This window comes from Hydra vulgaris, chromosome 12 (genome assembly GCF_038396675.1).
Source record: "Hydra vulgaris chromosome 12, alternate assembly HydraT2T_AEP".
In the NCBI taxonomy this organism is placed as follows: domain Eukaryota; kingdom Metazoa; phylum Cnidaria; class Hydrozoa; order Anthoathecata; family Hydridae; genus Hydra; species Hydra vulgaris.
The window spans coordinates 12,332,537-12,404,625 of NC_088931.1; the positions used below are offsets into that span (position 1 = coordinate 12,332,537).

A 72,089-nucleotide genomic window follows, 5' to 3' on the forward strand; every position below is an offset into this window, starting at 1 on the left:
TCTCATGTGCGCATTAGTCAATATTTTGCGCAAATTGTAAAATGTGAGGATCCCGGATGTTGTTCTTTGAAAAGGAGCTCTGCTACGATTTCTGCCTCTACTTATTCAAATCTGCCAGTCAGAAGATGGCTTGAAAGATGTAGCCGTTTCAGACGTCACCAGCAAAAACAAGCAAGTCGTCTTATATTAAATGCTAATAAATACACCAGTGCCAATCCACTGCTTAAAAAGCTTGGAGTGCTTAATGTTTATCAATTAAATATCTACAGTATTCTTTTATTCATGTTTAGAATTAAGTATCGTATGCTGCCAAATATTTTTGACGACCTTTTTGTTATTATAAATCATAAATATCAAACAAAGCATTCATTGCATAACTATCAGGTACCAAAAACCTTATTAAAACAGTCTAATTTCTCAATAGCATACCGAGGGCCACATTTGTGGAACTCATTCCTTCCAATTGAAAGTAAAACTTTAGTTTCACTTCAAACTTTCAAAGTTATTTTAAAAAAACAGTTACTTGATTATGACATATCTCAAATTCTATTTTATTTTTAATATCTTCTTTTTCAATTCTTAACTTTTCTTTCGTTTGCTTAAAAGTAAAACATATATTTTTTTTTTGCTTATTTATCTAAATTTGTATTTATTTCTTTTTTTTTATACATATATATTTTTATGAATGTATAAACTTTTTTTTTTTATGTATAAAAAAATGTAAAATGTTTATTTAAAAGTATTTATATTATTTTATTGATATTGCAAAAATTTTTGATAGATTTATGATAGTGTAAACGATACAACGGGGCTAGATATAAGACTTTTGTCTTCTGCCTGCTCCGGTCATATCTTAACTCAAAATATTTTGTAAATAACTTATTATGAAAATGACGAAATAAACTATAAAAAAATATATATATACACACACACATATGTATAAATATATACACATATATATATATATATATATATATACACATATATATACACACACATATGTATATATATATATATATATATATATATATATATATATATATATATATATATATATATATATATATATATATATATATATATATATATATACAGGGGCGGATCCAGGATTTTTATTGACTGTAGCAAAAATGCCATTATTATTTTTTTGTCTAAAAAAAAAAAATGTCCTCGCTTTTCACATTTGCCGACAGTACGAAAAGTTCAAGTTTGCTGTACTATATGATCAACTGTACTATATGATCTACATACGCCGTATGATCAACTGTACTATATGATCTACATATGCCGATTTAAAAGAGCTAAATTTGCAGACATAATGAAATAAAATTCATTGATAGGGGTGGAGGGAGGGAATCACACACCATTTGCGCCAGCTTTGGATGTACAGTGGCTTGTAGTGATACATGTGGTTCCCTACCACTGTTTTCTTCATTCGTCCGTTTAGAGCGGAAAAACGTTACCTGATTTACGCGACGTTAAAACTATCTAGTTAAACTGAATACTTTTTAACGAAATGATAGTTTGCTTGTTTTTTATGATTTTTAATTATGACTAAAACCCTAAACGAACCCTTATCCTCAGTCGATGTATTTAAATTTAGTTCTTGGTATTCCTATTGCCAGTCAATGTATTTATGCCAAATAATACACAAAACATTATCATATAAATTTATCTATATATTTAAATTAACAAAATATTTGTGGCTGTTAAAATGTTTTGGTCTGCAAAAAAATTGGAGGTCAATATTTGAAAATGAAAACGACAAATTTAATCAAAATTTGTTTAAAATTCAATTTTTTTATTTAATCAAAACTTGTTTTAAAACACATACTTCATTTAATGGCTTACCTTATAAAATATCTGAAAATTAAAATAGACACTTTAACGATTTATATAAATCTATAAAAACAATTTATAAATATTTTCATATTTTTAATAATATACTTCATTACAATAAACTTTTTGTCAAATAATGAAAAAAAGAAACAGGTTTCAAATCAAATAAAAAATAGTAAATAAAAGTTTCAATAAAAATATATTGCTTTAAATAAATAAGGAATGCTTTTAAAATCCCAAAATAGCAAACTCCAGGCATATTACAATGAGCAATGGTACAATCAACAAATGTCAGCAAATAATAAAAACAAAAGTGTCAATGAATAAATGTCAACCTAACAAGACAAACTTAATATGGCGGTTCTTTGTTTAAAACGACATAGTTCTTTGTTTGATTTGGGTGTAGAAAGTTTTCAGTTTTTTATAAATGAATATAGGAAAGTATATTGTGACGATAACACTCAATTTCAATTAAGTAATGCATTAAAGCATAAAAGTATTGAATATGGAAGTCAAATAGACTTTATCTTTAATCAAATTGAAGAAAAACCATTAAACAGTATTGTCGAAAAGACATTTTAATCCACCTATTTCAAATGATTTTAGATATTGACCAAAGTTTAAAAAAATAAAACATTATACTGGAAAAATTTCATATTTGTTAAGCAAATCATAATTTCAAAATACATGTTAATGTAAACAAGAGACTTCTTTGGTTTCGAAGAACTTTTCTTAAATTTCTAAATTCTGTTTCAAGTAGTTGTGTAACAAATTTTCCTAACATAACATATTTGTAACAAAAGTGTTTCTCTTGATAGCGTTTTGATCAGCTAGATTATTTCTTCACATGAATAATTTGCAAAATGCCTTGTGACATGCGTTGATATTTTAGCCTATTTTCTGATTTTTTTCATGCATAATGCTATATCGCCAAAATCCAAAACAAACTTTCTTTGTTTATCATTTACATCTCTGAGGAAGCTTTTTGATCATTATTGAACCTAAAATATATGCCCACACTTTTTAGATTAAAAGTTTTCCATTATGTGAAAGCAAGTTTAATAAAATCACCAGTCTTGTTAACGCTTAAGAATAGTAGAAGTTTTACGTTGCTGCTAAAAAACCACTGCTTAAACCAATTGAAGAACATTGTAAGTATTATCAGAAAAAAAAGGTTTTGCTTTTTGAGTCCATTATTTTATATGCTTTTGATAACGTGGACAAAAGTCAAACAACAAAAGAGTTCTATCTGTAGTTAACCAAGGTTTTTCATTAAATGTTAAAGTTAGATTTTTATCACATTTAATTGCCTTCGCTTTGCTATTTGACTTTCTTACTGATTTTAAAGTTAAACGAATTTGATCACATAAAAATTAGGAATTTATATGTTTACAGGTTTTCACAACATTTTCAAAAGAAATTTAGGACCATCAAACATATAACTTGTATTACAAGCTATCATAACATCTAAAATACTTTTCGAAAGAGAATTTATATCAATGGTTTTCCTAAAACAGCAACTTCCTGATCCAATAACATTTTTGTAACATACACCTTGTCAAAGGGAACAGAAGTTCCTAGTAGAAGCTAAAAAAAAAGCAGTAGAAAGTTCCTTTGATACAACTTTATTAGACAATTTCTATGGCAATCGTCTAATGAAACTGTATCGTAATTTTTAATTAAAGCTGAGCCTTTAACTTTGGAAGATTTATGATATTCATGCAGATTCTTTAAATACTAGTCTTTCCATCTTGATTGGAAATGCGTCAATAACATGGAAAGATGTTTATTACATTGATTTATATCTATATTATAATCATTTTCGAAAGAGAATTTATACCATTAGTTTTCCAAAAACAGCCACTTCCTGATACAATAACATTTTTGTAACATGCACCTTGTCACAGAGAATAATAGAAGTAATTCCCTAGTAGAAATTTCTAAATTAAAAAAAAGTAGTAGAAGGTTCCTTGCAATTTTAGAATGAACTAAAAATCGATCTGAGAGGAAAATTGTGCATTTTAGTTAAATCTTTTTATAGTTTTGATGTCTATCAGATCATATAATAAAGTGTTGCTAGACGTGTTTTTAAAAACATTTTAAAATCGTTTGACTTCTTCAATGATAAATAACTCGTAGAACAGCAATAAACACATTTCACCATTTTTCATAAACATAAACAAATTTCGCTATTTTCATAATAGGTTAAACAAATAAACCAATAGACGATACTATTTAATTTAGTCTTTATACTTATGAAACCTCTTTCTTTAATGTTTGCTACCCACTTTATTAAAAAGAGTTTTATTAACGGAGAGTGGATATTTTACAGAATTTCTGCCTTTGCTACACAATTTTTTTTTTGCTACACACTAAAAAAAAAAGGTAGAAATTTCTACCTTAGGGTAGGATATGTGATATACCCTTAGTGAGGTATAATTTTCTACCTTTTAGGGTAGAAAATTATATTAAAAATAATTATTTGTCATACAATTTTCTAACTTATAGGTATAATTTTCTACCTTATAAGGTAAAATGTTATACCTTACTAAGGGTATATCACATATTCATCTAGTCGGCGTGACGTCACACCGTTTAAAATTTTTTTTTTTTAAATTAACCATCTTTATTTGGGGGAAAACAAACTAAAAAATCCATAGCGGTTTGTTGAGTACTTTTTTTTAAAAATGCCAAAAAGTTGTTGTATTGTTGGTTGCACTAACAATATTAAAAAAAATCATGAACTTAAGTTTTATAGTCTTCCTCAAGATGAAGTACTTCGAAGAAAGTGGCTAAATGCGATAAATCGTGCTGCAGATAATAATGCATGTAGGAAGCAGTGGTCTCCTAAGTCTTCTAATGTTTATGTTTGTTCGGCACATTTTATTACTGGTGGGTTACTTTTACTTTGCATCTTAAATAAATTTTGATAAATACTTATACAAATATCAGTACTTTTTATACCACAATATTTACAATTGTTTAGGTAAAAGAGAACTTTTTGAAAAACATCCAGACTCAATTCCTTCAATCTTTGATACTGAAAAACTAAGTTCCCCTCAAAGAAAAATTAACATTAGTAGAATTAATAGAGTTAATAGAAGAACAAATAGACAAAGTAAAAATTATTTTTATATATCAAATCATTTTTAGTAATACTCTCATTTGTTATTTTGAAATGCTATGTTTTAGTTTTGTTTTTGATAGTTTTTTTTTAAACAGATTTGGTTGTTCCTGCACGTAAGAAACTAAAACTTTTTGATGAATCTAACATAGAAAAAGTTGATTTTGTAATTGAAAAAAAGAGCTTATGTAGTAAAGATCATTAATATTTAATAATGAAGTAAATTAGTTAATTTTATTGATATTTTAAATGAATGACAATGTGTTGTACCTGTAATGTAAATGAATAAAAAATACTCTGAAAATATTTTATTCAATTTTTCAGAAATCAGTGATTCTGCATACACAGAAAGTTTTTTAGAACAATGTTCTAGCAAGAGTTTTGAAAAACAAGGTATTGTTTTTAATTTTAAACAAACAATGTTTTGATTTTAATTTTAACTTCATGTCTTATGTTTAAAAAAAAACACGGTAAATAATAATGATTTTTTAAAAACATTATTTTTTTTATATAGAATTTTGTCCTTTTACATCAAATAAGGAACAATTAGAACAAAGTTCCAGCAAAAGTTTAAGTAGTTCTACATGTAACGAAGATCTTTTAAAACAATGCTCTAGCAAAAGTCTTACAGAAGGTATTGATTATTGTATTCAGATGTATATATTCTTTTATTTTCCTTAAAATTTTGATTTTTCTTTCCCAGGTTTTAGTGTTTCTATACCTTAAAGAGTTACTATAAAACAATGCTTTACCAATAGTTTTATAATAGATATGAGTAGAGCATACAATTCCTATAAAATTAAAAATTAGCTAATTTTTGTATTTTGCATTGGTAATGTTTATTGTAAATTAATAAAAAATTATTCTCAAGAATTTATTTTCCAATGAATAATGAAATTTTTTTTTAAATCTAAAGGTTCTTAATCTTAAGTTGAAAATTTCAATCTTAAGTTGAAAATTTTTTTTTCAAATAATTTTTTATGTATTTTATTTTGCACAATTGTAAAACTCATTTATAAACATTTTGTGTTAATATTTTTCAGAACTTATCACCCTAAATGCAAATAAAATATTTTTGAACATTGTTTTAGCAAAGGTTTTAAACAGGGATTGGTTATTATATTCAAATCTATATACATGTACTTACATATTTAAAAAAGTTTTTTTTAAATATGTAAGTACATGTATATACATTTTTCTTTTTAGAATTTTGGTTTTCTACTCTTAATAAGAGTAATTTAGAACAATGCTCTAATGATATTTTTAGACAAGGTATTGATATGAATCCTTTGAGAAACACTCTACTTACACAACAACTCTACAGTGAAATAAATAATCTTCGCCTAGAAAGGGATTTATTCATGTCAAAGTTTATGTCCCTAAAATTTAATAATTGCAATCTGGGAATAAATAAAATTCGATCACAACCTGATAAATGCACTATGGTTACAGGTCTTAGTCTACCAGTATTAGAAAAGCTGCTGTGTTTCCTGTGCAAAGGAACTGATGAAAATTTGCTTAAAATATTGGATTCAGCAGATCAAATAGTATTTTGCTTAGTAAAGTTGAGACACAACATTAACATTGATATGTTATCGTTTATGTTTGGTTTTAAAAAAACTACTGCATTAAATAATTTTTGGAAATGGATTGATATAATGTATGTTAAATTAAAGTATTTAATAAAAATGCAAGATAGGGATCATATTTATAACACAATTCCTCCAGTTTTCAAGAACAAATTTCCAAGATTAACGTCGATTATTGATTGTTTTGAGGTTTTTGTGGAATCGCCATCATCCCTTATGGCAAGAGCACAGTTTTTCAGCCAATATAAAAAACATTGCACAATAAAATGTCTTATATCATGTACACCTCTTGGAGCCATCAATTTTATTTCAAAGTGCTACGGAGGTAGAGCTTCAGATAATCAAATTTTACGTGAATCAGAATTTGCATCTAGCAAGTACCATATGCCAAGTGATCAAATTTTAGCAGATAGAGGTTTTACATTGCAAGATGATTTTGCTGCTGGAAGCTGCTCTTTGTTGATAAACCCAGCTTTTACGAAAGGTAAAGCTCAACTTTCTGCTTCAGATGTAGAAAAATCTCGTAATATATCATCGGTTAGGATACATATTGAAAGAGTTATTGGACTATTAAAAAATCGCTACACAATTCTTCAAGGTACTTTGCCACTGCGAACAATTAAAAACATTTCTGACGAAGCTACGTCACTTACTCTTTCTAATTGTGACAAAATAGTAACCGTATGCGCTGTTCTGACAAACCTTGGGGAAAGTATCGTTTACGACAAAACTCACTTTTTGTCTTAGTTATTTTTTAAACGGCTATTTTCATAGCCACAAATCATATTTAAAGTATTACTTGGCATAGATAATTTTTTACAAGTTTAATGGATTATTATTAGTAACAAAAAATATATATATTCTATAGTTTTTTCTTATATGCTATTTCAATATATATATATAAGAAAATAAAAATTTTTAAGTTTTTCTGTGCATAACTAAAAAACAAGCAGTTCTTAACAGATGGAATGAAAATTATTTTGGTTTTTGTTAGGAAAAAAACAGGTTAAGAAAACATTCATAAGTGATAGTCAAACCGCGTACATACTTGCCATCTTGAACACCACCGTTTGCTGTACACACCTGTACGCTCTTGGGTAACCCCTATCCCCATACATGCTTACACATTTTATGAGTGGCCCCTAGGTAGTTCCAGCACTGCAGGTAATTTTCTTTGGTTTACTTTTAAAGATTACTAGGAACTATTGTAAGTAGGTTATAATTTTAAAAATGGGAGGTTTTTAATTGAGAATAATTCTCTACCGTGTCAAAAACGTACACGTTTAAAGGAAAAAATGCAGGATGTCTGTCGGTTTAGAGAAAAGTAAGGGAATTCAGATTCCCGTTAAAAAATCAGAAAAATTGGGTAAAATTTCTAGAAAATCTTCTGTACCAAACTGAAGCTACCTTTTAGTTATATATAAAGTTAGATTAAAATATTCAGTTCGCTTTGTTACGCGGTAAACTCCAAAGGTGTTACTCGGTAACTTATATTTAATATATAACATATATATATATAAATGATAACTACGAACTTGATATCGGTTGAGAATATAATATTAATACAATATTTACATATAATAACAATAATAATACAATATGATTGTTCCTCAAACACCACTATATAACTTCCATCTATTTCTATCTCAATCTCTATTTCCTTCCTAACAACTACTGACTCTCTACTCTATAACTATCTATCTACATCCCTTTTATATATTTATTGGACGCTAGACGCGTCCCAGTTCGTAAACAAGTTTGTTTTGTAAACATTATTTTTTGGCGTTAATGCCAACGTTATATGCTTCATTTAACTCAAGCGTTCTGCTTGGTTGGTTTTCTTCACAACCTTCGTAACAGTTTTACGACCTCACTACTCTTTGAAAGTGCATTAAGCCCTCGATACTAGAGAGCTGCATGGGAACAGGACTTTGTTCCATCCCCACCCATCCCCGCAGAAATCAAAGCCATCCCCACCCATCCCCGCAAGCATCTCTTTCCATCCCCACCCATCCCCGCAAGCATTTTCTTCCATCCCCACCCATCCCTGCAAACATTTATCGGCCCTTCCCATGAAATAGCATAAAAAATTTATTAAAATATAGTTAAGAGTTTAATTAATAGAGTTTAATAGCTTATTTTAGACTAATTTCTCAAAATATAGTCAAAAGAATTTATTTTATTTAAAAATACACAGAAAAGAAATAAAATGAAACAGATTTTCAAGATTTTCTGTCACTAAACAACTTATAAACATAGTAAAACTATACACTTTTGAAATTTCTTGGGCTAGTACCACCTTGATAATATATATAATAATTAATAACAATATCCAATCAATTTATTTAATAATATATCAACATGGTTGAAATACTCAATATGGCTGAAGATCAATCAATCACTATGACAAAAAAGCACTTAACAATTTAAATTACTTTTACTGTTATGTTATAATGAGATTAGACAAACAAATTTTTTGTGAAAATAAATAAAAATTTGATCCTTCATTTTAACTAATATTTTGAAAAATCCATTCCATATCCGCGGGGTTCCCGCAATTTCACAATCCATCCCCATGGGAATCCCGCAGAAACTGAACCCATCCCCGTGAGACCCAACCCCATGCAGCTCACTACTCCATACCCTCTTATTTATTTTATTTTCTTCCTCGTTTATTATTATTTTCAAAAAATGATAAAAAAAAAAAAAAGAAAAAGAGAGAGAGGGGTTACGATTTTTTAACTCTTAGTGTAATCAGGCCTTAAAAGTAAAAAAAATTATCAAGACACTGATAAAAAAAAAAAAACAACCTTTTAGTGTACTGTTTAAAAAATCAAAACCATAAAACAAGGAATTGAGAGTTCATTTTAAAAACCACCCTCCCGCTCTTGTTTGTTAGATCTTGAGGAAAAATCTTAATTACCCTTTTAATAAGCACTAATAAGTATCGGACGTGTACCCTACAACCTAGCTTAATCCAAGGTTGTTATGACTTTTATAGTCAATGCCTTCATCAAAGAATATCCTCTTTTTGACAGACAAGGGTTTTTTATATCAAAGGCAAAACAACTTAACTGTCTATTAGTATTTTATTTATGACTGCATCAGTTTAAAGTGTATGCCTTAATATGCTTTTAATAAAATGTGGCTATGAAAATAGCCGTTTTTTTAACTCACGAAGATGATACATATTCTTTTAAGTGACCAAGTCAATAATTTTTTGATTTCTCAACTGTACACCATTATTGTATAAAAGGCTAAAAAAAAATTCCATAATGTAATATATAGTTTAAAAAACTAATAATTCTATTTAAAAATTAAAAATACATAAATTACTTTTTTTGTGTTTAGGATCTTTTTTTTGTATTTGCAGTCACTGCAATACCATACAGTAGATTTAGGTGGTGAATTCAAAGATAAACATTTAAGATGAAACCAGTTATCGCATGAATCACAACCAACCATTGTATCATCACTTTGAAAACTTTTAGATTTACAAATACAAAAAAGTATATCTTTATTTATAGGATTATTTGATGTAGAGGGGAGTAATTTTCTTTCTGATTCTATTTCTCTTGTTACTAACTCTCTCAAAATAAAAGTATTCCAAAAAATATCACACTTAATTAATACATTCTCAATGAAAGAGGTGTCAGGCTCAATGCGCAATACAACAAATTCACTGGGTGTCCACACCATGAAGTCACAGTAACTGACTCCAGTAACTCTCATTTCAAGTTGAACCTGGAAAAAATATTGGTGTTCTTGTTTTAAAAAGTAGTTTCCATTCATGTTTACACCAACACAAAAAGCATCTTTAACTATGACCTCTTTTAATGACTTGTCTTTTAAACTAAAAGGACATTTAATTTCTAAAACTCCATGTCCACAACAAGTACAATAAACAGCACCATCAGGAGATGCTGCATACCATGGTTTTTCAAAGTCAATACAAAGTCCTATTCTTTCAACTCTCAAATTTTGATGAACAAAAATATCTGACAGTGGTTTTGAATTACTTATTGCATTTGAGTCAGAATGAATCTGTTTATATAAAGTCAATGCATTTATTTCATTTACTCTTCCCCAATTTATTGCAGAATTTTTAATCTGTATATTTTTCTCTACACAAATCTTTAAAATTAATGAAACAGGTGGCATTTCAATTCTAGCATGAAAAACTTGATGCAAAGTGGAGCCAGTTATTCGACCAACTCTTACTCTAAACCAAGAATCACATAGCACTTGATTTCGTGTTGCTTCTTCAACATAAACTATAACGTCAGAAGTCAAACTTATTTGTTTTTTTTTCTCATCAAAATAAGATATCAGTTGCTCATTATCAAATGATTTATAATTTTCATTAAAAAATTTTCTTAAAGATGTTGGTAATTTTGGTATGAAAACAGATTCCATTTGAATAAATTCTTTATCAAAATCTTTAAACAAATGAAGAGCAGCAGTTTTGGGCTGCACTGATTGTATTTCTGATAAAAAATCATTTTTTTCTTGAGGTGTTGGAGAAATAGGCATTTTTCTCATTCTCTTTTTAGAAAGCTTTTCTTTTGCAGCATCAGTGTATAAGTTGATTTGAGAAACTGGGGAGCCAACAAGATTTTTTGTAAAATTTTGATTCCATTGACAAGGCAAGTCAGTTGGTGTGCTCAATGTCATTCCAATACGAACAGCGGCTTCAATTTTATATAGCATTGCAGCAACATGTGAGCATGTTTCGCCAAGACTAAAAAAAATAGATAAAAACTATAAAACCATAATTGAATTTTTGAATTTTATTTTTACTAATTTTATATAAAAGAGACATACCCAGCCATACAGTCACAGTGAGCAGTTAAAACATTACCAAGAGAGTCAAGAGCAACCCAAGGTTTATGGTTAGGAGATGTGGTCCTATATGAAGGTCGAACCTCACATTTCAAAATAGTAATATCCTGAGATACTTTCAAATGAACAATAGTTTGAACCCAGCCATCTTGAAAGAATTTCCAAGCCTCTAATGCCTTATAGTTTTCCATTGCTTCTGGAGAATAGATACCTAAAAAACAATAACATTGAAAAAAATGTATATGCATTTTGTATATACATTATTTTTTATTCAATAATATATAATATAAAGCATATTAAAATATATATCCATGTAAATACATCCATAATGTATTTTACAAAGTAAAGAAAACAAACAGTTTTTGAAATGTTAGCAATTAATGTTACTAACATTACTGAAATACTGAAATAATAAAAATTTTAAAATATAAATTAGATAAGAATCCCTTACGTGGAGTTTTAATCAGGTAGTGATAAAGTTTGTGATAGCTCAAAGAAGGCCACTGACTTGGATCTTCACTCCAAGAATCTGCTGTAAACTTGTATGGACATTTACTTAATCCTAAAATAACCAAAATTATATTTAAACAGCAATTAATGCATTATTTTAATTAAACAGAGAGATGTAAAAATAAAGTAAAATCACCTAAAATATTTATTTTTCGCTGATATCTTTCTGCTGCTTCTTTTGATAAAGTTTCAAAGTAATTGTAGGACATAGTGCTTTTTAAAAAGTACTTCGCGTATAAAAGAATAGTTTGTTTTCCCCCAATTCAATATGGTTAGTTTTGGTGTCGTGATTCCGACTGGATGGATTCTACCTTAACTAAAAATTTCTACCTTTATTTTTTAGTGTGTACAGGTTCTCGCTTGATGACTTTTAGTCACTATGTTAAACCTCTTTGTTAATAAAAAGATTGAACGTAAATATAGGCTCAATATATAAAAAATCGGAGGTATGAATAGAGTTGTTTCAAAATATGACAAATTGACTTAAGCTCCAGTTGCTCCAGTCGATTTGCCATTTTATTTTACTCCCAGTTCAATTTAAGTTGATACGCTTCAAAATGTTTGACATTCTTTCAAAAATTTATGGGCATGTGAGACAAAACCCGATAAAAACATGGTTTTTTCAGTAAAGCATTACATTTTTCCGAATGAAATACAAAACTGCTCAAAAATTTAGCACACATTAGATTTAAGCTGCGTTCTTTTCTTTAAAAATGAAATAAAAGTAAAAAATAAGAAATTCAGGGTTTTTTAAAAAACGAAACATTCATTTGACTTTTTTAATTACATTAAGAGAAAAACAACTAATAAATGTCTGCTACTAAATATCTTTAATCAAAGTTAGTATATAAAAAAAAAAGTTAAAAAAAAAGCTGCTCATAAGTTTAGCACACCTGGATTTAAGTTTCAATTTTTTGCTTTAATAGCAAGATCAATAAGGGATATGTCCACCTTTGTTCTTTATGCATAGTTCACATCTTCTTTTAATTGAATCAAAAAGTTTTCGGCAATAATCAGTTGATAAGCTGTCGAACGACTCTTTCAAACTTTCCCTAAAATGTTCAGCTGATGTTACGGGAGCTTTAGTGAGTTTGCAGTCCAGTACAGTCCATATATTTTCGATTGGATTAAGGTCAGGTGATCTACCTGGCCACTGAAGTACCTTAATGTTGTTTTCTTCAAACCAAATAGTCACCGTTTTCGCCGTCTTGGAGCGTTGTCTTGTTGAAACTGCCACTCTGACTCATTGCTAAAAAAGATGTCTCTAGTCGGGATTAAATGATTTTGAAGCGTTTCTATATATTATGTTGATCCATACGACCATCGTATAAGTAGCAGAGACCTGGGCTGTCATAAGTGATGCAACCCCATATGCCTACAGAACCTCCACCACCTTGTAGTCGCGGCACAATGAAGCGACTACGAAACATCTCATTATAGTGTCTTCGGATAATCACTCTGTTCTTTCGGTTAATAACTGTAAAGTTTGATTCGTCACTAAATATTATTCTTTTTAGTTCATAATTAGTCATTTTTAAAATAGCTCTACAAAATTTGATACGTTTTAACCGATCAATTGGTTTAAGCAGTGGTTTTTTAGCAGCAACGTAGCAACAAAGTTTTCGATCAATCAATCTTCTATTTACAGTTTGTCTTGAGATTTTTTAGAGCCAAATTTACTTCTTGTGCAATCTCTTTGGCTGAGTATTTAGGGTTTTTTCTTGCAATTCTATAGACTATTATCATCGGTGATACTTGTTATTCTTGGTCGTCCAGATTGGTTTTTGTCTGCAGTAGTGCCAGTTTTTTCAAATTTTTGAATTGTTTTGAGTACACATGAACGAGATACAGACTTAAGAGTTCGAGCAATTTCAGAACTGTTGAAACCACCAAGGTGTAGTCCTACAATACGTTGTTTTATTTCAGAGCTAATTGATTTTTTTCCCATCTTATTGGTCAAATTATAGACAAAATTTAAACGAAAAATACCAAGTTTATTTCAAATGAGATAATACATACTATGTATATCTTAGAAGCTTTTGTTCAGTTAAAATGCAAAAATGGATAGTTAAATTTACTTTTTAGTAAAAATTTGACGTCAAAAAGTAAAGAGCGGCAGTTAAAAGACAATAGAAGTGCAAGTGTGCTAAACTTATGAGCAGCTTTTTTACACCGCTTTAATTAGCGGTCTCTGTTTAAGTTAAAAAAAGATGGTTAAATTAACGTAATTTTTTTTCTTTTTTTTTTTATATACAGCGGAGAAAATAGAATTAGCCTCACCATGTGCTGATCCAATATTTTGTAAATCTGTAAACAAGTTTGTGCGGTACAACTTTTGTATCCACACACATATAATTACTGTTACAAACAACAACTTTTTAGATTATAATATAGCATAATTAAATTGCGGAACATTTGATAAAACCATAAAATGTATAATACTTGATATTTGCGGTAACAAATAGAATTAGCCTCATCAATAATTATTTTCAGTTTACTTGTATATTTTGATCTGGTGATACGCATTTGTGAGTTAGTTTTTTATTATTATTTGTAAGTTAAACAAAGACTGTGAAATCAGTGCTCATAAAGTTTTTAACATTTGGTTTTTGATACCTTTATTTGAAATGGGACGTGGTAAGCGTTTAACAAATGAAGAATTAGCAGTAATCAAAGCATACAAAGATACAGGCTTATCTAATCGGGAAATTGCAAAGAAAATTAAAAGATCTCCAAAAGTGGTTAACAATTACTTCAAGATTGGCGTTAATTATGGAGCCTATAAGGGAAGTGGTGGCAAACGTAAAATTGATAATCGTACTAAACGAGTTATTGTACGTCGTGCTGCTGCTCAGCACATGACTGCATCTCAAATTCGTGCTGATTTACAATTACCTGTATCTGTTCAACGTGTGAGACAAATCTTACATGAAGATCCAAACACAGTTTGGAAAAAGCGTAAACCAAAACCAAAACTTACTGCTCGTCATAAAAAAGTTAGATTACAATTTGCGAAAGAACACATGTCTTGGCAAGAAGAGTGGCATCAAGTTCTCTTCAGTGATGAAAAAAAGTTCAATCTAGATGGTCCTGATGGCTATCAATATTACTGGCACGATCTTCGAAAAGAGAAAGAAACTCGGATGAGTCGTAACTTTGGGGGTGGAAATGTTATGGTTTGGGGGGGCTTTTTCCTTTGCTGGAAAACTTCCACTGGCATGGATTTCAACAAAAATGAATTCACAGGACTACATTGACTTATTAGAAATAAGTTTACTTGAACATGGTGAGGAATTGATGGGTGAAACTTTCACTTTCCAACAAGATAATGCTACTATCCATAATTCAAAGCTTACAAAAGCTTGGTTTAGAGAAAAAAATATTCACGTAATGGAATGGCCCGCACGTAGTCCAGACCTTAACCCAATTGAAAATCTATGGGGAATACTTTCTAGAAAGGTTTATGAAAATGGTAAGCAATTTGAATGCACTTTGGAGCTGAAAACTCGTATCAGAGAAGCTTGGAATGAAATATCTATAGAAACTATCCAAAATCTTGTGACTAGTATGTCAAACCGCATATTTGAAGTCATTAAAAATTCAGGAAGCTATACTAAATACTAAATGAGCGAAAAAACAAAATATTTTCTTTATTTTTTGTATATAACGCTAATGAGGCTAATTCTATTTTCTCCACAAATTGAATATTTTTAATTTTTTTTCCATTTGGAATTAATTAAGCATACCAATTTATAAACTTTTTAGTTGTAGTAGAAGTAACAAGAAATAAAGTAGATTTCATAATTGTTTACCTGCAATTTTTGTTAAATTAGAACAAAAAATAAAGGTGAGGCTAATTCTATTTTCTCCGCTGTATAAGGTATGTTTTAATTAACTGTAAAAAAAACAAACTGAAATGGCATAAGAAGTTTACCGCCTAAAAATTCAATTAAAAGAAGAAAAATGAAACTTAAATCTTATGTGTGCTAAATTTTTGAGCAGCATTTTATTTCCGTAAGATCAACTTGGCTCAGATACAGTTTTGAATAAATTTTTGAAGCGCCGCATTTTGATTACTTGTAACCTGCATATCTTATTTAAACTATTTTTCTTTTTTGCATGTAAAAAAAAAAAAAAGAGAGAAAAAATCTGACTGTAGCATTTGCTACACTTGCTACAGCCTGGATATATATATATATATATATATCCAGGCTGGATATATATATATATATATATATATATATATATATATATATATATATATATATATATATATATATATATATATATATATATATATATGTAAATTATTTTAGTGTATTTAAAAAATATAGAGATCTATGTTATTAAAGAACAGAGCAATAATTAATTAGTAAAAAACACTTATCTAACTTTTATCTTCGACTTGGAGTTTCACCATTGCTGGATCATCCTATATATATATATATATATATATATAGCATATATATATATATATATATATATATATATATCTATATATATATATATATATATATATATATATATATATATATGTATATATATATATATATATATATATATATAGCTATATATATATATATATATATATATATATATATATAGCAATAATAAAAAAAACTTTTTGGTAGCCAGTGCTCAATACAAAAGTAGAGCAAATATACATTATATAAAAATAGCAATAGAATAATAAAGAATAGCAATAGAATTAGAATAGAATTAATAGAATACAATTAAATTTGAAACATAACTCAGAGTTTCACGCCTTATGCAATCATCAGACGTTACAAACAACTATAACAACAATAAAAATTATATACAAAAATACAATACAGTGTTAGCTTAGATGACGTTAAAGTTACAGATTACAAGTTTGTTTTCGTGGCGACATTTCGATATTAATTCGTTTCATTTATTTAATAGTCTCAAAGATGAGGTAATGAAATGATATTTTTATACTTCAGTACTTCGGGGGGGGGGTGGGGGGGGGGGGGGGGGGGGTGGGGGTATTCATACGCCCCCTCCCCCCCCCCCCCACCCCCCCCCAGAATCTGAAAGTGCTAAAATATCTTCGAAATTGAGAACCTTTTTTTTATTAGGAGACGCAAATGAGGTACAAATTTCAATAATATTTCAACATCCACCACCATCCCCCTTTCCTCTACCAAAAGTTTCTGGATCTGTCACTATAAATAAGTTTAAAAGTTTTTTTCAGATGTTTGTTTTGCTTTCAAGTTTATCTATCAGTTTTTTTAATTCATTTTTTTTTCACTTTTTTAGGAATACTTTTTTGTTCTTTAAGTTTAGAGGTTATATGTTTCGTAATATTTTACAAAAAACTTAAATATTGTTCAACTAACACGTTTTATAATGATGCGAAATCAAAAAATAAAAACAAACCCCAGCATTACAATTTAACTGAGCCGAATTAGGAAAAATTACCAAATCTAGTAAATGTGAATAAATTAAAAAGTGAATAAATTAGGAAAAAAGATCATCAAAAATCAAGTTAATTAATCCAACTAAAATAATGTTGATACCAAATAGTTGGTAAATCGTTAACATATGTTATTTAATCGGTCTTTATTTTTTAAACATGTTTTTAAAAAATATCTTTAAAAAATTTTGTGTTGACAAGAATGTCCATTGTAATTTTTTGCATGACTAACTCCTTACCTTGAACGACCTGGCAGTACGTTAAATATACTATATTGTTTTGAATCTTAAGATTAGAATAATATTGTAATCAAAGAGTAAATCGATTGTTTTCTTTTAAAACAATAGCTAAAGCATTTTGTTAAGTTTTACATGCTTTGAAAAAGCTTTAATGCGATTGATAAATGTGATTTTTAATAACCAAGTTAAATGTTTCAGAAAAATATAAAAGCCAGCGAGGTAAGAAATCTAAAGTTTCGTAAGTTTTTAATAGTAATTAAATCATTTATTTTACTTTATAACACGATAACAATAACATGAATAAGAAAGCAATTACTCGATCATTTACTAAGTGACCGATTTAATAAGGTTAAAAACCGATTTTAGATAAAGTTTACGATGGCCTAGTTAATTTAAGCTTCAGATTACTATTTTCATAAGGTTTGACTTAAAATCATTTTTAGATGGACTAAAGCGTTTTAAACTTTTTTTTTAATTTTGTAATTAAAAAAGTTTTGTAATTAAAAAAAGCCAAAAACTTTTATTTTCAACATGGCGGGGGAGAAGAGGGGGTAATCAAATGTTGACGTATATTTTATAGCAGGTTTTTTTTTCTTGTTTTAGCGTGGCCGCCATTGGTCATGTTAAAATAAGAAAAAAGTAGTGCGTAGCATTACTGAGTGTGGGGGTATTGAGCGCGTGTTTCATCGTGGCCGCATACGGTTAAGTTGTAATTAAAGAAGTTTGTCTCGGCTTTCAATGATTTAAATACTTAAAAACTAATGCTGTTAGCCGTAAAAAAATACAATAAGCAGTGAATATTTGATAAGTTATTTATCTGGGGACATCACAAACAATCAAATCTGGGGCACCAAAAATACCGCCACGTGTGCCTTCCAAACAAAACGTAGCTTTTGTTGGATTTTGATAAAAAAAAGCCTGAAAACTTTTTTCTTTCATGGTTATTTCACGCCGCTTTCCTCAATAATATTGTTCTTAATTTTAAGGCTCTAACCATTACAAGCATTGTTTCTTTTTATCAACATACATTCATAATAATAAATGAGATCAAAAACTAGCGCAATTTAAAAGCAAATAGCATTAGTTAAGAAAATGTTAGTTGGGTCTGGGTATAACGGGTCTAGATATTATAAGACCAATATCCAACCCGTTTGGTTAACGGGTCTGGATCTGGGTCTAACGGGTTTTAGCTAGTTTAACGGGTTTGATTATGATTGCCATTATTTAGAACTACGTTACTTTAGATCATAAATAATTTTTTTTTTAGTTCTATTATGAATTAGACCAAAATTATTCGGCGATTTCAAATTTCATCAAAAAATCTTAATTCGTTTAAGATTTACGACCACGATAAGTTTAAAATTCGTCACATTTACCCCCTGAAATAAATTTGATTGATTGTAACTTTTAAACAAGAAATATTTTTTAAAATGGAATTTGAAATCTCTCGATGAACTTTGATCTAGTTTAATATAACACACACACACACATAAAAATTTGAAGAATTCCATTTAGGAACCATACCCTAAAGGTGAGAATGGGATGGTTAGGGATCGGAGGATCTTCCCCAACACCATAAAATTGCGTAGAAATAATCATACCCGCGAGCATGTATTTCCAGTTTCAAAACTGAAATTGCAAGCTGAACTATTAACTTCATTAACTACTTACTTCTATTGCTGTTTCAGTTATTACTTATACTAAAATTTAGTTATTACAATTACTATTACAAATAATAAGAATTAGCAACAGCTAGCCGTCGCTAATTGTTAATGATATAAATAGTAACTCCTTAGACGCGCTGACGTATGAACTGAAAACATTCTTTTGGTCATTACATTGAAATCTGTTTAATAGGACCGATATATCAAGCCAATATTATAAATGCATATCAGAAGTTTTTATCTGAAGTATTCATTTAAAATGCCTAATCATTCGAAAAAACACGTTGATTTTGTTAAAATGTTTTGCATATGCTGCTCCAGGAAAGGCAAGGATTTAAGACAACATATATAAATCTAAAAAAAAAAGGAATAAAGACTACTCAAACCTTCTTAAAATTTAATAACTACTTAACTACTACTCAAACTTTAGTTAACTTGTTAGTTAACCTTAGTCAACTCAACCTTAGTCAACTCAACCTTAGTCTACTCAAACCTTAGTTAACTTAGTTAACCTTAGTCAACTTGTTTCTTCGCGCAGCATCCTTGTTCGTCAAGGTTTGTGTTTCGGAGTTATAGAGTTGAGAGAGGGTTATAACCCTCTCTCAACTGATTATATGCTAATAACTCAGACCTTATCATACTTTGCTCAAAAAAATGTAGAAAAAAGCTTGCTGCAAAAAGACTTGTCTGTCCAGATCTCTGTGTTCAAGTGTTAAAAGAAATTCCACATCCCTGTACAAATTTAGAAAGGCAAAAGAGTTTTAAAATTTTTTTTCTATAACTAATTTATAAGTTAAAGTCAACTTTTTAAATAATTTTGTTATGACTTCTATGTAATCGCAATATGATTAAATTTGCACACTTTCTAAAGAGTGAAATAGGACGAGAAAATGCAGAATTTGATTACCATATTAAACTGTCTGAGAACAATAAGCTGGAAAGTTATTTGATGGAATTAAATTCCCACTGTTGTTAGGAGTAAATAAAAACAAAGCGGTAAGTAATCTATTGTGCGGCCATGGCGCAGTGGTTAGAGCGCTTGTTTTAGAAGCAGGAGATCCAGGAGATCCAGGAGATCGTTTCGAACCTGGAGATCCAGGTTCGAAACGAACTCTAGCATGTATTTGCGTCACGGTAAGGAAGGAGGCGCAAACTTCTTTGAACTTGCATTTAACTCCTAGTTAAATGCACTTCTGCGGTGCTCTGCGACAAGACCGTTAGGTTTTCTTGGGGCACCTAAATAACAAAATAAAAAATAAAAAACAAAAAAAAATATTACCTTCAACTTTTTTAGATACCTAGAATGCAGTTTGTATCATTCATTTTGATTTTTTATGCATGTCTAGTTGGTTGAAAAAGGTACTCCAATGGTTTTTTGCAATGACGTTGAAAAACTTGTAGCGATGGTACTTCATCACAGACATCAAGAAACAAATGATGTTGATATCAAGTTAAGTGTAGATGGAGGAAATAATAAAATCCCAAACAAATTGAGCAAGTGCGACAGATATGCAATCAAAGGTTTCAAAGATTCAAGTATACACAAAATTGTTATACTGGCCGTTTTGCCTTTATTGAACAAAAAATGCCATAATCTGCGCAGTATTTGAAATCTTGTTAAAGGTTTTGCTTCAAATAGTTAAAAGACATGCTGCAACATCAAATCACCCTACCCGTTTTTCATGGCCTCATCGCTCGACCTCAAAGCTTATCATTATTCTTTCGAACCTTTGTGCAGATTAGACGACCAATGAATATCTGAATATACAAAATTAAAAAATGCAAAAATGTACACAAATATTGTTTAAACCCAATTTTTATTGTGTACAAAAATGTACACAAATGTTGTTTAAACCCCAATTTTTAACATGGAATAAAGTAAAAAAATAATAGAGCTTGTAAATATTCCCGGTATACATATACTGTTAGGTGTTGAAGACAAATTTTAAACGAGATTTAAAAAATTTATTTAAAAGCAAGGAGTGTGGGTTACAGTTTGTCAACCGATATCTGTCTACAATAACATATGCAGAGTATCCTACCAATGGCAGCATTGTTTGAAAGGCAATATTTGCGATAATTTGCTTAAAAATATAGATAGCTTTGAGTTATTTTTTCAAGAGTCCAGTCTTGGAAAATCCGCTGCCAAATACATTAAGGTATTTAGAAATTTCAAAAAAATAGTCCATGTATTTTTTGTAAAATCCTTTAGCTTTATGTCAAAGATATAGAGCAGTTCTCTACGAACTATAGAAATCTATGGGCTACGATATCATTTGTATAGAAGGAACACTTAGTTGAGCAACATGTTATCAAATTTACGGACATGACAGGTGGAGTTTTCTGTATGATAAGTAAGTTTTAAGTTTGATAAAAGATTATAATAATATTAATTAATTATAATAATAGTTATAAATACTTATTATTATATTATTACAACAATTTATGCAAGTTAAAACTTGCATAAAGTACGACGAGTGTTTATTAAATATACTAGAATTTATTTTCTGCATTTAATATTTTGTAAGCTGAGGTTAATGGACCAAACAAGCTCTCAAATCAGTACACCAGGAATTCAATCAGTTTTGGCACAGTCCAAACTATACTGAAGTGCTAAAAAACGCAGTTGTTGTTTACAACTAAAAAACTTTAGTGTTTGTATTTGCAAGCAATAACTGTTAACTTCTTATTGCCATTAATCTTAAAGGAAAGGAGATTTTTTTGATGAAATTCGAAATCTGTCGATAAATTTTGATTTGATTCATGATCTTAGATATAATTAATGATCTAAGGAGGTACAATTCTAGGAAAGGGGAAATTAGAGGTCGGCACAGGATTGAGTTAGCTCCAATTAAATAAACGTTATGCAAGTCATCCTTATTTGATACTATTATTAACATACTAAAATATTGAGTATGCCACATGGCTCTAAACCATCTATCTTTAACAACAAAATTACTGGGCACTCGCCAAAAATACGTGATTTCTCCGTGGGCCCCCGGTGAAATAAGTTGCTTTTTACATTTTTGGAATAACGAAGAGTCTTCTGATGATATACAAAAGAAAATTTTCTGGGGATGTGTTGCAAGGTCCCAGAGCATGTTCATATGCACTGTGATATATAGTTATTAGGTCCTATTTAAAGTAATATTTTGCAACTTTATATATTTCAAATGAAATTTTTAAACTGATTAATTACAAGATTGTTAAATATCATGAAAACGTGCTCTAATACTGTGACGGATAAAGGATTTTTTGGTGGGAGAGGGGTATGTTGATATATTTTTGTATTTTGTATCACCTTTGCATCTTCTAAAAAAAAAAAGGTTTTCTAAGATAATTTAGGACTTTCAGATTCTAGTGAAAGGGGGGGGGGGGGTGTATACCCCATACTTCTTTTCCTCCTTGATCCGTTACACCTTTAACACAGTATTTAAAAGGTGAAATAAAAATTATGAAAATCGAACGATTCTATAAAAAGTTATTAAGGGCAGAAATTTGTATTGTAACCACAAGGAAATTTTTTATTAGTGACTCATCTGTAAGACAAATTTCTAAATTGACGTAATAGATTTTGAGTGAAAATGTTTAAGATAACAATTAGGGTGTGGAAAAGATGATAAAATTCAAAAAGAGAATTTCTACATACATAAAATCATTTAAAATTAACAAATTGATTTTACATTGCTAATAATTCTCTTAACTTTAGTTTTTAAAGTGCTGACTTTAAAATCCTGCGTTTTTTTATTAAAAAAGATTTTGTTTTATTAAAAAAGATCAGGTTATTTTGCTACTAGTCCGTCTGGTCAGGTTATTCTGCTCTTGCATCCGTCAGGTTATCCTGATATTAGTAACATGTAACCCAGTATTACCTGCTTCATGTCTTGCTGCCTTGTAAGATTTTTTTTGGCAAAGACTACGAAAAGCTAACTCCAACTTAAAACCTCCCCTGCCATGGAGCTCTTGGTTGAGTAAAGACTAGAGATGGTGTCTCGATAAAAATACTCATTTTGGGAAGACGTTAAATGCATCCAGCTACTGTCTTGTAGCAGGCCTCCTAGACAACAATTTAAAAAGTCAACAGATTTTATCTGTTGATCAGCATCGTAACCCGTCTTTATCTATTAGACTGGCGTTGATGTATTTACAATACATTGTTTCCAGGATGTTGAATGCTGAACTTTTTTGACTCAATGCATGAGTTTTGCTTGTGTCTCTGTTTTTATGACTTGGCAACTCATTTTATTATCTCCTAATGAGGGTACAGCTCTAAAACTCAGTTTTATGGTTCTAAGGTTTGCTGGTGGTCAGGTTTCTCGAACTCTATGGTAGCTCTCATAGAGGCTGATTTCATTAACAGCTGCAAAATATCGGAGTACTAACAGTGCCCTATTGCGCATGGATGGTGTCCCTGTTCGTACTTTTGATGTGCATTGTCGAGGCCGTATTTGAAGCCCTTTGTTACAGCTTAGGATTTATTAATAGTAATAAGGCAATTGCTTAGATTATTAAATAGTGTACTGAGCACTATCTGTGCTTTACATCTGTGCTGTACAAGTTCTTTAACAAACTTAAAAATTACTAAAGTATCAAAAACTAAAAAACTCAAGAAACCATTGTCATCACCAAGCTCTCTAAATTTACTCTTCACTAATATTCGTGGTCTTCGAAGTAACTTTCCTTCTGTTGAGTCTTACTTCTTGCAAATTTCACCAGACCTACTTGCTCTTTGTGAGACTAATTTGAGTTCAGCTTTCTCATCTTGCAATCTTAGTGTTGATGATTATCTTCCTTTAATTCTTAAAGACTCCAATAGTCACATATTTTGTCTGTGCATTTACATTCGTAAGAATTCACTCATTTGTCGGGAAACTCGGTTTGAATCCACAGATTATCCTTTTATTTTCTTTTGTTTAGCACCATTTCACTCTATCGCTTTTCTTTTTATGTATATCGCTCTCTTTCATCTCATGGCTGCACTCATTTTGATGTTACTTCTGATCAAGTTGACCCAGCCCTTTTTCTTTATACTTCTGCCAATATCGTTGTTGTCGATAACTTTAATGCTTATCACACTGGTTAGCTTGGTTCTTGTGTTAGTGGTTCCTCAGGAGTTAAGACCTACAACTTTTATCTTTGTCTATCTCAAATAGTCAACTAGTCAACTTTCTAACTCGCTTTCCAGAAAATCCGAAACGTTTTTTCTAATCGACCGATGTCTTGTTTCTGATCCTTGTCAGTGCTCAGTTTCTCCTCATTCACTTTTATGTGCTTCTGATCATGGTTAAAACGATTATTGAATTTTTATTCATTGCCAGAATCTCCCTATTATCAAATCTCTTATAACTATCTTAAAGCTAACTGGGACACTTTTCTTGATTTTCTTCGTGTTGACCCTTGGGTAGTAATCTTTCATCGTCCTGCTTACAAATGTGCTTCAAACGTAACTTATTGGATTCAGGCAGGCATGGAATATTTTATTTCTTCTCGACAATTCCAAGTCAAGCCTCACTCTTCTCCAAGATTTTCAACTCGTATAAAATAGTGCTGCTGCAATTTTTAATCAAAACCATTACTTTCATATCTATCAGCAAAACAAGACTTGACTTTACTGTCATACTTAAAGACAGAAGAACTTTTTATCAATATCATCTTTTGATTCCACTAGTTGCGTTCTACCTGATATAGCTGACAAATAGATTGATCAATTGCTTGACATTTGTTTTACTCCAGCTTCTATATCTAAACTGTTTAGACTCGCCTACGGCTTGTCGTCCGGAAAACATACATGTCAAGTCTTGCAAAAGTGTTCTCCGGAACTGTCGTCTATTCTTTTAAAACTATTAAACAAGTTTTTTTAAGGTTTTTTTATTTTAGTAGTATGTATGTTTTGTTGTTTAATAAAATAAGTTACATAAGAATTTCACTTAAAAAAAAAAATTTAAAAAGCAGACCAGACTCAAAGAAGATATGGGTGATGCAGTAGCACTTCAATCTTTTTATAGAGCCCCTTAAAATAATAAATATCGTCGAAACGCTCTAATAAACTGCAGATAATAGTAAGATGTAAAATTTTCAATTTAAATACTCAAAGATTTAAAATAAATAAAATCAATAAATAAAATAAATAAACCAATACATAAGTAACTAAAAGAATAGGTGTACTTCCTTTAAAGAATAAAAACTGTTTAGAAAAACTCAACGAAATTATTATTATTCCTCAGAATTAAAAATGTGTTTTTTTGCTTGAAATTTTAATGAGTTTAATGATTTTGCCATATCTTTTTAAGCACTTTTTTTAAAAAAAATTCCATGTCTTAGCTCCTCGAAATGCTATTGAAAATTCTTTACATTTATTTATTTTTATAGGCAGTTTAAAATAATTTAGTTAATTTGTTCTTAGAAAATTTTTTTTCATTTATAATTTTTTCAAATTATAAATAAATTTAGCAAAAGTGAGGTAAAAACAAGTGCTTATCAGAGTTTGTTTTCCAGCCTGCCGGAAAGCGGCATCTGTTATCCTTATTTTCAAAAACTCTGGAGAGCAACATGACTTGTCTGACTACCATTCCATTAGTTTCCCTCCTATCATAAGCAAGTTTTATGAGTCTTTAATTAACGAACACTTAATCTCTCATCTCGAATCTAACAGCTTGCTTTCTGAGCATAAATATGGATTTTGATCTTCTTGTTCTACTGCTGATTTGTTAACTGTAATAACCGACAGGTTTTATCGTGCATTAGATTGATGTGGAGAGGCTAAGGCTATCACTTTCAACCCTTCTAAAGCTTTTGATAAAGTTTGGCCGGCTGGTCTTCTTCATAAGCTCCCTTCTTACGGTCTATAAGGTAACAAAAATGTCTTCAGTTGATAGCACTTCGTTTCCTGTAACTTCAGGGGTTCCGTAAGGTTTAATCTACACTATAGGTTTTGCCCGTTACTTTTTTAAATTAACATTAAAAATCTTCCAGTAACTCTCACATCTAAGGTGGCACTGTTCGCTCACGATACTCGAACAGCCGTGGCGTAATGAAAGCGCACTTGCCTTAGAAACGAAGGATCCGTGGTTCAAACCCCACCTCTGGGCAAGTTTTGCGACATCGGTTTGAAAGGAGGTGTGAACTTCCAATTAAATGCTCATCCGCGGTGCTCTGTGAGAAGACCGTATGAACATCTTGGGGCACCTAAAAAATTTAAAAAAAGAAATACTACCATTTATTCTTGTCTTGATAAGAAGCCAACAATCTTTAATGGCTTGGAGGGAGGATTTAAGCTTCAAAAGGATCTCACTTCTGCTAAAGCATGGGACTCTCAGTGGCCAATGAATTTTAACTCAGATAAGACTCACTTTTTTTCAACTAATAATTATCGCAATAATCTAGATCTTCCTAAATTTATGAACGGTAATGTACTTGATGAATCATTTACCCTTCATCATCTAGAATTAACTGTTACCTCTGATCCTTCTTGGAAAACGTATATCAAGTTCATTGCAAAATTAGCATCAGCTAAGGTTGCATCTCTTTATCGTGCTTGCCCCTTTCTTACTCCGGATTCTATTCTTTATTATCATAAATCTCAAATCCGTCTTTGTATGGAATACTGTAGCCATATTTGGAGTGGATCTTTGAGTGATGTCCTTTTTTTGTTTAGACAAGGTGCAAAAACGCATTGTAAACATAGTTGGACATGCTCTTGCAGCCAACCTCCAACTATTATTACATCGTTGTAATGTTCCTTCTCTTTTCTTTTTTTTTCTATAAATACTATATCTCCTGTGCCATCTACTAAAGTTCTTTCTCGTGTTACTTGTCATTCAATTAAGCCTCATCATTTTTCTGTGTTTGTTCCTAAGTACTATAAAAGTTCTTGTTTGTCTAGTTTTTTTCCTCGAACATTAGCCCTTTGGAAATTGCTTCCTTAATCTTGTTTTCCTGATTCAAATAATTTGCAATCTTTTAAGTTGTCTGTCTATCGTTAGCTTGCTCTGTAAACTTCATCTTTTCTCTTACAGTAACTTCTAACTCTTATAGTGATTGCTTACAGCCTTGTTAGAAGGAAAGATGTTGAAAAAAAAAAGGATTATAAGTAATGAACTTTTGAAAGATGAGATTTGATTAGATTAACTACTTACAAGACTTGCATAGTGTAACATGTTGGTTTCTATTTAAATAAGTCAAAATTGTATTTAAAATTAAGGTTTCTGTTATTATGTATAATTTTTTTCAAGAAAAGGGAAAGGAGGGGTGGAGGAGCAGAGCAGTAATTTAGGCGCTTGGATTAAATTTTTGCTAGGAGGTCTATTTTTTGTTGTTACGCTACTGCTCCTTACATATCACAGACGTTCTGCTACAGGACACTCAATCTCATCATGGCTCACTAAACCTAGCAAGGTGTTATGAAAGAGACATGGTAAAATTTTGAAGTATGATCTGGAAGTAGATGAGGTATTCCTAGTGGAAGCAAACCCACAATATGCGCTTATTAATCATGCCAGCGGTCTTGGTTTTATAGTATCTATTTGTCATCTCGCGCCACCAACCCAAGATTTACCTGGGAAAAACCGAATCTAAGCTTATTGGAGCAATCTACTGGAGACCAGTTGCAAGAACCAGATAAGACTGTGTTACATTAGGTAGGACGTGATTAGTGAAATCAAGATATGAGATTGATGATACGTTCTTAGCAAACAGTTAAGTCTTTAGGTGAGGTAACAAAATCTGAATCATGTAAAGGTGGAGAAATAACAGATTTTCCCTTATTATAGACACTGTTGAAAATTCTCCAGAAGCCTCTGGAGCCTAATTTTGGAGATAAAATACAAGAATTTGTAACCTGAGAATAGCGGGCTTTGTAGTTAGACAAAACCTTTTAACTATGGCTTCTATTAATAGTAAACAGAAGTCTATTATCTAAAGAGCTGTTTTAGCGATAGATATGTAAGTAATGGTTACAACTGGAAATTGCAGCAGCACAATGAGAGGAAAGTAATGGAGAAAAGTGAGGCTTGACCTGGAATTGTTGAGAGGGAATAAAAGATTGCATGCCAGCCTGAATCCAAGAAGTTACATAAGAAGCACATTTTTCAGCAGAAATACAAAAGAAATCTACCCAAGAACCATCATGAAGAAAATCATGGAAAGATTCCCAGTCATCTTTAAGGTAGTTGTAAGAGGTAGGATGATAGGGGGATCTGATAATGAAGAAGAACGAAATTATATTTTATAGGGAGATCAAACTGTGATCAAAAGCATGTAAAGGTGAATGTGAAGAAACTGAGCACTGACTAGGATTAGAAACAAGACATAGTCCGGTAGAAAAGGTAAATGATTTGGATTGTCTGGAAAGTTGATTATTTGTGTTAGGGATTGAGAAAGGCAAAACTTGTGGGCCTTAGTGCTTGCAGAGTCACTGACACTAGAACCATGACATTCAGCGTGATGAACATTCAAGTCACCAATAACAACGATTTTGGCTGAAGGACAAGGAGAAAAAGCTTGGTCAATTGATCAGAAATAACTTCGAATGATCAGAAATAACATCAAAAAGAGTGCAGTTTTGAGATGAAGGAGAGCAATATGGAACAAAGGTGATAAAGTGAAGTGGTGCTAAACAAAAGTACACGAAAGAATAGTCTGTAGATTCAAATCTAGTTTCCAGCCAAATGGATGAATTTTTATGAATGTTAACAGCCAGACCAATAGTCACTATTTGAGTAAGATAACTATCAACACTAACTCACAGGATGAGATAACTGAACTCAAATTAGTCTCACAAAGAGCATATAGATCTGGTGAGCATTGCAAGAAATAAGACTCAACAGAAGAAAGGTTACTTTGAAGACCATAAATATTAGTGAAGGATAGATTTAGAAAACTTATGGATGGCAATGGTTTTTTGAGTTTTATAGTTTTTGATACTTTAGTCGTATTTTAAATTGGTTAATGAACTTGACTCAAAGCACAGGTAGTACTCAGTACACTATCTAACAGTCCAAGCAATTGCCTCATTACTAATTATAAACGAATGATAGATAATACTATCAGCAAATTTAAAAGTGGCTAATGAATTTTAGCTAAACAAACAAAACCCCGTTATTTACTACTAACGTTTATCACAATACTGTTGCTATTCCTATATTGTTGAATGGCAATATTCTTACTTAGTCTTCTACTTTATGTCTTCTCTGATTATCATTCACTACAGACCTCTCATAGATGCCATATATACAATCCATTGCAAAATTAGCATCTGCTAATGTTGCCTCTTTGTTGTGCTTGCGGTTTCCTTACTTCTGATTCCATTCTCTACCTCTATAAATCTCATTTGTTCTTGTATATAATTCTGTTTTCATATTAAGACTAATTATTCTAATTATGCTCTTTCTCTTCTAGAGAAGATTTTAAAATATAGTTGGACCTGCACTATCTGCAAACTTGTCGCCTCTCTCCTATTGTCATAATGTTGCTTCTTCTGTTTTCTCAAAGTACTATTGGCCATTATTCAAACAAAGTATCATCTCTTGTTCCATCAATCAAAAACACAATCTTGTGAATCATCATGTAGTTTTTTTCATGTTTTTACATGTTAATCATATAGTTTTTTTCCATTAATACTGTAGAATTTAACTATAGTCGCGATTGCTCAATAATTTAAATAGTGTTTGCTCCCAGCCTTGCTAGGAGTATATATATATCTAAATATATATATATATATATATATATATATATATATATATATATATATATATATATATATATAATATATATATATATATATATATATATACATTATATATATATATATATTATATATATATATATTATATATATATATATTATATATATATATATATATATATATATATATATATATATATATATATATATATATATATATATATGTATATATATATATATATATATATATATATATATATATATATATATATATATATATATAAATATATATATATATATAAATTAGTAAAAAACACTTATCTAACTTTTATCTTAATATGCAACAATTAAACAAATTAAAATTTTTTTAATAATAATTTATAACCTGTAAAATATTTTTTTATATAAACTGAATTTTTTTTGAGATTTAGTAACTCTTCCTGATGATCCAGCAATGGTGAAACTTAAAGTAGAAGATAAAAGTTAGATAAGTGTTTTTTACTAATTTATCATTGCTGTGTTCTTTAAGAACATTGAGCACTCTATTTGTAAAATACACTAACATAATTTACATATATATATATATATATATATATATATATATATATGTAAATTATGTTAGTGTATTTTACAAATAGAGTGCTCAATGTTCTCAAAGAATAGAGCAATAGTAAATTAGTAAAAAACACTTATCTAACTTTTATCTTCTACTTTAAGTTTCACCATTGCTAGATCATCAGGAAGAGTTACTAAATCTCAAAAAAAATTCAGTTTATAGAAAAAAATATTTTACAGGAAGTTATAAATTATTATAAAAAAATGTTAATTTGTTTAATTGTTGCATATTAAGATAAAAGTTAAATAAGTGTTTTTTACTAATTTATATATATATATATATATATATATATATATATATATATATATATATATATATATATATATATATATATATATATATATATATATATATACATATATATATATATATATATATATATATATATATATATATATATATATATATATATATATATATATATATATATATATATATATATATATATATATATATATATATATATATATATATATATATATATATATATATATATATATATATATATATATATATATATATATATATATATATATATATATATATATATTACATCTGTTTATAAAGTAATATATTATTGCATTTTTACTAAATACATGCTTGTTTTAGATAATATATACATATATATCTAATATATATACATATATATCTAATACAATTATATATATATATAATATATATATATATATATATATATATATATATATATATATATATATATATATAATAATAATAATAATAATAATAATAATAATAATAATAATAATAATAATAATATAAAATCTATAATCTATAGGCATCAAAAATAATTATTTCATACTGTGATCATGAAAACCAAAAAAAAAAACAAGCGTGAAACATGGAGTAATAAGTCAGAGTTTATCTTGGCATCAGTGGGATTAGCTGTTGGTGTGGGAAATGTTTGGAGATTTCCTTATCTTTGTCAAAAAAATGGAGGAGGTAGTTTTTGTATTTATGTTGTTTTAACTCACATATTAGCATATATTTATTCACAACATTTTTCAAAAGTAATTTGTTTTATAGTTTGACACAAAAGCAAAAGAGAGTTCTTTATTTTAATAAAATCTATGACATAAATTTTATTAAAATAGTATAGAAGATCAATATAATCAAATTTTTTTTTATAGATAATAAAAACCTTATTCTCATAAACAATATTATTGAGGGTCCGGTAGCCCTAGTAAATTTATTATTGTTTTATTAGAGACCATTTTAACGCAACCACTCTTTAAGCTCCTCTAAGCTTTTGTTAAGCTTATTCAGTGTTTTATAGGAGTTTTCTCCTTCAAAGCACTCTAAGGTGTCATCTGCAAATAGATTGATGTCATTCATATAGATTATTAAGAGTAGGGGTCCAAGATTTTATTTACCCATTAAGCATTTTTCCTCTCACATTTTGTTTTTTTAATTTATTAACTAAAAGTCTTCTGTTAATTGTTTCAAATGCCTTTTTTAAATCTAACATTATGGCTATTTCAAATTTATTAGCATTAATTAAAAATTTCTATTTAGAGACAATAGTTTAAATAGCTGTTTATGTTGAGCAACCTATCCAGAATCCAAATTGGTTTTTATTAATTAGAATATTTACTTCAAAGTAGTTAGATAGGTGAGTATGAACACACATTTCAAGCAATTTTTCATTGACGGAGAGGATGTTAATAGGTCTCATATCTTGAGGACGTATTATAGTAGACTTATCCCACTTACCAGGTACTATACCATCTGTAACGATAGATTAACTAACTTTATAAGTTTATTTTTAATTGAAGGATATTGTTTTTTAAAAATAGATACACTAATTTCTTTACATATTGTTTTTGTTCCTTGTGTACTCTATTCAAGTTAATCAAGTGTTTCTTGAGATATATTTCTGAACTTTTATATAAACCTTTAACATTTTTGTCTACCATAATGTGATTTTTAACTTCATTTTTTCTGTGACTTTTTATTGAAATTTGGATATCAATAATACTTTTGATGAGGAATTCATGGTTCTTACTGATTATTGAATTATTATTCATTTTTTCATTTTTTGTATTTTCCATATTGTATTTGACACATGACATTTTGATAATTCATATTGTCGTAGAGTTTAATAGTTTTATATTTTACTTACAAATTGTCACATTTCTCAACTTTAACATCAAATTTATACTTGGTACCTAAATGATTTGATCAATACAGGTACTTTTATATTCAATATTTCTTGTAGAGTTGACTGTAACTAGAATGGCTTATGATCTTTAAACTAGGGTTCTTGTTCACTTTTTTCTACTTTTTTGAGACGCTTATTCCTCTTAGAACTTCAATGTCGAAAGCTCTCATAATAACAACTTCTTCATACTTAATGTTTACATTATTTATATAAGATCCATAACAGTCAATAAACTCATTTATCAAGATTTGATGAGGAAAAGTATATATATCATAATATATATACTTTTAAAATCCATTGCAAATTGTTCTACCCCATTTATTTTGTCGATTAAACCATTTATATCGACCAGAACTTATTCAAGTATTCTATCTGTCTTTGGTTGGTATCTTATTTGTTTTCCAATCCTTTCTTTAATTGCTGTATATATAGACATAATGGTCATATTGTAAATGACAATCTTTGCCATTCTCTCTGCAGCAGGGTAAACAGTATTTAAGTTTCTTGTTTGGACAATTTTTAGATTTGTGTTCATAGGCACAAAATTGTGCTCAAATAAGTTATCATTAATTCCATTACCCAAAACTCAATTTCTCTTAACTCCTCACTGCGCTGTTAGGAGTGAATTTGTTTGAAGAAAAAAAGAAAGGTGTTTACAAGTTTTTAGTAGTAGTTTGAAAATAATTTGTATTACAATACTTTCAGGTGCATTTTTGGTACCATATTTTATAATGATGGTATTTCAAGGACTTCCTCTCTTTGTGATAGAGTTTGCAATTGGACAAAGAATGCAAAAAAGTGCTGTTTATTGCTGGAATAATATCCACCCTGCCTTATTTGGGGTTGGTATCTCTTGCATGTTGGTATCTTTTGCTATGTGTTCTTATTACATTGTGATAATAACATGGTGTTTTTATTATCTTTTTATATCTTTTACAAGTGAACTACCTTGGCAACAAAAATTTTGTTTAAATTACCAGAGTTATTTTAATTTGGAGTCTAATTTAACAGTGTTGAAAAGTCAAAATCAGTCTGATCCTAATATTTCAAATTTAACAAATTACTTGCAGCATCAATACAATGATTTTCCTGATTGTTGTGTTCGAGACTCAGCTCAATATTATTGGTATAATAATGTTTTGCAAGTTTCTTCAAATCTTCATTCAAGCGGTGTACTGAACTGGAGAATGTTTGGATGTTTATTGCTTGCATGGGTATTGGTATATATGTGTGTTCTAAAAGGAGTCAAGTCAAGTGGCAAGGTAAATTTATTATTGTTTAATTATTAATTTTATCAATAAATACAGATAATCATACTAATACATATTGACTAACATGCATATTGCTTGTAGTAAAATGCTAATTGAGTTTAAATTTTTGACATTTAACTTTATTATACTTATATTTATATATTTTATATTATTTTATAATAAGGCTTGTATTTATAGAGTTAGTTAAAGAAGTACTCAATGCAGACTAAGGTGGGCTGAAAGTAATGTAAAAAAAAAATTTGCAAATCTATAATTGGCACGGGGTGGAATAGTTACTCCATAGTAGCATTAGTGAATTAAAAAAAGTAGAGCTCATAAATTTGTTGGTATTGGGGTGCCCCCAACACTCTTGAAATATCACCAAATTTATGCAGTTTTGTAGTTTTCTGGCATTTTACATACAACTAAGCAATGTTTAATTTAGTTACTTAAAATACTTGTACTAAACAGTACACAAGTACACACTACACATGCAAATAAAATGTTAAAGTCTGTATTGTGCTTTGTTGTCAAACGTTTTCATTTTCTTTCTGGATTCAATACCATAATGTCTCGTTGTTCAGTGCAAACTGCTGCCGAAACCTCAGTCACTAGACGAATATGTTGCTGGGTGGCTTGGGTGTGGCAGGGAAATTGTGGCAGGCTCCTAACAAGCTGGTTGTTCCTGTTCTTAACGCAGTCTTGTAGCTCTGCTTCAGCCAAGTGTTTTGTCATCGGAGGTTCACAGTGGTGTTCGTTGTTCCAGTTTACCAGGTCAATGTAATCTCTGGCATTGAAGTTTAAACTTGGAACTCAAAATTGTCGCAGTGCTTCTGATGCATTCTCCTTCCGTACAGCAAGTATCCGTCTGCAGTCCAGCTCTCTGATGTGGTCTCTTTCATCAGCTAGCATTGCCAACAAGATGTTCTCAGAATGGCAAAAGAACCGTTTTTGGCAATTACGGGATCAACAATCACTTTGAGTTCCGGTTTCATGTATCTGGAAAACTGTATTAGTCTCCACATGTCGCGATCCTTCCGTGCACACCGACCTGACTTTAATGTGGAACCATAGTGGTGCATACACAGTCATGACATACGTGACAAGTTCCACAAGATTCTTGGAAGGAATAGCTGTTGCTACATATAACCGAAGCAGCCTGTTAGTGGTAGTCAACCAACTTGAATGTACCACCGGCCCGGGCTTTTGCAACGCAAGATCTTCAAGACATTGCCCAGTCTCTACTGCTTTACACATGTTGAACAAATATTTTTGATCCGTGCTCAAGTCAGCAAAATCCACAGGAGGACAGTTGTCAAACTTTAAAGCCACAAATGGTAAAATGGGCAATTCTTCACATGTCGGTAATAAACTTCCAATGGGTCCAGAAAACAATTTTGGACCACTCGTAACCAGAGGCGTGGTGGCTCTAAAAAGCCCATGCAGGATTTTAATTAAAAGGCCTATATTTCCAGTATTTTACCATATATGCTTGATGTAAAGGCCCATACGAAAAAAAAAATGTATATGTATATATATATATACGATGCAGCAACCACGTTTTTGTTTTGATTTTCTTAAAACACCATTTACCACAAGCAGATACGATTAGTATTTTATTGTTTGAAGAACATAACCTAACACAAAATTAAAAATCAAAGATTTTAGTTTTTCTATTACTATATAATGATATATATTTTATTGTATAATAATATAAATTTTTTTAAATTATATATAATTTTTTTTCTAAAATAAATATTGAAAATCTTCAAAAATAAGAAATTCTTTTTATAGATAGTTTATGCTTTTGTTTAATTTAGTGTTTTAATTTTTTTAACATTTTCGCATAAACTCACAACAGCAAAAATGCCGGTCTAAAAATGGTGCCGTTATTGACATAATTTATCATAAAAGTTTTTATAACGTTGTTTCATTTAGCAGTTACTTAATTGAAAGTATTACATATTTTTTCCAAAAATGCTATTTTATTGTTTTTTCATTTCAAAAATAAAACAAAATTAAAATAATGAAAATAAAAAAATTTAAATAATATTATAACTATTAAAATAATTAATAGTTATAAAATTGTGTTGTAAATAAGTAAATTGTTAAGGTGTAAAATCAAATTGTATTTGAAAATATTTGCGGTACTCCCACACCTCAATTTAAAAAAATTCATTAAATAATATGGTTTTACGCTATTTTTTAAAGGTTTTATTTGTGTATTTATATAATACATAATTTAAAGTTTGCATAAAACATATCTTCTTTAAATGTACTTTTTGTACAGCCATCATCCTTTTTTTAATCTGTCTGAGGACAGGATATTACGGAGTAATTTGTTTACTTACATACAATAATATAAACTGTATAAAAATAAAAAACTTTATTTAGTATAAAACAATTTTATATCTGTTTCGAAACGTTACAAAAATGCAAAACATGACTTCGATACTTATTTATATAAAACTTAATTTAAAATTTAACACCAAAACATTTTTCTTAAATTACTAAAACGCAATACAATTACTATATAGTAATTGTATTGCGTTTTAATTCATTTAAAAAAATATTTTGGGGTTAAATTTTAAATTAAGTTAATTTAAGTCCAACAATAATAATATGGGTCTGCGGACTTTTTTAAATTTATTTTGCCAACATTACGATCATTAAAAACTGTTTATGGGTTCATAATTTTTCTTATGAAAAAAATATCATAGTACGCCTTAAAATATCTACTATGTTTTCAGAGCAATATTATTATTATGCTAAATACTAATATAATTGTGCTCAAAGTTGAAGACTTAGGGTGGAATGCAAGAAGCGAATTTGAGTCAAGTTCGACTTGAACTTTACTTTGTAACCAATAGCGGCAGAGTATTTTTTGAGGGGAACACCCATACTCTGCTGCTATTGGTTACAATGTGAAGTTCAAGTCGAACTTGACTCAAGTTTGCTTCTTGCATTCCGCCCTTAAAATCAAGGGATTAATAAAATTTGATTTGTGAAAACATAAATATTGTAAATGATTGTGGAATTTCTTTAAAATGTAGAAAAAATTAAAATTTGCCAAAAGGCCCATATTTAGATGAGAAAGTAAAAAGCCCATGTGGGAATCCCCCATAACCTCTGGCGCCACTACGCCTCTGCTCCTAACTCCATTATATGAGTAATCAGATGCCTCAGCGGTAATTCATTTACATGCAATAAGCAGACAAACCACTGAAGGGGTCTACCAAGGCGCTTTTCGAGCAAACTGATCGCACCTCGGTGTGTGCCGGTATTGACATTAGTGCCATCGTACCCAATAGCCATTAGATCCTCTGTTTTGACTTTATTCTCCTTTAGAAAGTCCCAGATACCTGTAGTTATGGTCTTGGCTCCTCTACTTGAAGGTGTAATATGGCCTAGGTACTCTAAATTTGGCTTGCGAACTAGACACACATGTTCTTTTACAATAATCCGTCCATGGTTTTTGTTACTTTTTCTAGTTTGTACTCTGGTCTTATCTTTGCAGCCATCGAAATAGAGTCCATTCAGTTTTTGCTGGAATGCCTGGGTTTGTAATCGCTTTCTGACTTTTCGCTGTTCTCTGCCAGATTTATTCTTATCTATTACCATTGATGTGTCCCCCTTGTGTATAAGGCCCACATCTTGCAATGTTGCACTGACAATAGCTGCTGCACAATGACCTGGAACTTTATATCTGTCACACATCTTAGCTACATTTGGTAGTTCAAGTTGCATTTGTTCACGTTGCCAAAACATTTACATTGTCAACTTGTTCATCAATTTGGATACATTTGCAATGTTTTTCCATGAAATCATCAACTCGTTTTTGGCGTTTTTGTCGTAACACGATTTTTTTTGTAGTTCTTACATCAACGCCGATCATCATTTTTCGTTGATTTTGTTGGTCCGTCAAGAAGCTTCTCTCCGCAGGCGGCACCTTATGCTCAAGTGTGGATCTGCAACTTGGAAAATTGATACATTTGCAGATTGCAATATCAAATAGTTGCAGATCTGTTTCGGTAGCAAATCTTTTAAGTCGCTTGGTGTCACATTGTCTGGATTTATATGGTTTTAGCAAGTTTCTGTAATTGCTGTGGAGCATTCTGATTTTCTCTACAATTCTCTTGTGTGATATTACCGGGATTGATGCTTTGATCCATATATGCTCGATATGTTGCACTGTTCTTTCTGTGACTGTGGAAACTGCAGGATCTAGAGCACTGTCTGTCACTTTCATCTCTCGTTGTATCTGCAAAAAGGTTCGCATTGTATCCGACTTTGTTGGCAGCTGGGTCTCTTTGTCTCTGGACAGATAACCGAAAACCGGACAGCATTGAGAAATTCTTGTCGGCTTTTTCGATGCGCTGCGGGGTGTAGTATTGCACTTTTCCGTTTCCTGAAAACATAAACAACATGAATTCAGTTATTGCTGAGAAGCAGCCGATGCATGTAAACTTTAACCCTAACCCCAACTCTAACTTTTACTTTAACCCTAACTCTTCTCAAGTTAGCATGGTTTGCTAAGTTCTGTCACGTAATAATGATAGGGTTACGGTTATGTAATAATGCAATAATGTAATAAATATAGTCGTACTGCTTACCTAAGCATTAGTCAAATTCTTTGGTTTGCTACTGGGTGTCATATTAACTTCCGACATTCTTTTTTTTGCCGAAAAGTACATTAAGTTAATTGTATAGTATTTACTTTATTTTCGTTACGAATGAGTGATAATAGAGAAAGCAAAGAATATTTACAACTGTCTGTTGCATTACCTAACTATCTGACTCTGTTTCACTGCCCTTAATTATAATTATGGTTGCTTTTGGTAGTACTTGATTGGAAGCTATACCATTTTAAAACCAAATTGGGCCATTTGGCAGTCATAAAATTGGGACGCCCTGGGGCACCACAAGATGACTTCCAAAATTCAAAATATTTTGCACAATAACTAACAAGGTCATGGAGCAACTATTGCACGCCCTGTTGTTTCCTAGTTTTCAAGACAGTTTTTCCAGCCCACCTTAATGCAGACACTAGAGTTTTTACTTTAGTAGTTTTAACCCAAAAAAATGACACTAATGTCTTACTTGTTAAAAATAGTTCTTGGAAATTCTTGGTTTTCCTAAAAACTTTTTAAGAATTTAAAAAAAAAAAATTTTTTATCAAGAAAGTTTTTACCAATTAAATAATAGAATGATTTTACAATAATAAAAATTTAATAAAATATTTTTATTCATATATATTTTTAATTAAGTTCCTAAATTATTTTGTAAACCTTGAAATTTTTCTAGTGGTAGTATGAAAGTATCTGGTTGTAAAAAATACTTAAATAAGAAAATGATATTATTGAAACTTATTGTGGAAAGTCCAAACACCACACAGGGTTTGTACTGTACCTGGAAAATCTGGAAAATTAGTTAATTTTGGCTAAAAACCTGGAAAACCTGGAAAAGTCAGGTAATTTTTTTTAATCAGATAGTCAGGGAAAAGTTGGGGAATTCTGATTGGGAAGTTACTTGTGTTATAATTAACCAATTATGATACTGTTGGTGCCATCCATTAATTTATTTTGACAATTAAAAAAATACCCTACAGTGTTTCACAAGAAGGCGTATGTTAGCACGCCATTATATGACCACGCAATTTGACCACAGCTTTTAATTTTTTTTTAAATTGTAATAAAAATGTGCTGAAAACCTTAACAAAAACTTAAAAGAAAATGACAGCAAACTAAACTAACAAAAAAAAAAAAAATCTTAATGAAAGAGAACAAAATAAACAAGTAAACATAAGAAACTAAAACTCCTAATTACATTTTAACTCTTAATGAAATTACATTTGGAATAAACAACTTTGATATTTTCTAATGTCTTTATATTATGAAAAACGCTTTTGAATCAAGTAACAAATTGTTTCAATAAACAATTTTTATTCAAATTATCTATGTTGTTATTCTATTATTACAATAATGTTCTTTTTTTTTTACTTATAAAAAAAACTATTTATATATTTACTTTTTTTAATGATCAATTTAGATCGTTAAAAGCTATTTCTTTAATTAAAAAAAGGTTTATTTCAATGAAGCATGGTTAAACAATAACCCTATTTCAATGAAGCATGATTAAACAATTACCTTCATTTTGATTCTTGGCCGATGAAAGGGAAAGATAATGCCAAGGTTAAATGCAAATTATGCCATAAAATAATTGAACTTTTGAATATGGGTATTCAAACACTAAAAAGTCACGAAAAAGGAATAAAGCATACTACAGTTGCAAGCAATTTTTTTTTTAGGTATATTATTATTTTTAGCAACCGTATGCTGCTAAAAATAATAATATACCTAATTCGGTGGAAGAGTCTAATTTAAAGATAACTGTTATTTCTCAAAAGGATACATTATAAAACCACAATTATTAGAACTCATTGTATCAAGTACTGATAAAACTTGTGCAGAAATTATACGGGCATTGCATTATTGCTTAAATAAAATTTCTAACAATTCAAACAAAGATGCCACTAATTTGTTTCAAGCTATGTTTCCTGACAGTGAGATTGCTAAATCTTTTCAAATGGGACCAAATAAAGTTGGGTATAACATCACTCATGGACTTGGGCCTCATTTCAAAACTTTACTTAAACGACAACTAAGCCTGTCTCCCTGGATTGTTGTGTCCTTTAATAAATCACTCAACAAGAAAACTCAAACTTGTTAAATAAAATTCATACTCATCCAATATTGAAGAAAAAATGCAAGTTAAAGTGAGGTATTGGGATTTTTCATTTATAGGACATTGTACCAGACTTGATTTGCTGTATCATTTTAATAAAACGATAAGTGATCTTATTATCAGCAAGGTTATTCAGGTCTCTATGAATATACCTAGTGTCAACTTAAAATTTCACAGAGACGTTCAAAACAAATGTGACGAACACAAACTTATTGATATAGGCTGCTGTTCTCAACACAATAATTCATGATGCTTTCAAAACAAGTGTATAATCAACTGATTGGGAAATTTAAAAGATGTTCAAAAGCTGCTTTATCTATATTCTTCTGCCAGAAGAAGTGACTCGATCAGTATCACTGAAGGTTCTGTGTTCCCGCTTTCATTTTGCGCAACCAGTTGTGTTAAAGACAAAAAGGTAGCAGAAAGAATAATTAGTATTTGGTCTTCTATTATAAAAGTTGTAATTTATTGTGAGGCTCTGTCTAAAAGTAAACAGCCATTTGGCTGTTTACTTTTAGACATTAAATTATATGAATTTGTTGCAAATACTGTTAAAAAGGAACCTTCCCTTGTAAGATTCCAGTTCTTTAGCTTCCTGGTGAGCATATTTGAATTGTTTCTGAAGCTCTATCAGACAGATGCTCCAATGTTACCTCATATGAATGGTGATCTTGTGCAGTTGGTTAAGGGTATTCTTAGAATGTTCATTAAATCTGAAACTATTGAGACTTGCTCAAAACTGTCAAAGCTCAGAAAGAATGATGCAGTTATTTTAACGATGTTAAAAAATTTAAAATTCAATGCATGCATATTTTGATTTCAGCTGCTGAAAAGTTATTTAAAAGATGTCCGCTTGATTCTGTGGTTGTTAAAATGAGTACTTGTTTGCTGCCAAATTTTTATGATCAGATCACACCTAAAAAAAAATTAGAATCAAATGAAAACATTGCTGCATCATCTTATCTTACTTGAAGTTTTAATTGCTTCTTATTCAAACAAAGTTATCAACCAGTTCTCAAAGTTTATGTCATCAGAATTTGCAATGAATTGTGGGATGTTTCCATTAGCTATGATCAAAAAAATAAATGCTTCAATTATTTTTACTTCAAAGACATTGACATCAAAAAGTATCCAGAGTTGTTATCTGTCATTAAGTTGGTTCTGACTCAGAGTCATGGACAGGCATCGGTTGAACGGGGGTTTAGTAATAATAAGGATGTAACTGACAATATATCAACAGATGGTATTGTTGGGCAGCGTCTTGTGTGTGGTTTCATGCTTACCAACAACCTCAACCACTATCCAAATTATATCAGAAATGAAAGCTGTTTTTAAATTTGCACATCAAAAATACTAACTCAAGCTTGAGGAAAAGAAGTTAAAGAATAAAAAACATGCAATGCTAGGCATTTGTCACATGCAATGAAGCACATTTGTCGACAGGAAGACAAAAGATTTCTACCCAAGAGCCATCACAAAGAAAATCACGGAAAGAGTCCCAGTCAGCTTTAAGGTAGTTGTAAGAGGTACGATAATAGGGGGATTCAGGTGATGAAGAAGAAGTTTTAGAGAGATCAAACTGTGATCAGAAGCACCTAAGGGTGAATGTGGAGAAACTGAGCACTGACTAGGTTCAGAAATAAGACATAAGTCGAGTAGAGAAGGTAAATGATTTGGGTTGTCTGGAAAATGAGTTGGAAAGTTGACTATTTGAGTTAGGGATTGAGAAAGGCAAAAGTTGTGGGCTTAAATGCCTGCAGAGTCACTGACACTAGAGCCAAGCCATTCAGAGTGGTGAGCATTAAAGTCACTGACAACAACTATATTAGCTGATGGATAAAGAGAAAGCACTTGGTCAATATGATCAGAAGTAACATCAAAAAGAGTGCAGTCTTGAGATGAAGGAGAGCAATATAGAACAAAAAGAAAAAAGATAGAGTGAAGTGGTGCTAAACGAAAGCACATGAATGAATAGTCTGTGGATTCAAACCTAGTTTCACAACTAATGGTTGAATTCTTACGAATATAAATGCCCAGGCCAAGCATGTGACTATTGGAGTCTTTGTGAATTAAAGGATTATAACCATCAACGCTAAGATCACAAGATGAGAAAAGAATATATATATTATTAGAAAATACATAATATTAGAAAATATACATACATAATATTAGAAAATATACATACATAATATTAGAAAATATACATACATAATATTAGAAAATATACATACATAATATTAGAAAATATACATACATAATATTAGAAAATACATAATATTAGAAAATATACATACATAATATTAGAAAATATATATACATAATATTAGAAAATATACATACATAATATTAGAAAATACATAATATTAGAAAATATACATACATAATATTAGAAAATATACATACATAATATTAGAAAATATACATACATAATATTAGAAAATATACATACATAATATTAGAAAATATACATACATAATATTAGAAAATATATAATATTAGAAAATATACATACATAATATTAGAAAATATATAATATTAGAAAATATACATACATAATATTAGAAAATATATAATATTAGAAAATATACATACATAATATTAGAAAAGATACATACATAATATTAGAAAATATACATACATAATATTAGAAAATATACATACATAATATTAGAAAATATACATACATAATATTAGAAAATATACATACATAATATTAGAAAATATACATACATAATATTAGAAAATATACATACATAATATTAGAAAATATACATACATAATATTAGAAAATATACATACATAATATTAGAAAATATACATACATAATATTAGAAAATATACATACATAATATTAGAAAATATACATACATAATATTAGAAAATATACATACATAATATTAGAAAATATACATACATAATATTAGAAAATATACATACATAATATTAGAAAATATACATACATAATATTAGAAAAGAACATATATATATTATGTAGGTTTATGTGTGTATATTATGTGCATGAGTATAATAATGTTAGATTTATGTTCAGTTGCCCTTTAGGTGTCTAAAACATTGCTAATGTATTAAATTTTTTTTTTTTAATAATTTATTTAGGTCAACCCATAGAATGGGTTTAAATAAAGGAAAAACAGTTAAATGTCATTTGTAGAAATATTTTTAATATTTAATTTATTATTCTAATGTTATGCTTTAATTAAATACTAAATAAAGTATTTTTTTTGATAATTAAAGAACACTGCCACACGAAATATCAAAAATCCTTTACATTTGTTTCTCATAGAGAAAATAAAGTCTATAAAATTTTGAATAAAACTATTTTACTCTGAACATTATTTCAATTTAGTAGACTTCTTTTTATTTTGTTTAGAAAATGTTCAACACTTTGTATGCACATTTAATTTGCAAAGAACTTTATTAGCAATCTTATTTATGAGCTTTTTAAAAGTTTTGTTATAGTTAATATAATAATATAGTTAAAGTTACTCTTAATATTATTTATATAGATTCTTAGATTAAAAATTTATAAAAAGTAGTTTTATATCTAAGTATCTGCTGTAGACAATTGTCTGGTTGTCCTGCTAGGTAACAGTCTGTTATTTATTTGTAGTTTCAGTTGTCATTTGAGAAGAATAGTTTTCTTTTACTGCTGAATGAAAATATGAGCATAATATAACACTGCTGTATATTTGTTTATGATACAATATGAATGTGCCTATGTATTTATATGTTTTATGTTACAGGCAGCTTACCTTACAGCAACATTCCCTTATGTTATACTGATTATTCTATTTTTTCGTGGTGTTACTCTTGAAGGTGCAGGAGAAGGAATAAAAGTTTTTTTTAAAGCTGATGTAAGTTGTTTTTTTTTAACATGGTTTATGAAATATATTTTTTTTAATTTAAAGATATTCAATATCTGTCTTGTTTTATAATATATTTTTTATATATCATTATAATATATTTCTTCATTAAAATCAATTGAAGTTCACAAATTAACAAAACTTATATAATGTGTATCAGTACAAAATCAAAAGTCTTTAATTTGTATGCATACTAAATGTAGATAATTTCTGTGCCTACTAAATGTAGATGATTTGTATCCAAAATAAATGTAGGTAAACAACGGATTCTTAAAATGTTAAATAACTTTTATAAGATCTTGCAGTAGTGAACTTCAAGGTTTTTTTATGTTTTTTTTTTTTTTTCATTATACCATTTATTTACCATTTATTTGATTCAATATAAAACCTGAAGCCATTAACTCTTCTTTTGAGTCTTTCTTAGCAGCATAATGTGATAGAACTGATTTTTTAAAGAATTTTGTACCAAGTAGTACAGTACAATCTCCCTCATTTTAATTTTATGGGGAAAAATAAAGTTCAAATTAGAGAGATTTTTGAATAGAAAAAAGTTGACTTTTTTTCAAATATTCTCGTCAAAGTAATAAATAGAAATCAAATGAACAAATAGTAATTCTTAGGCCTAAATGCAATATATATTATGTGTTTTAAACTTTTGCATTTTCAAAAAAAAGTCGGTAGTTGTAGATTGTCTTTTATGAGCTTGTAAACCCATGTTAATGACACGATTCATGTCTTTAAGAGCCTTTGTCAAATTATTTCTTTAAGTTAGAATAAAGACTGTAAATATCAAGTAGAGTGATAGCATGCATTGTTTTGTTCAAACTTGGTTTTGTAACATCGTTTGAAACGTCAATGTGCTCATCATTGGATTCCTCTTCAGTTTCAAAGCCATCGTGTCGAGAAAACTTTGCAATAATGTCCTCATCTGATTATTTATTGGCAATGCAAACATCGAAATTAATGTCTACTTACTCGTTGATCGTAAAGTTAAATCTGCATCAAATTTTGCTTTTAACAATTCAAGATAATCTTTTAAGTTTTTCATTACAGCCTCTTCTGCATCTAAGCCACGAAAGGATTGTTATTAATGGAGTGTCTGCCAGATCAGGGAAAACATTTTTGGAAAACATATTTGGCAGATAGTTTAATAAACTTTTCTCAATACATTTAATGTGGGTTGTGTTATTGTTATATTTTTGCATTTGAAGAACATTTTTCTAAACGAATCTAGGTCCATTTTTGTGAAGTTGAGTTTGGGTAACTTTAATTTAAATCAGGGAAAACACGTAGAAGATCAGGAAAATATTAGGAAAAAGTCAGGGAAATCCACCTTAAAATATTGGCAGACACCCTGATTAACATTTATATGCTTTTCTACTGCTTCTAATAATATTCCTGATTTCTTTAAGCTGTCTATGAAGATTTGGTTTGGAATGGAATTTCATGCGTTTGTTAGCATAAACATAGCAGTTAAAATAGAAAACTTATATGTCTTGTTCTCTTTTTCCAAGGCAGCAATCTACTTTTTCACTGCAAGTGAGTGCTATTTCGCTTTAAGAGATCGGATTATTCCTTGATCCTTAGGTTGGGTGATCGAGATTGTATTCGGCGGAAGAAAGATAAGCTCCACCGAATCAAGTTTCTGCACGTTGGGATGGGCAGAACAATAATCTATAATTAAAGCAATTTTTAAAATTAGATAAAACAAAATAAGAAATTAATTTACTTTTTCTTAAATTTGTCTTGCCATCCATCTGAAGCTTGAAAATTTTTAAAGCTCAACTCTCTAATTTTAATTTAAAAATCTTTTAAATTAAAAAATAAAGCCACTGCAGTTTTTTATATTATGGAGTTTTTTACATATAGAACCTAAAGAAAAAATTTCAGAATCATATCATTTAGGCATCTTAAAATAAACATCTTTTTTGTACGGGGCATCAAAAAACATACAATAAATGTTACACCATTTTGAAATTAGATTTTCATATAGAAGCCTAGTTTTTGGGGGTTTTAGCCATCAGTTTTGAGATTCTCGCCCTAACAAATAATTAAATAATTTTTTTTACATTTTTACCACTTTGGAACAAGTATTTCAGAAGTTAAAGCTAATTGTGTTGTGCAATTAAGTAAAAAAATAAATGGTGCTGAAAAAATTAGTCAAAAGAGCAAAATTGGGACAGAGTATCGATATCTCTGAAACCGTATGGATTCGGATACTAAAATTTTAAGTGAAGTTTTCTTTCATTAGTTTAAGCTTGTATTCCAAAAATCATAAAAATCCAAAATGGCATGGTGTCGAAAATTTTTTTTTTGGTTGATTTGACACAGAATGACCCTTAAGGTATTTTCTTAAGAAAGAAGATACTGTTTTATTGTTTTATGAAGAATTAAAGTTAAAAAAAGTTCATGAAATCATGAAATTTTATAATATTTTATGAATCCTCTGTCTAAGCCAGCAAACACCAATGGAAAAATTACTTTTTATGTCAAACTTAAATTATATTATAGTCATTACAACCCTCAGAATCAGGAAAAATGAAGTTGGCAATAAATTGCCGACCTCAAACTGTTAGAGGTTGGCATTAGGTTGGCAAAAAAAATTTGATACAAAAAATTTATCATAAAACGTAGAAACAAGGTTGGCAGTTTTTTGCCGACCTCAAACATTTTAATGATGGTAGTCGGGTCTGCATTGCCGAATATTCAACCTAATTCCAATGGTTATCATTATTAGATTAAGAAACATATCAATGGTAAATTAAGGAATTATTTCAAAAGATTTAACTAAATTCATGTTAACGCCGATGAAGGGAATCGATCTAAAGACTCCAAAATGATGTTCTTTAGATTCACTATTACGGGTAGTAAAAAGGTTTGGAAAATTATATATAAAAAAAGAAAAGTTTCTTTAAATATTAAAAAAATCTGAAGTAAAAAAAATCATACCATCTAAAGCTAATACCATCTAAATTATACCATCTTTGTTTGGACATAATATGCTGATAAAACCATGCTAATTTCAAATAAAAGAATTCAAATAATTTGTAAATCGCCTTAGCTCACCGAGTGATTATACTGGTCAGACTGATCTGGTGTAGTATATATAGAACAAGTTGCAATTTATAAATTTAATTTTAAAAATTAAATTTAATAAGGGGTGTGTAGTAGTGTAATAACAAAAAATTTTTTCTATGAAATCACTTGCATTTTGCATATAAATTGCATTTTCGATTTTTTAAAAGTCCCCCCCCCCCCCTCTTCGGAAGAAAAAAGTGAAAAAACAATTTTTTTTTAAAAATGACATGTGTTTTTTGCTTTATTCAAAAGAGTAATAGTAATAACTAAGCAACTTTTATTAACAAATAAGATACAGAACAGCTATCAATTTGTCCAAAATGTACAAGAAATGTTTAAAAAATAGTTTTTGCTATGAACTTCAGGTTCAAAAAATCAATCTTTCTTAATTTCGCATGAAGTTCCTCCATCAGTTTTACAGCACGTTCAGCAATTTGGTTAGATCTGGAAATGTCAATTAATGATTCTTTGGAAAATGTCTCAATTAATGACTCTTTGTAAACAGTTCATTGAAGGAAGCTTCTTTGTAGTGTTGCGAATGGAACCAATCATTTGCCCATTTGTAGCAGATGAAGTCGCATGCTGGAGCGACTCTGGTATCAGAAATAATGCTATAATAGCATATATCGCTCGTGAGTTCCATCTTGCCTGGTGTAAATTTGAGAGTTTCTTCCAGCTGATTCTAGGCCAATGTGAAGTTGTTTTGTAATGACGATATGCCTGACAAAGTTCATATAAGAACTTAAAATCATCTCGCCATCCAGGGTTCTTGCCTGTGTCAACATCATCTGTCGCAACGAGGTGGTAATCTGTCGCAACGAGGTGGTAAAGAGAGACATAGTTTTCTGTTAATTTGTTAATGAAGGAATATTTGAGTTCTGGTTTGGTTCTTGGCTCTTGAATAAGAAAATCCATGACATGCTTCAGAAGGAGGTCGAGCACATGGTGCTGACAGCCAATATATTGTGGCTTCTGAAAGTCCTTTCTCAAGACTTCATCCTGTATGAGCTTTACAATCCCGTGCAAATGACCAGTATTTACTGCAGTTGTGTCGCAGATTATCATGCAAATATTTTCCCAAGCATGGTATTCATCAATTAGCTGATGTAGTTCCTTGTGAAGGGCTGCAGCAGAACCACTCTCACATTTAAGAATACTGAGTTTGATTTCGATTGTCAAATTTTTCAGCAGAACGACTTGATACTCTTCCCCTTGCATTCTTTTACCATCAAACTGGAGACAATAGGGATCTTTGCTTTGAGGTTTTTGAACATTTTTGGTTTTCATTTTCTGTCCTTCAGAGATTACTTGTTTCCAGACACCTGCCTGACTTGGAACCGGCACATCATGACCATGTTCAGCAATGGTTGCAAGAACCTCATGTGCTTTATGTGTAGAAATGTTGTTTTTTAGTACTAGTAAACCCGCTGTTGTAGTGCTTGATCTTTGGTATTTCGGTTTGCATTCAGGAGAAGTAGACGTGGAAAAAGAGGTTGGCGACTCGGGTGAAGAATCAGAGGTTTCAGAATCCGTAGATTCTGAGTCACTTTCATGTGTTTGTGTGGGTTGGGATTGAGAAGAGCTGGCTTTAGGTTGAGTTGTTGATAGTCGGTTTCGTTTTCTTGGGTGGATTGATTTCAAAGGGGCTTGTTTGACCATTGAATAACCTATCTTTCCTCCACTCTGAACTTGCCTCTGGTAGAGCTCTTTATCCTCCATGCTTTTCCATTCTCCATTAATGATAGTGACATCAAACAACTGAGAAAGTGTTGCAGTGAATTTATCAAATGGTTTCTTTTTGTTTTTGTCATATAGATCAATCAGACTATTGAGCTTCTTTCTGATGAGTGCGCTGGATAATAGTGGAAAGTCTAGAATTTCCCTCCAGAGCAATTCTATATCCGTAATCATAATTTTGATTCGATCCAGTCGCCGTTTTTCGCTGTTGAACAGAAAAATGAAGTTTCCAAGAATTTGACGGTTTGTTGGCATCCGTGTGAGATTGGTTAGCTTTTCCCCTTTCTGTTTAGAAAAGGAGGGTAGATTCTTCATCCAAATATACCTGTTTGTCTTTACACTGTTGCTGGAATTTCTATAAGACATTTTATTGACAATCTTGCACTGAAAACAAAAATATTCAAATGAGTTCAGATAATAAACAACATCTATTAAGAAACTACTAAACTAACAACCATCCGTAAATATCTTGTTTATAAACAAATGGAAACAGCTGACTGGAATGTGCTTAAAAGCAGTATAGAGCGTCATATAAAAAGTCAGTGTGAAATTGAAACCGATAGTCAAACTCTGCGATGTTTGCACAAAAAAAAAAAAAAGGTGGGGGAACTTTTTTCAGTTTTTTTAAAAATTGATGTTGCTACTGTCATCTACCTACAATTGTTCCTCTAAAGTAAAGGGTTTCAGTTTCGTAACAAAAATTTATGATAATAGTTATTACCCTAGTGTGTAGGTTGTCACAGGAAAAAAATTAGTTTGAATATGTTAAAAACCGTTTGTATTGGATCTCTGAAAATTTGGTCACAGAAAAATACAACATTAATCTAGATAAAAAGTTTAAAGGAGAAAGGCTACGGTTTTCTTGGTACTGTGAGCAGTTGCAGAATCTTGCATGAAGGCCCATGGATCATTACCAAACTTCTTCTCGGCCCAAGGCAACAAGTTAACTTTTATAAAGTAAATGTAAGTTGTTTGGGTCACCTTGACACCTTTGGGAACAAATACAAGTGGGGTTTTTGAGCTATCTGAACAAACACCACTCCATACCATCACTCCTGTAGGGTGCTGTCTTCTTGCTATAGTCTGAATTTCCAATGTAACTGTTTTTCCAGACTTCCCTAGAACTCTGTTGTTGTATATGTTAGGCTCAGGCTTGATTGTGAAGATTTTTTCGTCACTGTAGACAGCTGGAACACTTGGGTGGGATTTGAACCATTCTAGAAGCAGCTTTGTTCTCGTTTTGCTCTTGTAGCCTCTCTCAAAAGTTGCCTATTTGACTTAATAAAGCTCTTCATACCTAAGTTATCATGGATGACTTGTTGCAATGTTCTCCTTGACACACAAGCTTCTCAAGCTAAGATATTGATCAATTTAGATTTCGTCCCACTTTGCAGTTACCAGAATTTCAAAGTTCTTTAGTTCTTATAAATCTTCTTAAGCCTGTCTGCTTCAGTTTACCATTTCCACCTTTTTCTAGATCTTTAATGAGCCGGTAAACATTTGAATTATGAAGCTGTTCTTTCACTGCTTTGCAAATTTTGTTTTTCTTTACATCTGCCTTTCAGAGTGAAAAACAAGTTTTCTTACTTTTTCTTTTTCCACGCGATTAATTCAACCGATTTTTTGTTTTACTAATTTATAAAAAATGTTTTTTATTATTAACTAGTTAAGCCATAATTGATTTTCCCATCAAATTTGTTTTTCCTAAATTTTCTGACATTTTGAGTGCAACGTTCAATTTATTATGTTTTTCTGCACTAACCTACGCACCCCTGTAGAAAATGTAAATTTTAGGTGCTGGTTTCTCAGAGTTTAAAAATCATTCAGCTAGATTTTTAAAGTAATTTATATTATTTATTTTAAGTGAGTGCTGCTTAATTTTGTGGATAGAAACAATTTATTGTAGATATCTGTGTTGTTAAAGTTTGAGACCTGGATGGATGCTGCTACTCAAATTTTTTATAGTTTAAGTGTAGGATTTGGAGCGCTTATAGCTTTTTCCAGTTATATGCCTCAAAAAAACAATTGTATTCGTGATGCTGTTTTTATTGTTTTGCTTGATTGTGGGACATCTGTTTTTGCTGGAATTGTTACTTTTTCATTTCTTGGATATCGGCATTTTAAAACTGGAATACCAGTGACTGAGGTTAGTAGTTGGTATTTTTAGTATTGTTTTTTCAACATTAGATAGTGTTGTGTTGTTTGGTTAACTTTGTGAAAATTTTTCTCAACTTTTAAATAAGTAACTTTTAAATAACGTTTTTTCACCCTACATTTTTACAAGGTTGGATCGGGACCTGGGTTAGCCTTTATGACATACTGTGATGCATTCTTATTAATGGACCTTTCACCATTATGGGCTATTCTTTTTTTTCTAATGCTAGTGCTATTAGGAATCGATTCTGAATTTGGAACAATGGAAGGAGCTATAGCACCACTTTATGACCTAAAATGGGTGACAATGAAAAAGAAATATTTTATTGGTAATTCTTTTAAAAATCTTTAAGTTTTTATATACTTAAATTTGTTTAGTTACAATAATTTTAAAAATAATTATAAATTTTATATTTTCTGTAATATGTGTACATTATATTTGTACTGAAATTACAAAGGTTATTTATAAGTTTCAAAAATTTTATCTATTTACTTTTCTACTTTTTTTACATTAATTTATTTTATAAACCTATTTACTTTTTGCAAGTTTTTTGATTTTTCATTTACCAATTATTTTTAATGAAATTGCAACCACTAGCCAAACATTTTGTATTGTAGGATCAAAGTTTTTAAAGGAAAGAAACCTAGCTGAAAAATTTTTTTTTAATTGTTTAATATATTGGGAAAATAATATAAGTTTTTTTTTCAAATATCACATATCTACGAATTGAATATTAGTGTAAACAGCTTCTTTTTTTCAATTTTGGGATTGCAACAATAAATTCAACAGAAATCAATTTATATGGGTGCATCATGAAAATTTATTAAAAAAGTAAAATAAAAATGCTACACAAAGTGTCGTTATTTGCTTTTTTTAGCAATAATTGCTTTGATATTTTTGATAATGGAATTAATATTTTGTTTGGGTAATGGCTTCTATTTATTTCAAATATTTGATGATTACTCTGTTCCCATTCCATTGCTTGTGATTGCCTTATTCCAAGTAATATCTATAGGATGGATTTACGGAACTGATAGGTAAGTTTGTAATGTGCTAATAATTTTTCTATACTTTGTTACTTTATAGTTAATTTTATTATTATATATATTATTTTGTTGTTTTTTTATTTTATGATGATCCTAATTTTATTAAGAATTTCAAGTGATATTGAGTATATGACTGGAAAAAGACCAAACTACTTTTGGTTGATTTGTTGGAAATATATTTCTCCCTTGATTCTTCTTATTGTTTTTATTGGTTACATTCTAGCAGTGTCTCGAAACACTCCTCACTACCAGGCTTATGTTGGTTGCATCCAAGTAAGTGAAGTTATGTTGTTGCTATATTCCAAAATATGATATAGATTCTTTAATATTTCATACAGTTTGATAGAAATATATTCCGAAAAATAATATAGATACTTTAATATTTCATACAGTTCAATAGAACTATATTCCAAAAATGATATAGATACTTTAATACTTCATACATTCGATAAAAATATATTCCGAAAATTATATTGATATTTAAATATTTCATTCAGTTTGATAGAAATATATGTCGCACTAATATGATAAGAAAAAGTTTAACTAAGTTTACCTAGCAAAACCCTTTACACAGAGAAGAGTTTTTTTTAGGGAAAAGTTGTCTTTATTGGAACACTTAAGGAATAAATATTTATTTGCTAAAGATGGCCTAACTGGGAAAACATTTATGATTTGATTAATACAAACAGACAACCCTACTACACTTTTAACCATAATTTGACTTAATTGCGGTAATTAATGACTTAATTGCGGTTTTAATGCGGTAGTGGTGTAGTGGTAGAGCGCTCGCTTCATAAGCAAGAGGTTTCGAGTTCGATCCCCACCACATGGTAGTACCACGCTCAACTTGTTTCTCCGCGCAGCGGCCTAGTTCGTCAAGGTTCGTGTTTCGGAGTTATAGAGTTGAGAGAGGGTTATAACCACAATTAAGTAACCTCTTATCTGTAGTGGCCTTCTGGGCCTTGGGGAGGTGAAATAACAAAAAAAAAAATTGGTTGCACTGTTATTGGAAATAAATTTGTTTTTACAAGGGTACGATTTTGTTCCAATCAAGGTAACCAGTTTCCTAAATTGGAACGCTTTGATCCTTAATCGGAACTGGTTGTTTCTTTTTTAAAAAATACCCAGTAAATCAACACAAATGAATTAAAAATTATTTTTATCTTTACATTTACAGTTTAAATAGTTTATAACAGGATTGATATTACCCAGGTAAACTGAAATTCTACATACAAAAAGTTGTATAAAAGCTTTAACTATTATGGTGTTCTTTTATTTTATTGGTTAAAAAGAAATAGGGAATGTATTATTTTTGAGGTATATGGTTGTTACTAAGTATTTTTAAATTGCGCCTGAACTATTTCTTCAACCTTTTGTTACTGATTAAGTAAGAAAAATTTTATATTTCCAAACAAGGAAACTTTAGAATACTTTTTTATATCACTGCAATATCATGCAGCAACTTATAAGCTAAGTTTATGTTTTAATGTGCATTTTAAATCCCGTCACATTAAACACAAAAAAGCCATATAACCTATAAAAATTTAGTTTAAATTTAGTTTAATCAATATAGTGTGAACACAAAATTAGATCACTGAAAAAAATGACACAAAAAAACTTTAAATCTATGGTGCTCATGCATTTTTTGAGGGATAACTTTAAAAAACTGTTGAAACATAGAAAATAAGAGGTTTTACTAGAAAAATGCAAAATATAGGCATAATTCATTTTTTTAATTAAGGCAACTCTCCCCTATGCTTCTAAAATGTATATTTCTAAAATCTACCTTAAAAATTGATGCATTTTTTAATGAATTGGTCATTTTAAATGCATAAAATAGAAATATGTCCTAAACCTTGGTTTATTCTTTTGCTTTTAAATGAATTATTTTTATTTTTAATTAGGTTCATTTACTTTTTTTGTTGTTGTTGTATCTTAAAAACAAGTTTAAAATAAGTCACAAAAACAATTTTTTTACAAGTTATTTTTAAAAAAACTTTAGCTAATGCTACATATTTTTTATAATTTATTCAAAGACTGTTTATGTTTCTGAAAATTTTTTCATACAGCGCTGCTCATAGTCTTTAATATACACCCTGTTGCAACTTGTACAAAAAATTAAAAGAATAGTTTTTCTTCTCAGATAAAATAAACCAATCCTCAACTTGGATTTGTTTATTTTAGTCAAATGATTTAGCATATTTTTTCACTGCAACATCTGTTGTGCTAAACATTCACTTTGTAATAATTTGAACTTGAAAATTTAATTTGTGAGCTTTTAGGAATTCCGGATGAATGTAATCAAAAATATACCCTTTTTGCAGTTACCATCAAGTGGCATTTAATGAAGGTTTCTTCCATCTTCGTTATAATTGTTGCTTTTTTTTTCAAAACTAGCTTAAACATCAGGTATATACTTCTGAAAGTTAGCTTTCTCGACCACTGAACCACAGCACAGTGATTAAGGAGCCTTTTAAAAAAAAAGCATTTTTATTTTTTGTTTATTTGTTTAATATTAATTTTTGAATGTTTTTATTAAAAATGAGTAACGTTTTATTAAATTTTCAACGTTGCTCCCTCATTTTTCAATACTTTTCAAAAAACTAAAAAGATTCGATTAAAGTATCACATTCTTTATTGCAAAAAGGTTTATTGATTTTCAATTAAGCAATACTGTCAAATAGAATCTACAAAAGCTGGCAGTTGTTGTGCAAGATGTTGTATGCTGACCATGTTGACTTCTTTGGAGCATTTCTCGATTTTTTTGTGCATATGATCTATACTTTTTGCCTGCCTATTATTTGCATGGACCTTACTTTTTAGAATGCTCCAGGAATTTTTGATTGGACAAAATTGCTAAAAAAAAACCTACTAAAAACCTGCTAGTTGATTGCCATGCCACTTGGGAAGAAGAAAGTCTTTGAAAAACTGTACTCTGAAAAGCGACACCAGACAAGCAGTTTCTTTTATTATTTGGCTGATGGATCATACTTGACACTTGCAGGAGTTACTGAAACATCGCTGGTGTGGAAATTGCCGTTGATCTAAGAGAAATATAAAGTGAAGTATGATTCATCGTCCAAAATGTAATACTTTTTTCGCAACTTTCCACACAGCCGGCAGCATCTTGGTCTAATCCTTGCTTTCTGGTCCTGCATTCGCTTCGGGATCCAGATTTTCTTCTTGTATGGATAGAAGAATTGTTTTTAAGCGTCAGGAAGATGTTTTGATGACTGCCTTAAAATTTTTGAGCTGCTTGGGGTTGCAAAATAGTGTCCTTATAGTCAAACATCGCTTTCAGTCGCTTTATGTTGGTTTTGGTTGTCATGATTAGTTGTTTTTTCCCACCCTTGGCTCTATGGTGGCCAGGTTCGTTTTCAGTTCGGTCAATAATCCTGTAGATTGTACTACTCAGCATTTTCTTATCTACAAAGTGCTTAAATGGTGAATTGTCTATCCTCTGATCTATTAGCTAGGTAAAACTTGTACACACGTTTTCTTTACCTTTCGTATTTGCTGATGTATTTTGGTTTCATTTTTGAAGATTTATAAAGCAAATACAGATAAATGATCAGTGTGAAATTTGCTACAAAATAGGTAATTGACATTACCATAAATAATTTGATACAACAGTTTTTGTCTGCTAAATTATGTCCCACTTTCAACTTGCCATTTGTTAAACACAGTCAAAGCATTTTAATGAGATGAATTTCTTTTGAAATCCCTGCCAAAGGCATATTTATGATTACTGCAGGATTTAAATTTATTGACCAGATTGAAATCCATATTTATGATTACTGCAGGATTTAAATTTATTGACCAGATTGAAATCCATAGCTCTAGCTACTCATTTTTATAACTTTTTTTTTTTTTATTGTCAAATTTCAAGTTTATGTTCAAACGTTTAAGTGGCTGTGGAATCAATATGTATTACACTTTTTTTTCAGTTTCTCAAATATATATAGGCAGGTTCTATTAATTTTTTTTTTAATTAAAAAAAAATCTTACATATAAAACAAGGGCGCACCTTCTAAGCTTCCACTCTAGTTTAAAAAAATTTTCACCCTAATCTGAATCACCCTAATATATATATATATATATATATATATATATATATATATATATATATATATATATATATATATATATATATATATATATATATATATATATATATATATATATATATATATATATATATATAAAGAAGTCTTTTTAAGACCGGCTGGGTTGGTGCTTATGTAAAAAATAATTGTTTTTTAAATTGATCAATTATCCTAACTTTTTTTACCTCCGGTTATTGTTAAGTTTAATTATTATTTGCTATGAACTAATGAAATATTTCTTACGTATTTAATATTTTAGATGAGTAATTAAATATTGGAATTCTAGATGAGTTGGGAAAAGCATTACCTATTTTCCTTAAAAATATTATACTGAGAGATAATATATGAAGAGCTTGCTAAGATATTATATATACATACATACTACTAAATTAGTTCTTTATAGTATTAATATGCCTAAAAATTGTACAAAAGGATTTCTTAACAGATCTTTTATTATTCTGGAATTATTAGATCAGAGGAATGAAAGATTTTATTTTATTACTTGCATCAGAGATATAATAATAAACAATAAAAGAATAATAAACAATAGTTGAAACAAAAAAAGAAACTTTCAATACAAAGAATACGAGAAGAAAATGAAAATTTTTTAGTTTAAATGCTAACTTTTAAAATACAGCGAGCATAAGTAAGCATCCCAATTTGAACGCAAATCGGTCGATAAACCATTTTAATACAACATTAAATTAATTAATCTAAAGTTTTAATCAGTATTATTAATTCTTATACTTGTTTTAAGAAAGCAATTGGATTACGGAAACAAGTTTATAAAATTTTGTAGAAAAATTGTTTAAATGTTTTTAAAATGTGTTTTAAAATGTTTAAAATTCTTTAACTGTTAAAAATAGGATCCTTTGGATTCAGCAATAAGCGAAGGCACATTATCATGGTCAAAGAACTTTGTTTATCCCATATGGGCTCGAGTACTTGCTGCCTTCTTAGTCATTGTTTCAGTGTTTCCTATACCTTTTTATATGATAAAAAACTGGCCGGACAATTGGAGAGATGGAATCACTTATATAAAAACAAAAGCAAATTACTTTCCAGACCCCTCTTCTTATGAACCTAAACGACGCATAACTATGGAAGAAATGGAGAATATCATCAAAGCAGAAAGTTCTCTTTAATTGATAATTAAAGTTAAATACTTTTTTTATATATTTATATTGTAAACGGCAAAAAATCTTATATATATATATATATATATATAGAGAGAGAGAGAGAGAGAGAGAGAGAGAGAGAGAGAGAGAGAGAGAGAGAGAGAGAGAGAGAGAGAGAGAGAGAGAGAGAGAGAGAGAGAGAGCCTTTAACTAACTTTTTAAATTTATTGTTTGTTTTTTCTTTAATTTAGGACTTATTGGGGAAAATTTTTCCAACCATAGTCGGAGAACCCACTTTTTTTTTTTACGCCTTCCTCCCCCCTCCCTCCTTCCCTTCCTCCTCCCTCCTTGAAATCTCTTCGCGACGGCCCTGCATGAGCGTCTTAATTACTAAAATTGTTTTGCAGTTGTATATGCACTTTTTTGTTCAGCTTAACGGAGCGTTAATTATTAGATTGATAAAAGCTTTTTTAAATGAAGAAAGGTTACAAATTTTATTAAAATGCAAAAATATGTATAACAAAAATTGTATCAAATAAGACATGGTCACATCAAAACATTTTTAACATTTTTTGTATCATCTGTTTTTAAACAGTTTCATATGCCAAATAAGTATCATAATTGTGCCTGAATTGTCATCAGTATTTGTACGTGTGTTCGCCTATGACCGCCTTTTACTTTCAAAAAATTCTTTAATAATTTTTTTTAACACATTAAAATTTTAATTAAAGTCGATGATGATATTTTTTTTTTATATGAATAATTCTAAATATGCTTGTTAATATCAAAATCTAAGCTCTTAGGAAACCATGTTATTCTTTGAAGCACACGCTCCTCCGAAGTTTTCGAGTATTTTTTAACAATTTTAGAAAGGTGCTTAGCTGTAATTAAATTTATCCCTAAAATATTTTATTTTACCGTTTAAGAGTACACAATCAATTTGATAGTGTAAAATGTTTTTACTTTGAAACTTTTTAGGTCTGATAAAGTTACTTTCTAACTAGGACCTTATTCTAAAGGAACACGTTCTAAAAGTAGCTGAGTCACAAAAAAAGGGCGAAAGACTGCAAGTACATTACCTCTCAAATAATTCCCAAAATGAGTTTTTTGCAGAATGTTTTGATTTTGTTAGGCAGCATATTTTGTTGAAAGACATTCCGTAAAGTACTTCGCAATAATTGTAGGTTTCACAACAGATTCATAATATGTTGAGCAAACAACATTTATTTTACTTTTACCTAGTTCGCCACGAGTTTTGATATAAAACTGTGGAATAATTTTTTAAATTTGTAGATTGTAGTGACAAAAATGTTTCTAAGATTGCTCAAATGATCATAAAAACGTAATGCTAATCCACTCGCTGATTGTTTCTTTAAAATTATGACAATGCACCATATATGTCAGGCAAATACAAGTGAACACAAGCTGTAATAAAAAAACTGTCCTACTGCTATGATTTCTCCTTGTGGCTGTCACACAAACTGTTGTGGTAATGATGCTGCCGAATGTATTCCAGAAGCAACAACCAACTTCGGTACTATGCAAACAATATACACTTTATTCAGTTGTAGTCCGAGGAGGTGGGAAATACAAGCGTATTGGTTGTTCCCTTCATGACATATCTGGTGCCAGGTGGTCAAATCGAATAGAGAGTTTCAAACCATTTGTAGCTCACTTTCCAGGAATAAAATTGGAAGACTTGCTCCACCTAAATCTTTCTCCAAAAACGAGGTTCATGTAGCAAATTGTTGAATCAGTACCTTAACCTGCATCATAATGTCAGTTGTGTGACACAGAATATTAATTCCGATTAACATATGCAATAATTAACAAAGTAATTCCAGCCGATAACGCGGCTTTAGATATGGATGTTTCAATTATAAAAAGTTTACTTTTACAATTAATAGCTATTTGTGACAGTTGGAAAGCAATGTGGAATGAAGCTAAGCTTGTTGCATCTAGGCTTGATATAGAAGAAAAATTGTTGAAGAACGATAGCAAAAAATAATTTCACGACCAAAATGTGAGTAAAATGAGTGAAGCAGGCGAATCTTTCTTGGAATCCTGATTCCAAAAACAAATTTTTTACATAATGTTGGATAATGTTATTGGAGGACTTACAGTTCGTTTTAGCGCCGCAAAACAGATTTCTGAAACCTTCAGTTCTCTTTGGAACTACCAAAAAATGTCAGAGAGAAAGTAAAATATGAAGCAGCTAATTTTACAAAAAAATATTCTAAAGATGTAGTAGAAGAAGACTTAGTGCAAGAAATGAAATATATAACAACCATTCATAAAACCAATATCGGGACAAAACATTTGGGTGCACTAGAAATATTAAATGCTTTGGCAGAGTGCTAACTAGAAAGTATATTTCCAAAGTACATTGTCAGTTGGAGGATTTTTTTCATAGTATCAGCAACAGTAGCATTAGCAGAAAGGAGCTGGGTAGGTAAAGTATTAAATCTGACATTGCAAAACATATAGAGTTTAATACAGTAGTACGAAACTTTGCGAAGAAAAAAGCACGCAAGGCAACCTTGCTTTAATAAAGTAGCTCTACACTGATACACCTGTTAGAAATTTACCATCAATGTAATTGTTGTGTAGTGCATGCATCATCAAACAGGTTCCAAAGTCCACAGTTGATATATAAATTTCTAAGTAGCATTATAATAGCACCAACTTTCAATTTTAGGCAATGAACAGGCGTACCTAATGGAGTCAAACTATTTAAAAACTCGACTGGAAAATTACAAATTTTATTACAATTATCAGTTTCAATGCTATTTGATCTTAAATAAACTTTAGCATCATCAGGTAAACGATAAGGACTTCTTCATTTAATGCCAATGAATCAACATTTTTTGACGTTAAAATAGCACGTTTTGCATAATCAGCTTCCTCTGAACCACCAAAATTTTTTCCACAACAGATTCATTATCATTGAGAAAGCACTGCTCAGGTATTTCTATACACTCTTGCAAAGGATCTTCAGGCTTGACAAGTAATGTTTTACTTCGAAGCTTTAGAAGCCATTGACAAAACTCCTCTTCTCCTACCTGAACCCACATATTTTCGATTAATGAGAACCTTTGCACGTATAGCCAATGTTCAGACCATTTTATACACGATTCTACAACTTCTGCTGGTCGAGCTCTCTTCATAACTGGAAGTATTTGTCTAAAGTCTCCCCCCATAAGAACAACTTTACCACCAAAAGAAAACTTATTATTACAATTATCTTTTCATAACTTATCAATGGCACTCAAAGCATGTTTGACATATATGCTTCATCAAGTAAATATAATACTTCATCAAGTAAATACAAACTCATAGATGCTTCATCAAGTAAATACAAACTTAATTGTTTTAAGAATCCAATATAAATAGAATTTGGAGTTACATTACATATACTATTTTCAAAAACGATGCAACGTGCATCCATTTTTAAGAAGAGTTGCAGCTATTCCGTCCATGCAGCTGTTGCAGTTCTAATATGTCTGCTGCGTGTTTCAGCAATTAAATAATTTAAGTATTTGTAAGTATTGCAAATATTTGAAAGTAAATGTTTTACCACAACCAGCAGGCCCATCCATAAAAAATAACCTTGAATGCTTATTTTCATTATTAAGTTCTTCATTAAGTGCACCAAGAATTGTATCAGCTAAATCACGCTGATTATCGTTTAATAGCGGTCTAACGGTTTCATGAATAATTATAGATTCAATTTGACGAAGAGCAGTCTGTTCAGCCAGTACAACTAGCATTGAATGGTGAATGTAATTCTCCATCATATAATCTTTAAATATATTCCAAAGATGTAAAGGATCATCAGGTTCACATAAAGTTAATATGATGGAAAACAGCTGCCTAATTTGTTTAGGCATCCGAGTTGCAACAGCTTCAGTTTCATGTACTTTTGCAACAGTTTTCAGCTTCATGTACTTTTCCATTCAATGTCATCTTGCAATAAACCTAATTGATAACATGCTTCACGAAAGGTATTAAAAACAGTACCAAGAACCGTACGCAAATCCTCAAAAGACATTGCACCTTTTACATGCAAAAATAACAATCTAAGAAAAAATACTTCGTTGGTTAGATTAACTTTATACATTCAAACCTTACCACTGCCTCTTTGCCTTACTTTCCACTTGTAATTTTTGCCATCAAAAACAAAGTGATACGGAATTTCAACATTAGAATAGTGACGCGCTTTATTATTTTTAGCATTTAATTTAAACCAAGCGGTTAGGTGAGTGCCACACTGTGCTGAACGATGCTCGTTCTTCTCATTCGTTAAAGTATACTCTCTGATTATCAGGAAGGTGAACTTGAAGGCGGATATGCGTGTGACATATCACTTATGGAGTTTTCATGCTTTCGCCAAAGAGCTTCTGGTGCAGAAACAAAGCGACAGTAAAAAAAGCTAAGAAAACCAGTTTAAAAACCAAAGCAGAAAAAAACCAAATATATGTTTATTTCATCATGGTCAAGACTTTTATTAATTAAGATTAATAGCATAATCATGAACTTTATAGACATATTTTTATAAATACTTAACCGACTTAATAGACATTCAAGCAACATTAATGTGCGCTTGGTATTTTTCAAATAACCAGGGGTTATAGGTTGAAACCTATCGATTATCCACTTGGTCCATCAATCATACATGTTTTTAAAATTTCAAAAAATTCAGGATCAACAGTTTTATCTGAAATTTCTGCTAATATTTAAAAATATCATCTAAGAAGCATTTCAGTTTCATCTTAAATACGCGACAAACTAAATCAGGTCTGGCAGTTGCGCTCTCACCTGGGTTTAATTTTCCGTAACTTCTCTCCATTTCGGATTGCAGTTAAAAGTAATAAAAAAATCTGGTTTACCATATTTCTTTATTATTGCCATTGCATCTTCAAAGTTTTCTTTCAAGCTCTTGGACTTCCAACATATGAGTATGGCAGTATAACAACACGACCTGGCCTTACATTAAGATTATTCGCTTAAGTTATTTACATTTTCACATATTGTATCACTTCTATGCTTACTTTGATTATTTCAAATAAAAGCAAGGCGCTGTCCTTCAACTTTGACATACACATCAACAGCATATTGTTGAAAATGCTTCTTACCATAAAATATTGGAGTGAACGTTTCTCTAACAGAACGCCTATAATTCTAGTACTGAGACAAAGCAACCCAATTTCTAACACGTGTTGCTCGGTCGGGGTTGTGCTTTAGATGCTCATGCTATTATGCATCAACTCTTGGAAAAAGTATTGAATAAATCATTGGATCTAGATTTGCAGACATACTTGAAATTATTTTTAAGGTCTGACCTTGAGGGTATATAACTACTTCCCTAGATGGAGGTGGAGCACCATCGTCTCCTAGAAACACAATAGCAATTTCCTCATGTGAAGGAAGCTTGTATCAACAACTATCACGACCTTTAAGCAATGACATTTTGAAGCTTTTCGACGTACTTCTTCATTTTCAAATTCAGTCATACTTTTAAATACAAGAGCAAATGGGTTCTTTTGACTAATTATAGTCTGCAAAAGTTCAAAAAATTAATTTTTTCTCTTCTAGCCTCATTTCTCTCACTCCGATGATTTCCTCTAATTTCAGCTCTCAAGTTACTTGACATGATTAAGAAACTATGTTAAGTTTGATAAAACTCAATTTAATTAATTTTTTTCTATACTAATCTAAAATGGCCAAACATAATAAAGTACACATTTGATTATAGATATAAAACTATTTATATATTCTCTAATAACTTGTGAACTTAAATCTAAACTGAACTGGTTTAAAACAGAAAAAAACCTAAAGGTTGAACATAAGTTAAACATAAGTTAAACTTAAGTTTAAATAAGCATTATATTTTAAGTAATAAAACAAAATATTTTTGAAACAAATTGAAATAAAAAAAATTATAATAATTTTAAAAATCATTTTATGCTAATAATAACTAAATTCAAGTGTAAAATTATTTACAAATAAAAAAATGGCTAGCCAACTATTACAAATAAAATTTGTTAATCATGTTACATCATATAGTCTACACTGATATCTTTAATGATTACTTTTTTATAATAAAAATCTAAAGAGAATAATATAAACATTTATATGTGTATAGTGCATATATTAGTCATATGAAACAAACAAATAGAATGAAAAAAAATTCTAGGTAAACTGCAAAATAGTTACTATCAAGAAATCAAATACTTTTTAAAACTTGAAAAATAAAAGTTAAAAATTATATATTATTAACAATAAGGATAAAAAACATGTGAAACATAGATTTATAAGAAAATTTATAGACAAATTATTGAACATTTTAACCACATAAGAGTTTCTTTGAAAGTTGAAAAATCAATAAACATAAAATTTAAAAATTGAAATAATAAAAATAATTAAAATTATTTGCAAAAAAAAATAAAAAAAATACTGATAGAAATTGAAAACATTTGCCCTTTGCCACGCCTCCTAGCACCACTTCCCCTATCGGTGGCCTCATATGGTGTTCGTCTCCTCCATCTAAAGGAGGAATTATCTCCATCCATACTGGAACCACCAAAGAAAAGCCCTTTGTGATAATGGACCTGGGTGCTGGGAGTGATACTGAAGGAAGCTATCCCACAATGTTTAAAATATAAATAAATCTGAATACATATCAAAAATATAAGAAAATAATTACTGTATTGGGCTATTCCGCGTTGTCACGGCGTGACATTTGACTTTTTTTTTTTGGGAAAAACATCAGATTTTAGCGCATTTAAAATTAAAAATTTAAAAATTAAAGACACTAAAAAATTTTTATATACATTACAGTTTCTAAAAACAAAATTATTTAGTTTTAATCCTTTATAGACTTTTAGGTATACCCATTAAAAGGTTGCGTCAGGACATGACAATAATTATCAAGCATTTTCCGTCATTAGAAGAAATGACCGTAGTTCAGCTCTTGTGGATATTTTGAAATATTTTTTTGTTAAACCTTGGATACTTAAAAATGTTTAATAAATTTAAATGGAGACACCACATAAATATATCAACAGAGTTTGTCACACCGTGACGTCACGGTGTGACCAGTACAAAATCTTTGAATATTAAGGCAATAACATCATCAAAAAGACAGTTGAAACAAAAGAAACCAATTTATTCGGATTTTTATAAGATTGGTATAACAATAACGTTTAACAAAACAGTTTATTTACAACAATTTCAAAAAAAGTCTTGTAAAATTCAGCTACGTTTTTTTATTAAATTTTATCTAGTTAACTAAGTATGATGCACTTGAATAAGGTTTCATTTCCATTGTATCATTAAACTGTTTTAAGCAATGGGCACTAAATATTCCAGGCGTTTTACAATTTTCATTAATGATGTTTCCAAGTTCTGTGCCATCAAAAGCAGTTTTAATTTTTTCAGCAGCAACTATGAAAGCGTTTACTTGACTTTCATCTCTGACGGTTTTATAAAATGCTGTTGCATCATTAATCAGAGCTTCTCTTCGAACAATTTTTTGTGTTGCTAATTTTTTTATGGTTGCTCCTATACCATCGCGTAGGTTGCAATGTAATTACAGCAAATTTTAATTTTGTGCTTGCTTTCCAGCCATGGAATTGAAGCTACTATGTAACAACTTTTAAATTGACTGCTAGGACCATCAGACCAAACTTGTATTTTACATTCTTTAAAAGTATTTTACATCCTTTCTAATAAGGTTAGTTATTAACAAGTCAATAAAATAAATAACTGAACTTCTTGAATGGTTCAAACCATCAGAAATAATAACGGCAGATTTACAAGAGTCACAATACCAGCTTACAGCAGTAAATAATGTTACTAATTTTTTATTCCAATGTGCTGACTGAACTTCATCCTGCCAAAAAGTTGAGAAGTTTTCTGCAAAGTCAACTTGTAACAAAACTAAATCAAGATTGCTTTTTAAAACTTTTTTTTGGTTTTCATAACTCATTGATTGTTTTCCTTTTATAAAATAATGCAAAAGAAATTTGGGTAGCATTTTGCAAACATTGTTATACAAAATTATGGCTTAGTCTTTTTTTATTATTTTTTCGAGGTACTTAGTTCCATTAAGTTGCGTAACTTTCTCCCAGAGGTACAAGGCAGTTTCTTTATCGTTGTTTTTTTCATCTAATTGGTATGTTTTGAGAAATAACTTCCCGTCCTTACAAGCTTTACAAAGATTATTCCAACAATTACAACAATTATCATTTTTCTTGCCACTCACTAAAGTATTTGGTATAATAAATATGAATAAAGGGGAATTTTTAAATCGATGAAATGTAACGCTTTGATTGACAAGATAATGTTTTCATGTTTTTGACATGAACAAACATTTGTAGGCATTAAGCTTGATAAAAGTATATGGCATGGTCTCAAACTAGCAAACTTGGATTTACTGATTGAAAAATCAATGTGTTCGTTTTTAAATATTTGATATGCTTCACTTATATTCATTGTTAAATACCTTTTTTGCATTTTCTTTTTCACTTTTTTTGCATTTTCTTTTTCATTTTTTTTTTTTTGCATTTTCTTTTTAACAAAACACTTTTAAAACAATCGCATCTCTTACTCCAGGTGCCTGACGGGATATACCATCTCTTTCAAAAAAACTAAAGACGCATAGCTTCGTTTCGTCATTAAGAGCATTAGGTCCATGTGTTGGTTGCATATCTGGTATATTTTTGTTAAACTGAATTGCAAGTTGTTTAACAACAGTTGCTTTTTTAAGAGGAGAAGTTGGAAGGGCACGTATTGCTTTTTTAACAGCTTTACCAAGTGTACTAGATGATTTGTAAGCAGGAGAGATGTTAGATATTATTTTAGGTGAAGAAACTCTATTCTTTTTTTTTCTTAGCTTGTCCTTTAAACGTGCTAATTCATCATTAGAATTTCGTTTTTCCTTTTACCCTATCGAGTCCTTTTCCTTTATAAAATCCGGACCAAATTTTTGCATTTGTCTTTCTCTATACTTTCTCTGGCGTTTTGCATGTGTTAGAGGCATTTTCATTACTTTCAACGAAGAAATAAACAATTTGTTTGTGAAAGTTTACTTTTTATAAGAATTGTATAAACAATAAACATTTAAAATAACTTCAGCAATGGCGCGACAAAATTTAAGAAAAACTAAATAACAAAGGTGTTAGTAAAATATGTCTACATATTTACAGGTACACCCACAAGTTTAATAAAAAAAAAACAATGTTAATTATATTAAAGGAGGTTTCAAAGCTTATCTAAATAAAAAACAATAAAAATACTCCAAATGTTAAACCAGCACGTTTTTGCGTAACATTTTTATAAAAATTAGTCTTTAAAAAATTTAATTTAAAAAAATGTCAAGCCGTGTCGTAACAACGTGACATAAAACATGACACAAAACACAAAAACTAAAAATACTTAAATTGAAATATCTATTGATATTCTTTGCCCTATTTTAGTTACAAGTAATTTATAAATATTTATTTAAAATAAATAAACATTCTTACGCTAGAATGAAAAAATGATACTATTAGTGTCACGGCGTGACATGTCGCAGCGTGACAAACTTAAAGAAGACCAAATAGAAATTTCTCAATGAAAGACTATTTAATTATTATAATAAATTTTCAATTTGAAAAGCAAGAGCCCCATCTATATTTTGCGTGAGACAAATTTACATAGAAATTTAAAAAAGTTTCAAGAAAAAAGGATTCAAAATGATATACTAGAAAAATAATTTAAATTTGAAGCCTAAAAAATTTTGTTTAAAGTTTAAGCATCAAATCCTAAAATTCTTAGAAAACCAGTTCTACATGTCACATGTTTTTAGAAACTAAAAACCTTTAAGTTTTGAATGATACATTTGGTTTTTTATTTTCTAGGATTTGAAATTTATATTAAACTTTTTGTACAACGTGGAATAGCCCGATTGCTCAAATCAACATACATTTAGCAATTATGAAACTACTTACAAACATAAAAAAAGTAATGTTTAAGTTTGGATACACATAAAACCCATTAAAGGCAAAAGTATGCAAAAACACATTACCTGATACTGATGCCAATGGTGCTTCTGTCGAAGCAAAAAAAATGTTTAAATTAACTAAACTTAATAGCCATGAAACTGCATACAAACTTCAAAAAATGTAGTTTTCAATACACATAACAGCTTTTTTCAATAAAAAAGAAAGTTGTCTCTTTAATGTGTGTTAAACGCGCAGACTTAACTAATTACCTAAGCACATTAATAACATAAGTATCTCTGTCATGACATATGCGCAACAAATTTCCAACGGTGTTTTCATGTTTTTTGAAACATTTAAAGCTTTTTAAAAAATTCTCTCCCTTTCGTTTGTTATAGTATATAATATCTTTATATATGTAATGCATATAATATCTATAAGACCTTTAAACATGCTTTAAAGGTCTATAGATATTGCTACATCATTATTTAACACTGTTTAAAAAACAAAAATCCACGTTTACAGTCATTATTGGTCTATCTTTTATTTAGTTTTGCCGGTATTAGCATTTTTATTATTCTTATGATTTTTATCAAAGCATTTCAATCAAAATACTCTTGTTTTTTAAATCATCTAATAGCGCAAAAATTTACATAAAAAATAGTTACATAAAAAAAGCATTTTTTTTTAAATGCTATTATTTCCCAGACAATCTTCTCTTGAAACCAAAGATTTAAAATTTCGACACGTCGGTTAATGTTTACAGTAATTATTGGTGTAAATACTTTTGTTTTTTTAAGTTATCTATTAGTGCAAAAATTAACATAAAAAATAGTTACATAAAAAATAGTATATTTTTTAAAAGGAAATATCATCGGAATAATTATGAACGGTAGTGTAGCTTTGTAAAATAAAAAATATTTTTATTTACACATTTATTAACAAATTAACAAAACATAACAATTTTCAATAGTTTTTAATTGTATGTCTATACTGAACAAACACATCATTTGATTAATCTAAAAAAGTAATCGAATTAAAAAAAGGAAAAAATACACTACATTTATTTATTGGAAATCAATTTATTTATATATAATAACAAAACAAATAATATAAAGAAAAGTTTTCAAAAAAATTAAACTAAATCTGCATCATCAACTAACAATTGGTAGATAAACTTACTACAAAAATACTAACCATAGTCATGACGTATTATTTTACCACCACTCCCTCCTCTCATACTTTCTACTGGATCCTCACTCTCTATTAAAAAAAACTGCCCTAACTTTGGGCCCACACTTTATGTGTCTTGTGAGATATGGGCCCTCTATTTGAACTAAAATATGCTGATAAAGCATTGTAAAATTGTCAAAATCTGAAAGAAAAGGCATCTATTGCAAAATCAATTACACAAAATAACAAAAGCATAAAAGCTATCAGTGCAAACAAATTTTGTAATTTGACCAAAATATAAAATTATTCTTACCTTAATTGCGACACACTAATTTCTTTTTAAATTATTAGCTAATGATCAACATAGTAAATTTTAAATCATTAAAGTTTACTAAGTTAAAACCATATTTAAGAGTAAACAAATTAAACTTATAATAGTTGGTAGAGTACCAAAGTGAAACTAAAGAAATAAAATCACAACTGTATTTAAAATGCTTGTAATACATAATATTTCCAGTTAAACATGGAGTATAGTATTATTTGATGGTTATTTAAATTCTGTCATTATCACAAGCTTATATTCTAAAGAAATTTTAAAATTATTTAACAAACAAAATACTTTATAAAACGGTAATTAAATGCTATTGATGAAAATTAAGGTGGTACTGTCGCAATGCAAGTAAAACTGTAAAACTTGATATTACATAATAAAATATTTAAAATTACATAATAAAAAATACATTAAACATACACTTTCGTTCAAAGATATTTGCATACACTTTTGTTAACGTTTTCTTATTAAAAAAAGTGCTGCTACACTTTCTTGACACTACATCGCTTGCAATATCTGCCACGGGTCAAATTCGCTTGAAGAGACACTATTAAATTCAGATTATTATAAAGTAGAAGTTGATGTAAGTGTATATATATATATATATATATATATATATATATATATATATATATATATATATATATATATATATATATATATATATATAGAGAGAGAGAGAGAGAGAGAGAGAGAGAGAGAGTAAATAAATACATTTATTCTATATTAAAATCAGTTCATCCTATCTATATGACGTCTTAATTTAGCTTTAAATTGCTGAAGTGTATTTTCTTCAATATTAACGATTTGTTGAGAATGTTTTCACTTAAGATCCTTGATACTGAGTAAAGTAAGAACTTAATTTTAGATTTCATTAAATTTCAAAATAAGATGCTTTAAATATCACACGAGGCAGTCCGTACATTATTTTATACATGAGCTGTTTATTACTGTTAAAAACTAATTTTAATTAAAATCTAGCGCTCTAAATTTACGTAGAAATAGCTTTACACAGAACGCTTCTTATTGCTCCAAAGTATATTCCTCAAATATCTTTATATGTATAATTTTTTTAACTTTTTAATTTAAATGGTGCTTGTTCATATACTATTGCTTTAAGCAGCCTTGTCTTTAACCATGTACCGCAGCCGCGGTACATGGTTAAAGACAAGGCTGAACATGGTTAAAGAGAGGCCAGCCAGCAAATAACCAATTTTTATTATTATTATATAAAAATAATTGTTTCCAAGAGAATTATGAAAATTAAAAAAAAAAGCCACAATTTACTCTTGATATTTTATTTTTAAATCTTGAATCTATTAAAAAAAAAAAAAAAGTAATTTACTTTTATATGTATTGGAGAAAGAAGATTTGTCTGTTGCGTTGTTTACTTCAGGGATAAAAAACTTTTGCACTAAAGCTTGGTTTCCAATAGTTGTAGAAATGTCGTACAACTGTTGTACAACAATAATGCTTTATAATGGAAACATTTTCTTGCGTAAATTGCACAACTAAACGTCGGTTGTACAACAAAATTTATGTTGTAAAACAAAGGTTGCGGAAATAGAATCAAACCAATCTCGGCAACAATTGTTGTACAACAAAAACGCACAACTGTTGCACAACATTTCTACAACTATTGGAAACCAAGCTTAACCGTGTGGTTGAAACTTTTTTCTAGTGAGCAAATCCAGGTTTCACATTTTTTATAAAATCCTGACCCGAATATAATAAGCGCTTAAATATCGAATGTTTTTAATAGTGTATAAGTTATAACAAATTTTGCTATAATATATTAAAAATAATTATTTAATATAATAAACCTATTAAATTATTTATCTATCGCAAATTATTATAAGAAAATGAGTATAAACGTTTTAAATAAACTTAAATAATTCGGGTCTTGGTTTTACATAAAAAAAGCAAAACCTGGATTTACTTGCTGGAAAAAAGTATCGACCTAAGCATGTAAAGTTTGTTACATCTTGAAAAGTTTGCGTAAAAGGTGTTATTTGAAACCTTTCTCGCAAACTTTGCAATAGTGACGTAAAAGGTGTTATTTGAAACCTTTCTTGCAAACTTTGCAATAGTGACGTTTGAAAAGCGAGAGTAAAAATCAGGCAGCTTAATACAAAAAAAATTTTTAAAGAATTTTTTCTTCCAAAATCTTTTTTTAAAAGTAAAGTAACTTAAATAATATTATAAGTGAAAATATTCGTGAAAAACCATTTGAACTTTCAGAATAAGGAAATAAGTCTAAGTGAGCAATAAATAAAAATAACATGGGTGAGCCCAGCAAGTGAAAATCTAGAGGCAAAAGAAATAAAAATAAAAATTTAAAACGAATTTCAAACCTAAATGTTGTTGCGTCCTTATCAAAATTGACAATATTTTTCCCAAAAAATCCATATAAACACTTAAATAACCAAAGTAAAGGTGTGCTACCTTCCTATCTATCAGCTAACATGTTGTTTTTACAAATAATTGATAGTTTTTATTTGATTTTTATTAGATACACTTTGAAATCATCGTAGATTAACTAACTGCTGTTATTTGGTACGTAATGTCTGACGGAAAAGCTGTTGAAGTTTTTTTTATCGTTCATTCCAATGAAAGTTCGCGGGCAGCTAATATGCTTAGTATTAGCATCAATAAAAAGCTTCAATATTAGTGATTGCCGTGGTTATTTGTATGATAATGCCTCCAATATCTCATACATATTGGAGGCATTATCATGTCTAAACTAAATTGCAAGCCTATTTTTATTA

At 29.6% G+C, this 72,089-nt stretch overlaps 3 protein-coding genes across 3 annotated transcripts; 2 read left to right on the forward strand and 1 right to left on the reverse strand.

Annotated features, from left to right (window-relative positions):
- Positions 1 to 4,464: 4,464 nt before the first annotated feature.
- Positions 4,465 to 7,419, forward strand: LOC136088460 (uncharacterized). The gene is made up of 5 exons (XM_065812201.1): positions 4,465 to 4,731; positions 4,826 to 4,957; positions 5,062 to 5,356; positions 5,478 to 5,597; positions 6,170 to 7,419. Exons 3-5 carry the CDS (start codon positions 5,245 to 5,247, stop codon positions 7,297 to 7,299), a joined length of 1,362 nt encoding a protein of 453 aa, XP_065668273.1. The 5' UTR covers positions 4,465 to 4,731; positions 4,826 to 4,957; positions 5,062 to 5,244; the 3' UTR covers positions 7,300 to 7,419.
- A 1,928-nt stretch (positions 7,420 to 9,347) lies between these two features.
- On the reverse strand, positions 9,348 to 12,248 carry LOC136088461 (uncharacterized). Its single transcript, XM_065812202.1, has 5 exons — positions 12,041 to 12,248; positions 11,846 to 11,956; positions 11,377 to 11,605; positions 9,889 to 11,293; positions 9,348 to 9,809 (listed from the first exon to the last, which is right to left on the reverse strand). The coding sequence occupies exons 1-5, from the start codon at positions 12,111 to 12,113 to the stop codon at positions 9,795 to 9,797; spliced, it is 1,833 nt and encodes a 610-aa protein (XP_065668274.1). The 5' UTR covers positions 12,114 to 12,248; the 3' UTR covers positions 9,348 to 9,794.
- A 5,445-nt stretch (positions 12,249 to 17,693) lies between these two features.
- Positions 17,694 to 58,124, forward strand: LOC101238797 (sodium-dependent neutral amino acid transporter B(0)AT2). Its single transcript, XM_065812203.1, has 9 exons — positions 17,694 to 17,799; positions 31,337 to 31,500; positions 33,425 to 33,981; positions 44,475 to 44,585; positions 51,316 to 51,555; positions 51,694 to 51,892; positions 52,442 to 52,601; positions 52,718 to 52,883; positions 57,583 to 58,124. Exons 2-9 carry the CDS (start codon positions 31,368 to 31,370, stop codon positions 57,859 to 57,861), a joined length of 1,845 nt encoding a protein of 614 aa, XP_065668275.1. The 5' UTR covers positions 17,694 to 17,799; positions 31,337 to 31,367; the 3' UTR covers positions 57,862 to 58,124.
- The last annotated feature ends 13,965 nt before the right edge of the window (positions 58,125 to 72,089 follow it).

Bases quoted from the DNA above. Each gene is read 5' to 3' on its own strand.
- LOC136088460 (XM_065812201.1), top strand. From the start codon at position 5,245: ATGAATAAAAAATACTCTGAAAATATTTTATTCAATTTTTCAGAAATC. The intron at 5,357-5,477 runs GTATTGTTTTTA...TTTTTTATATAG, and splicing joins CAAGAGTTTTGAAAAACAAG to AATTTTGTCCTTTTACATCA. The intron at 5,598-6,169 runs GTATTGATTATT...TTTTCTTTTTAG, and splicing joins TAGCAAAAGTCTTACAGAAG to AATTTTGGTTTTCTACTCTT.
- LOC136088461 (XM_065812202.1), bottom strand. From the start codon at position 12,113: ATGTCCTACAATTACTTTGAAACTTTATCAAAAGAAGCAGCAGAAAGA. The intron at 11,957-12,040 runs GTGATTTTACTT...TGGTTATTTTAG, and splicing joins GCGAAAAATAAATATTTTAG to GATTAAGTAAATGTCCATAC. The intron at 11,606-11,845 runs GTAAGGGATTCT...ATTGTTTTTTAG, and splicing joins CTACCTGATTAAAACTCCAC to GTATCTATTCTCCAGAAGCA.
- LOC101238797 (XM_065812203.1), top strand. From the start codon at position 31,368: ATGAAAACCAAAAAAAAAAACAAGCGTGAAACATGGAGTAATAAGTCA. The intron at 44,586-51,315 runs GTAAGTTGTTTT...AATTTATTGTAG, and splicing joins AAGTTTTTTTTAAAGCTGAT to ATATCTGTGTTGTTAAAGTT. The intron at 52,884-57,582 runs GTAAGTGAAGTT...TGTTAAAAATAG, and splicing joins CTTATGTTGGTTGCATCCAA to GATCCTTTGGATTCAGCAAT.